This window comes from Quercus lobata, chromosome 4, assembly GCF_001633185.2.
Source record: "Quercus lobata isolate SW786 chromosome 4, ValleyOak3.0 Primary Assembly, whole genome shotgun sequence".
NCBI lineage: Eukaryota > Viridiplantae > Streptophyta > Magnoliopsida > Fagales > Fagaceae > Quercus > Quercus lobata.
In genome coordinates, this window is record NC_044907.1 from 72,267,452 (window position 1) to 72,339,540 (window position 72,089).

Genomic DNA, 72,089 nt, shown 5'->3' on the forward strand with positions numbered 1-72,089 from the left:
CAAATACTTGGGTAAGTAAAGGTTTGAATTTCGTAAGATGGGCTACTTGATAAAAACGTCAAGTCACTTCGTCTACGGCTTAAACACCATAGAAGGTTAAGGCCAATAAGGGGGTAAGGAAGGTGGTGGGACGCCCCAGCATTTAGTCGTATAAGAGGGCTATTCATTTGGCAGGGGATATGTCCTCGGACGGTTATTTCTCACACGGCATCAAGCCTTCGGTTCTCTCCTCGGCTAGTTCCGGGTAAGTACTATTTTTTACGGGTCGGCCTTATTGTGCCAAGCACTTCTATTAAAGCTATGGCGACATCATTTTATTATCAAATATTTTGGTCTTAGTCGTCATTGATTTAGATGCTATATTATTGTGCCGAGCAGCGCTTGCAAATTTATGAAAACATAGAGGCATAACATGCGAAATAAGGTAGGCAACAATTTTTATTAATATAAAAAAAATAATAATAATAATAAATATTACAACATACAAAAAGGGGCTCAAACGAGCCTATACAAAGTGTAAACTGCCTAAGCAACCATTACATCTGTAGTACAGAAAAGTAAACTGTCAAGTGTCTTTTAAACTCGTCTTCAAAGTTTCTCCAATCTCTGCCTCATTGCTGCTCATACTAAGAAAGGGACTCACTTTAAAAAAGAAAATGGATGAAGGAGAAGGAAATAGTAAGGAAGAAATCAATGACGAAGATGAAGGGGATGAATAAAGAAAATGGAGGACATGAGTAAAGAAGGAGGAGAAGAGGAGAGAGAGATGAAGAGACAAAGAGAGGAACAAAAGATAGAAAAGAAACAGCACCAGGGCGGAACTGGTGCTGGGAAGACAATAAGAAGAGGGAGGGGGAGGGCACCAAGGAGCAAAAGAGGGAGAAGCAGAAGCACTTAGCCCCTGCCTCAGCCCTGACTCCTAACACGCCGGTGCCATATTAGGTACGCTCGTGAAGAGCCGGATGGTAACGATCTTGGGTGTTCTCGACTCAGTCACGTCGAAAGTTTGACGTGACGAGTCCCTGCTTCGGATTTTGACTGAAAGAAGGATGAGGTTGATTTTGAGTCTTCGCCATCCTTGTCCCGATCGAGCCATGATAAGCTTTATCGGAACGTGGCGTTTTTGGGAGGGGTGGGGCTTTTGCATCTCTTGTTGTTATGGTAAAGTATTTTACGATTAAGTGTATAAACCAGCGAGTAAACCGAATCCTAAGGGAGGCTAAGTATTCCAGAATCGCAGGGGGATGAAAAGGGATTTTTGGTAAAAACAATAACCTCCTCCTGTCCTACTTATACAGAGGGCGGAGCGGGGGGCATTTAATAGGTTCAGATCTCCAAAGGAATCAGCAAACCCAAACACGCCGGTTCCACTTCTCCACCCCATCAAAATAAACCGTCGAATTAAAGTAGTCTCGTAAATAGTGATTATTCAAAGCGCGTTTTGGATACCCCAAGCGATAAGAACGCCTCAAGCGCGAAATTAAAAACTATCTCGTAGACCGGTGAATCTCTTGGGCATATGAGGAACCGCCAACATGTTTAATAGGCCGAATGGATTGGGCCACAGGAAGAAGTTTGGCGTCACCAAAACCCCCCTGTCCAGCCCAGAGGTTGGACAGCCGGGTTTTGAGGGGCTAATGTAGGGCGTAAATGATTTATGGGCCAAGCCGAGGAGGATTATGGCCCAAGTTCAATAAAATAGCCTTTGGGTACCGCCGAGGGTAGTTCAGTCCTTGGCAGACCCAAAGTTCCCCCTCATCAAGAAGGGTAAAAATGGTATAAAACTGAAACTTGGAAAAAAGATCTAAAATATCCGGGGAAAGCTGCTGTTATTATCATTTAATGTTCTGAACCCGACAGGGCCGCATTCTTTGGCTTCTACAACCACCCCCAACGACTTTGGGGGATAGACTGATGGGACAAGTATCAGCCTTGGAAAGATTGACCCTACACGTGGATGAAGGATAAATGGATATAGGCGAGTATAAAAGGAAAAGAAAGTAATCTTGAGAGGGGGCTGGGAAAAATGGCCAAGAAACGAGAGCCTCCCAGCCCACCTCCATGAGAAGTACTCTAGGGGTGACGATCATTTAACCTTGTATGAACCCCCTGAAAAACCCACCGTCTATCGATCAAGGCCTAGCCTTTCAAACCCACGCTCTACAAATGATATTGTTAGGGCCGTTTTACGTGCGAACCCGACACTGTTACGGTCCGCCACGAATCGTGACCCTACACTTACATATAAAGTCGTTCATTTATTTTCAGAATTTTCTTTCAAATTAATTCATAGTATACACGAATGTATTACTAATGATGCTACATAATTTATAATTATATTTTATTATTTCTTTTGGATAGATATATTTATAAAAAAAAAAAAAAAATTTATTTAGATTAAATAAATTAAATAGATTATTAAATAGCTATTTTCTATTAAAAAAATTTTATTAATAGATTTAAATTTTATTAATATATGAATTTGAAATAATTAGATGAAAAAGGTCATTTCATATCACAAATATATTTTATTCGAGTAAAATCTCCAATAATCTACACACACAAAAGGCATAAGGATACAATTCCATCTAAAACATGGTAGACACAACAAAGTTTCTTTCTCTTATTACAATGCCATACATGCCCTTTAGATTCAAAGCTTAGCGGACGCACTGATGTGTCTTACAAGTTCAACGGACCCAAATGAAACACAACCGTCTTTTTTTTTTTTTTTTTAAGGCAAAACAAACTCAAACTTAAAACATCACAAAATGTAATGAAAGTTCAAATAGTGTAAAAACACCCTTGAACGTTTAGACCCCCAATTTACAAATTAACCAATTCAAGCTTTATGTCAAACAACTAGTGTGCGGAAAATGAACATAAGCTATAATATAGAATTGGAAAAACTATCTAAACCAAATTAAAATCACAACCCAAAGCAGATAGTAAAAGGCAAAGATAAAAGGGAAGGAAGATGCAAACATAAAGACAACACGTGATGTGTTATCGAAGAGGAAACCGAAGCTCTCGGCATAAAACCTCTCCGCCGCCCTCCAAGCGATAAACAATCCACTAGAAAATGTAATTGGGATACATGGACAATAATAGACCCTCCAAACCTAATCTACCCAGTACACCTAAGTCCTCCAAGCTTCTTACTCCAACGAGATTGCGCCGAACCTTTTTCTTTTCTAGCTTCCCGAATTCCGCTACTAGACAATAGCATCAACCAATGTAAATTAGTTCCTTCCTCATTGCTTCCCAGAATACCAAACAGCCCTCTCACATTAATGAATGTGGTGAGAAAAAGGTTTTGGTAAAATGCCTCTCAAGGGTTTTACAATGGAGAGAAAGAGAGTTGAGGAATTTGAAGAGACTCTAATGTATAGATTGTAGGTGAATCAATCTTATTTTACTCTAGGGTTTCTCTCTCAAAATTCTCTCTGGAAGCTCTCTTTCATTTGTGAGTATAAGGGGTATTTATACTGGGGTGAAAGGAGAATGTGAAACGTCAGGTTTTTCAAAACAGGGGTGGCTCGCAGCTTGGTCTCGCGACTTGTCTGAGTCGCGAGATCCAGTTACGAGATAACCATATGGCCAGTTGTCTTATTTTGTCCTGTAGTGCTCCAGCTAGCATGATTGTTCACCTTCTGGCATGCTTGGCACGTGTGCTGCATTTGGCGGTTTGCAGCCGCGAGTCACCCGCGTGATCAAGCCGCAAGTCTCTGTTTTCTTGCACACTTTTGAGCAATTTAACACTCTATCTCACTCACTATCCTTACAACAAAACCCACCTAGATATAGGGTTACTAAATGCTGAAATACAAGCAAATTTGGCATAGAATAAAGCTAATAAGATGGTTGATTCAACCTTACAATCTCCCCCTTTGGCTATTCTGTGACAAAACCCTAAAACAGACTCTAAACTTAACATGTAAGTTGGGAACAGTTGAGCCAAACTCACTCACATCTAACTCTAGAAACTATGAAGCACTTGAATCATAAGAACATGAAACTCCTAAAACACAAAAATACACCATGATCATTGTATGCAGAAAAGTATGAAATGCATATGAAACAGGCTTAAGGTGATCAAGCAAAGATGAAGTGAGGTATCAAATCATGGCTCGATCAACCAAGTAATCACCACAAGGTAGTGATTACAGTGTTCATTCACACTTGGAATGAACACTTGAATATACAAGTTAACAAGAACAAAGCAAGTTACTTGTATGCCTAACACTTAACCAATGCATAATACACTAAGTATATGCATCTAGGAACAATCCTACAAGGGCACAAGAGTGACAATACTTAAAAGAAAATGCAAGACATTTAGATAGAAGTACTGATTTAAAGAAAACATAAAAGGCTGCATAAAGCATGGTACAAACCATAAAACCTACAAATATGCATAAAACATAACCTTAAAAGCTTACATAAGCAACATGGGTACAAAATACAATATAATAACTTAAACTGAAGAAGAATGCAGAAACACTCCCCCTTAGGTAATATCCGCCCCCTCTGATCAGGCTATCAAACTGAAGAAGAATGCAGAAACACTCTCCTTTAGGTAATATCCGCCTCCTCTGATCAGGCTATCACTCCCCTTTTTGTCATGGAATAGGCCATACATTCTCTTCTAGCCTTCTCTGAATCTGATCCAATTGAGTTTGAAGTGAGGTAAACTTCATATCCCATCGAGTGCTGTGATGGTGTAGAGTAGATGTGAGTCCAAACATCTTTGTATTCAACTCGTGTACAGAGGATACAATGTGATCAAGTTTTTCATCAAAGGAGAGAGTGCTGAAATGAAAGCCACTGTGAGATGCGGAAGTTTCTAGTTTTGCTCTCTTTCGACTATGTCCAATGCTTGCGTTGAATGTACGCATGTTGATTGGACTCGATTTTGAGTGAGGAGATTCATCTGCCGATGGATAAATTCCTTTGAGCTTCAAGATCCTTGAAAGGATACAGCAGAAAGGAACACATGTTCGAGACTTAGTTCGTAGAATAGTTTTGCACAGAACATGAAAGATATGAGCACAAATGTCAATTTCTACATCAGAGATTAGGTCATGAAGAAACAAAGCACGTCCGAGGTTCATATACCCAGTGCTTGATAAGGGGTACAAATTGTGAAACATCACAATTGTAAGCACTCTTAGTTTTGAAGGAAGAGAGGAAACACTGACGGAGTTTCCATTGGATGAGGATTCCAAGTCTTGTCCAAGACCCTCCTTAAGAAGTTCCTCATCAGGACAAAGATCATCATAAACCGGTGAGTGTCGAAGCATTGGTCGGTTGATGTGAAGGATCTCTACCAAATATGCAGGAGAGACTGAAAAACTCTTTTTCCTAACCCAACACTTAAGTTCATCTTCTTCCACAATTGCGTTGGCATAAAATTCCTTTACCAAATCTTCATACGCATCATCCAGATCAGAGAGAAGGTAATTCCAATCCTTATAAGCAAACCATTTCGGAATGTCAGTGTCATGAAGTGATGATTGATCAACATGTCTTTCTAGTAACGGTGTAGCATTTTGAAAATAATTCTCATGAGACTGAAAGGCAGCATAGGATCTGAACTTGTTGGGGTCGAACCTTTTTGATGAAGAATGAGTCCCTTTTGTTTGAGGTGAGTAGTCATCAATATCAATGACATGTTCCTTCCCTTTGGAACTGCCTCCTTTCACAACTGCTTTCTTAAATGGTGACATTTCCAGTCTGAATCATGAATAGAGGAAAAGAAAGAACACAATCCAACAGACATTATTAGCAATAGGTTAGTGTCAATTTAGGGATAATGAAGAAACCCTAAAAGCTAGATGGAAATGTCTAGAAAATAACAATGAGGGACAAAAATGACCCAAATGTAGCTACTCAATAGAGTGGGTCAGATTAAAACCACACAAAAATGAGAACATCATACACTCAAGTGATCAAACATAGGTAAGAGAAATATGAGTACCAAGGAGAACACAAAAACATGAGGAAAAGGCAAAACAAAGAGTAGAGAATAAAACCCATACCTTTCCTTGAAGATAGATTGAATGGTAACAAGATGTTGAAAGAATTTGAAGATTACCACAGTGATGATGCATAAGTGAAAGTAAGATTAGAAAATGAACAGACAGAGAGTGCAAGACAGGCAAATGAGAACCCCTTTTTGAGAAAAGTGTTGAAAATGAGCTCATTTTGCAGAACACGCGATTTTCGCGACTGAAGTGAGTTGCCAACAAGTCGCCAGATCAAGCCGCCAAAACACTCAAAGGCAAAATTTTGAAAAATTTTCTAAGTGTTTTTCGCGGCTGGATGGTCTACCTGCGAGGGAGTCGCGAGCTGAGCTGCGAAAATCTCTAAGTAACCCTCGCGACTGGACCTTCCACTCGCGAACAAGTTGCCAAAATTGACCCGCGAACTCGTGACTGAGGCTTGCGACTTGACTTACCCACGACTGAGTTGCCAAAACAAGGCAAACATGAATTTTTGACATTTTCAGATTTTAAGAACAAAATACTTTCCAAAAACACCTAAAACATTCAAAAATATTTTTGTGCTTGACTCAACAAAGATTGAGCATGTGAAAACACATTTCATCAAGTACGATTACACAAATGAATGTGGCATTTCTTGAACATAGACTTGTGTGTTGAGTGTGGATATTAACAATGAGATAGTCCTTAGTCTATTGTGAAGCTTCAATGATCAATTCAACCAAGGTATACACAATTAGCACTAGATCATGTGACCCATCTCAATTATAGAAATGTGCATATATGACCTCCCACAAAACTTGATAAGATGTCTTGGAGTTTTACTTTTGATTCCACTTTCAATCATAACAATTAATCTTTTTGATCCTTTTGAGACAATCACCTCTCATTGTGAGAGTGATATTTGATATTTCACTTTAATGAACAAGCCTTTGGCTTTTTGAATAAACATTCACTTTAATTTTTGGTCGCTTTCCCTTTTTCCTAGTTGAATACTAGTATGTGCGACAGACTTTTGCAGCTCAATATCTTTTTTCATTTGGAGATTTACATTTGGTGAGCTCTTTTTAGCAAAAACAAAAATAAAAAGTAGGAAGATATATAAACACAAGTCTATACATGTCTCAAGATCATCATAACCATTCACTAATCATTCATGACAAGTTTGAAGATCTATTTACAACAATCACATAGATTTCAAGATTTCTCCCACAGTGATAAGCGTGCAAAGAAGCAAGCTATGCTCGAAAATGCACAAAGCCATTAGCACAAAGGTATAAGGCAAAACAAGTTTTGAGACAAAACTCAACTATGTTAATCAAACTTTTTGATTTTCTAATTTTTATGTGATTTTTGGATTTTTGACATAAAAGAAGAAAAAGATTGATCAAAAATAAAAATGAACAAAAATATGCACAAATAGGTGAACAAACAAAATCATGCTACACAAAAGGCCAACAAAGTAGTGTGTGTCCCAACACAAACAAACTTATCATATTATAAATATGTGAAGCACACAACACACAAGAGAGTCAAGGAATTGTACCAACACCAATGGTCTTACGGAGTGATTCAAACCATGGACCATCGAGAGGCTTGGTGAAGATGTCCGTCTTTTGATTGTCGGTGTGTATGAACTCAAGACACACAACTCTTTCCTCTACCAGATCTCGAATGAAATGGTAACGTATCTCTATGTGTTTAGATTTTGAATGCTGGATAGGATTCTTGGAAAGATTGATGGCACTGATGTTGTCACAAAAGACACACATCGTCTCTTGAGGAATTCCATAATCATGAAGTAATTTCTTCATCCAAAGAAGCTGAGTGCAGCAACTTCCAGTGGCAATGTATTCTGCTTCAGCAGTAGATAGAGACACGAAATTTTGTTTCTTGCTCATCCACGAGACAAGATTGTTACTAAGGTAGAAGTAGCCTCCTGAAGTACTCTTCCGTTCGTCTACACTACCAGCCCAGTCAGCATCTGAATACCTGGCAAGACAAGCATTTGAGTCTTTTGAATGCCACAGACCATAGTTTGAAGTTCCATTAACATATCGAATGATTCGCTTAACTGCAGTCAGGTGAGATTCCTTTGGATTAGCTTGATATCTGGTACAAACACCAACACCGAATGCAATGTCCGGTCTACTAGCTGTAAGATAGAGTAAACTCCCAATGATACTCCTATATAAGGTGAGACTTACTTCTACTTCAGAAGAATCAACATTCAGTTTAGTAGATGAGCTCATGGGAGTGGAAGCATGTTTTTCGGAGTCTAATCCAAACTTCTTGACAATGTTTCTAGCATACTTCTCTTGTGAAACAAATATACCCTTCTTCTGTTGTTTGACTTGAAGACCCAAGAAAAATGTGAGTTCCCCCACCATACTCATCTCGAATTCCTTCTTCATCTCCTCAAAAAATTCAATAGCACAATCTTCAATGGTAGCCCCAAACACTATGTCAACAACATAAACTTGTGCCACAAGGAGATAATCTTTATCATTTTTGAAAAACAAAGTTCTGTCGGCATATCCCCTTTTGAATCCTCTATCTAGGAGGTAATGTGTAAGCCGATCATACCAATCTCTAGGTGCTTGTTTTAAGCCATAAAGGGCTTTCTTCAATCTCAACACATGATCAGGAAAGTAAGGATCCTCAAATCCTTTTGGTTACTCAACAAACACTTCTTCATTTAGGTATCCATTCAGAAATGCACATTTTACATCCATTTGATAGAGTTTGAAGTTCATAGTGCATGTAATGGACATGAGAATTCGAATGGATTCAAGTCTTGCCACAGGAGCGAAGGATTCATCAAAGTCTACTCCTTCTACTTGAATGTATCCTTGGGCTACTAACCGAGATTTGTTTCGAATTATCTCTCCATTATCATCGGTTTTGTTTTTGAAAATTCATTTTGTGCCTACGACATGAACATTTTCAAGCCTTGGAGCAAGTTCCCACACATCATTCCTCACAAACTGATTCAGCTCTTCATGCATTGACTCAACCCAATTCTTATCTTGAAAGGCCTCTTCTACCCTTATTGGCTCAAATTGAGCAAGGTAGCAATGATATGTTACATTATTGGCCAATAGGATGTTTCCTTTTCTGAGGCGAAGACCTTCATCTAAAGAGCCTATGATGTTGCTTTCCGGATGGTTCTTAATTACTCTTGAAGATGGCTTCTTTGATGTGGAGACTTCATCACTTCGAGAGATGGGAGGATGGACTTCCGGAGGAGTAAAAGGACTTGATGTTCTAGACATCGATCTCGTTTCTATTCTTGGGTTGATGGGAGTCGATTCTTCTTCTGGTGTAGGTTCTTCAACTTCTATATCAAGAGCTTCGACCTTAACATCGGGTTCTTTGGTGCTCAGCCCTTCTCCATCATCAATCATCTCCACCTTAGATAAGCCATCATCAATCTTGACATTGATGGACTCCATCATTGTCTTAGTAGAGTACCCAAGAAAAATACCCTCATCACATCTCGCATCAAACTTCCCAAGATTCTCTCGATCATTTAGGATATAACATTTGCTTCCAAACACCCGGAAATGCTTCACTCTAGGCTTCTTTCTATTCCAAATCTCATAGGCGGTCTTCTTTGTTCCTACTCGGAAAAATATTCTATTGCCAATGTGACACGAGGTGTTGACAGCTTCTCCCCAAAACTTTTGAGGTATTTGCTTGTTAAGCAACATGACTCTCGCCATTTCCTGAATCACCCGATTTTTTCTCTCTACCACTCCATTTTGTTGTGGAGTTTTGGGGGCTGAAAATTCCCTTTTGATTCCATTCTTTTCACAGAAAGACTCGAATCTTGCATTCTCAAATTCCCTCCCATGATCACTTCTTATTTTGGCAATAGGGACCCCTCTCTCGTTTTGTAGTTTCTTGCATAGAATTTCCAACCTCTCACATGCTTCTGATTTTTTTCTAAGAAATTCAACCAAAGTGTATCTTGAGTAATCATTCACAATGACCATAATGTATCTCTTTCCTCCTAGACTTTCAGTTCTGGTAGGCCCCATTTGATCAACATGAAGTAACTCCAAATATCGAGAAGTAGCAATCACATTCACTTTGTGATGACTTGCCTTTGTTTGCTTTCCCATTTGGCATGCACCACAAATAGTCTTCTTCACCTTTCCAAACTTTGGAAGTCCCTCAACTGCTTTAAGTTTGGACATTTTAGCTACCGGTTTGAAATTTGCATGCCCAAATCTGTGATGCCAAAATTCCAACATATCAACACGAGCACTTCTACACGAAATAGGTGCCGTGGGAGAACTACTCCATAACAGTTGTCTGTAGTCCGATTTCCCTCCAAGACTTGAATCCCTTATTCATTGATGATCAAGCATCCCTTCTTAGAGAATTGTACTAGGAAATCATCATCACAAATTTAGGTGATGCTCAGCAGATTCGCCTTCAGCCCTTTTATGTATAACACATCTTTCAATAGCGGTAATCTAGGTATCTCGATAGTCCCTTTGCCTAGGACTTGAGCATGAATTCCATCACCAAAAGTCACATGGTCACCAACTTTTTCTTTGAGTGTCTTGAACAATGACTTATCCCCTGTCATATGGTGGGAACAACCGCTGTCAAGATACCACAAGCATGAATTAAATACCTTCAATGAGGTATGCAAAAATAAGCTCACATGAGACAAACATTCTTGTCCTTCAAACAAAAACTCATCATCAGTTTTCATGCTTCTGTTAGATTGACCTTTCATTTTCAAACTCTCAATCATCTCACACAACATTCTATTCTTTCTTTTGTATTTCTTAATCAACGATTTAGATTCAGATATGCTACTATGTAAGATGTGATTCTGATTTTCAATATATTCCAGCATGTGAACAAATATCCTAGCATGTTTCTTAGTTTTTAACAACTCTACAAGTTCATTGTTAAGACACCCTTCAAACATACGCATAGAGTCATTTTCACAAACACTTAAACTACAATTTAGCATGGTATTTTTCATAACAATTATCACAGCACAAGGGTCAAGGATCGCACTTAGGTAATAAAACCACAACAAGTGCACCTGCTCTGATACCAATTGAAAGTTCAAATAGTGTGAAAACACCCTTGAACATTTAGACCCCCAATTTACAAATTAACCAATTCAAGCTTTATGTCAAACAACTAGTGTGCAGAAAATGAACATAAGCTATAATATAGAATTGGAAAAACTATCTAAGCCAAATTAAAATCACAACCCACAGTAGATAATAAAAGGTAAAGATAAAGGGGAAGGAAGATGCAAACACAAAGACAACACGCGATGTGTTATCGAAGAGAAAACCGAAGCCCTCGGTGTAAAACCTCTCCACCGCCCTCCAAGCGGTAAACAATCCACTAGAAAATGTAGTTGGGATACATGGACAGTAATAGACCCTCCAAGCCTAATCTACCCAGTGCACCTAAGCCCTCCAAGCTTCTTGCTCCAACGAGGTTGTGCCGAACCTTTTTCTTTTCTAGCTTCTCAGATTCCGCTACTAGACCATAGCATCAACCAATGTAGATTGGTTCCTTCCTAACTACTTCCCAGAACACCAAACAGTCCTCTCAAAGTAATGAATGTGGTGAGAACAAGTTTTTGGTAAAATGCCTCTCAAGGGTTTTACAATGGAGAGGAAGAGAGTTGAAGAATTTGAAGAGACTCTAATGTATAGATTGTAGGTGAATCAATCTTGTTTTACTCTAGGGTTTCTCTCTCAAAATTCTCTCTGGAAGCTCTCTTTCATTTGTGGGTATAAGAGGTATTTATACTGGGGTGAGAGGAGAATGTGAAACGTCAGGTTTTTCAAAACAGGGGTGGCTCGTGACTTGTCTGAGTCGCAAGATCCAGTCGCGAGATAACCGTATGGCTAGTTGTCTTGTTTTGTCCTGTAGTGCTCCAGCTAGCATGACTGTTCACTTTCTGGCATGCTTGGCACGTGTGCTGCATCTGGCAGCTTGCAGCCGCGAGTCACCCGCAAGATCAAGCCGCGAGTCTCTGTTTTCTTGCACACTTTTGAGCAATCAACACTCTATCTCACTCACTACCCTTACAACAAAACCCACCTAGATACAGGGTTACTAAGTGCTGAAATACAAGCAAATTTGGCATAAAATAAAGCTAATAAGGTGGTTGATTAAATTCAACCTTACATGTAACCAACAAGATTAGACAACCATCCAAAACCATTAAGAAATGCTAGTACTTTCAAGATTTGGGCTTAACCATTGCTCTACTCCAAGCCAAACCTTTTCCTCATTTGTCCAACAAACTCATAAACCTTCTTTTGGTCAAGTAGAGTCTTGGCCACAATCTCTTTTTGCAAGCACCTCTTAGCCCTTGCAACAATCTTGGGGCACTTTGCCTCCATGTTGAATTCTCCAAAGGTCTCAATTGCATAGAACCAACTGTAGAAGGGGATAAGAGAGAGGTCCACAAACCCAAATATTTCACCCCCAAAGTAATGCTTGTCACCAAGCTCTCCCCCCAATATCTCGAAGATTTCAAAGAATTCCTTCTTGCCTACCTCTTTTTCTTCTCCTTTTGTGGTCCATACCTTCCTTGAAACTTCATAAACCTACATATTCCACACATTTTACTACCACTTCCCACGTATTATATAACATGCATAAACAATGACAGTAGTGAATTTCAAATCAAGTCCACTGGGCTAGGAGAATATTTCTTTAAACCTTAGCAAAGGTGGAACCGTGGAAGGCCCATATAAGATGCTCTTGGTTGCAGGACATTAATCTTGCTCAATGATATTAAATCCGTGGTAAATCAACTTACATTATCGACTGTGGTATAGAAGAACATGACTCAGTATATTGGTCTTAAAATCACTTTTTGTTCTTCTTTTTAATCACAACACTTTCTATGATCTGCTAGAACTCGCAAACTTTAATCATGTTTGGTCAAATTAAGTACTAGAGTCATCATGTCTAATTGAATCTTACAAGTATCATCGCCATGATAAGACCTGAAAAATACTAAACTCTAATAGAATCTAAACATTAAACACATAATAGTGTTTTTTTTTTTTTTTTTTTTTTTTTCAGAGAAATCTGGTGAATCTAGCTTAATATTAATACTTAAAAAAAATACAAAAACAAAAACAGAACATGCAAAAGGAAAGAGAATGAAAAGAAATCGCAGAAAACGTACCTTCTTATCAACAAAATCAGCCCAGAACCTGGAATGAGCTCTCTGGTAAGGATCAGTGGGCAGCAATGGACACTTGTCCTTCCAGACCTCATCTATGTACTGAACAATGATGAGGGATTCACACACCGGTTTCCCGTTGTGGATGAGAACTGGGATCTTCTTGTGAATGGGGTTCATCTCCAAAAGCAGAGGGCTCTTGTTAAATATATCCTGCTCCTTGTACTCATACTTGATACCCTTCTCGGCCAGTGCAATCCTGACTCTCATACCAAACATACTGGGCCAGAAATCTAGCAGAACCACCTCGTCCGCCATCGTCACAGAACTGAAGATATTGAAGCAAAATATAAAGGGCAGGGAAAAGAAAGGAGAGATGAAGAAGTGAGAGATGGTATGCAAAAAACACTTTGAAGATAGCGTGGATTTATAGTCATAGACGGCGGTTAATTCGGAATTTCATTAATAAACAAATAAATAATGCTGAAGAGTATTCTAGTACTCACTAGACTATCTTGTGAAATAATTTTGATTACAAAATTCGTTTTTAGTTTCCGGATCCTTCCACAATCCGGTCGATGTCATTGCTTTGCTCATATAATTTTTCAGTGTAGCATTGCTTACAGAGTGGGTGTTGCGTCTTTGACTTTTCTTTTTCTTTTTATTTTAATTATTTATTTATTTTTGGTGGAAAGCGGGAGGTTTTATTTAATAAACTGAGTTCATACAACACCTACAACTGTGCTGAGGTTACAAAGCCGAGTTTCCCCCAGGCCAGTCAAGTCCCTTACCTATGATACATAAACAAAAGTAGGACATTCGCTGTACACAGTCATCATATTCCAGAGATGGGTTCCTCGCTTTGCTAGCGCATCTGCACAGCCATTTGCCTCACGGTACACGTGTTGCATGTGCACTTCCCATTCCTGATCCAAAAGGTTCCTGTAATCACAGATTAAGGGCAGAATATTAGTGGGATAGTTCAAATTTGAAATTGTTAGCTAGTTTAGGACCACTTTGGAATCTTTTTCCAGTTGAAGGTGCTTAATTCCCATATTCCATGCCATTGCCAGTCCTTGACGAATTGCCACCAACTCAGCTATATTGTTTGTTTCGAGGCCCATATGCATTGAGAATCCTGCAATCCATTGGCCTTGGTGATCTCAAAGAACACCCCCTGCTCCGGCCAATCCTGGGTTATCTAGGGTACTTCTATCAGTGTTGAGTTTAATAAAGGGGTAGGGTGGGGCTTGCCAGCTGATAATCTGAGGAATCAGATTCATGGGTCTATTGGTGGTATTGACTAGGAAATGAAATTCTATCGCCGCTTGAATAGAGGAATGGATTAGGCTATATTGGGAGCGGGATTTGTTTTTAAATATTCTTTCATTCCTTGCTAGCCAAAGTTTCCAACAGGTGAAGGGAAAATAGACCTGCCATGGAGGGTGGTGGGGTAAGGAGGTCCTAACCACCATAGCATTATATTTCAGCCAGTCTTGTAGCGGCAAATGAAAGAAAGACAAGGGCAGGATACCTGGGGATTGGTGCCATACCTCTTTTGCCCATGGGCAATCACAAAGAATGTGTATAGTCATTTCAGGTGAGTGGCATCTGGGACAGTGGGTATCCACAAATGGATGACCAAAGGAGAGGTATGTTTTGGTGGGGAGTCGGTCACGCATAGCCTTCCACAGAAACATTTGGATCTTTTTGGGACAAGGGGATACCCAGATCCATTGCAAAAGGGCTTTGTTCCAAGGGACTTGTTGGCGCTGATAAAGGAACTTTGATGCAGATTTGACGAAACACGTGCCCTTGTTGTGGGGCCATAGAAAAGTGTTAGTAAGGCTAGCAAAGCGGGCCACCGGAATGCCTTGAAGTAGGTATTGGAGATGGGTGGGGAGGGGAAGATTTAGAGAGTTGAAAAACCAATCCTAATTTGACTAAAGAGAGTTGACATGACGGTCATCCTCCTGGGGGAGGAGAGGACCCTCAATACAGTTCCGCAGGGATCCGTTAGGAAGCCAATGGTCTTTCCAAACTGGTATAGACCTTCCATCTCCAATAATCCATCGCATGCCTTCAAGAAGAAGCTCTGCCCCTAGAGAGATAGCGGTCCAAATGTGTGAGGCTCTTGAGGTTTGGGGCCTGGAAAACAAAGTAGCATGAGGAAAATATTTTGCTTTTAGGACCCTGGCCCAAAGCGCGGTGGTATTGGAATAAAGACGCCAGGCCTGGTTCATGAGGATAGCTTTGTTTCTGTGCCGAGTAGAGGACATCCCCAATCCTCCAGCCTCTTTGGGGAGTGTGATAGTCTCCCAGTTGACAGTGTGGCAACCCCTGTGTTGATCAGTGTCCCCCCAGAGGAAGTGACATCTCATTTTATCAATATGGTGGAAAATTTTTTAAGGGAGAAGCGTGGTTTGCATGGCATAAAGCAGGACAGAGGTGACCGAAGCTTTGATGAGGGTGGCTCTGCCAGCCAACGAAAGATACCTGGCTTGCCATCCTTCTATTCTCTTGCGGATATTATCCACCAGATATTGATAGGAGCTAGTTGTTCGACGGGTGGTATGTGGTCCGTGGTAGGGAGGCCAAAGATACCTGCCACTTGATCTTTTATCCGCCTAGGGGTTTGGGGTGAGAACCAAGTTTTAGATTTGGTGGCACTCATAAGCTGGCCTAACGTTTCACAGAAGTCATGTAAGAGTCTACTAAGATTTTTACAATCCCTGGCTGTGGCTCTCGTAAACAAGAAGATGTCATCAACAAAAAATAGGTGCGAGAGGCGGACCCCAGTTCGAAAGTTTATAGGGTGGATAAGCTTATCACGGACAGCCTCATTAAGCTTGATGGACAGTCTCTCCAAACAAAGGATAAACAGGTAGGGGGAGAGAGGGTCGCCTTGTCAGATGCCTTGGCTGGGCACCACTTCTGGGAGAGGGGATACATTCCATAGAATGTGGAAACGCGTAGAAGAAATCATGTTCATGATGAGGTTAATGAGATTAAGAGGCACCTGAAAGTATTCAAGGGTTTCCTGGATGTAGGACCACTGAAGACGATCATAAGCTTTTTCGCGATCCAATTTGATTGCAACGTATTCCGTCTGACCCCGTCGAGAAATAAGAGTCCGAATAACCTCTTGGACAATGATGATATTATCACTCGTACGCTGGCCAGGCACAAATCCCACTTGACAAGGATTGATGACTTCTCCCATGAAGGGTTTGAGTTGATGAACAATGATACGAGAAAGTAATTTGTAGAGGGTATTGCAGAGGCTAATAGGACGAAATTGCGTGATCACATCGGGGTGAGCAACTTTCGGAATAAGGACCAAGTTTGTGATCCCCCAGCTAGGAGGGATATTGAGATGTTCAAAGATTTCTTTTATAACTTGGATAATGCTCGAACCCAAACTAGACCAATTTGATTGGAAAAAAAAAGTGTGATAGTCATCCGGACCGGCAGCCTTTAAGGGGGGGAGAGCCTGAAGGGTCTAGAGAATTTCATCAGTTTGGGGGATCCTAGCAAGTAACTGAGCATGGGTACAGAAAGGACTATTGGGACAATATCACCTCTCCTTACCGGGGATGGTGCAGCACTACGATGATGAGGCCTGGAACAAAGTTTTGAAGGCATTGTGAATGTGATGGGTTAGAGGCTCTCCAGTAAGCCATAATCCCATGCTATCCTTTAAAGTTATCACTCGTAATTGACTGCGGCGTTGGACGGTTTTGATGTGAAAGTATTTAGTATTGGCATCTCCATAATTTAACCACATGATTCGAGATTTGAGACACCAATATAAATATTCTTAGTGGAGAACAATATTGTACTCCTGAGTGAGCTGACTTTCGAGTGAATGCAAATATGCAGAGGGTTTCCTGGCTGAGGCCATTTGGATACCTCTAAGTCTGGCTACCAAGCAGTTTTTACGATGAAACACATTCCCAAAATGAGTTTTGTTCTAGGACCGAATGTTTTCCGTCAACGCATCCATGCGCCGAGGGAACCTAGACAAGGATGAGGAAGCAGTAGGGATAAGTTCCGAGGCTTGCCAGCTATCCTCCACAAGGGATAGGAATGTGGGATTCGTCAACCACATTTGCTCGAATTGAAAGAGTTTGGGGAGTTTAGGCTCCGATGGGTCAGTGTTCAGTAAGATAGGGCAATGGTCAGACTTGACCTTAGGGAGATGGTGAATTTCAGCGGTAGGAAAGAGCAAAGTCCAATCGGCATTGCCTAGACCTCTATCTAACCGCTCCTTTATGGTGGACTGCTAACTCAGGCTCTTGTTGGTCCACGTGAATTGGGGGCCATGAAAACCTCGGTCTATAAGCCCACATTTATCCAAGCATTTTTTGAAGGCCGCAATGTGGGTTCTATTTATAGGAAGACCTCCAAGTTTTTCATCCTCCAAAATCATATCATTATAATCTCCTAGAAGGATCCATTGAAGAGCTATATTCCTAGCAAGTTTTTTTAAGTAATCCCAAAACGGTTTTTGCTTATTAAATTGGGGAGGAGCATATACAGCAGTAAGTAAAAAAGAAAGGGGGGGAGAAGGTACCTTCACAAGAGTGTGAATACTGTGATCACTACAGGTGATAATTTTGACACTGAAGGAGGGACCTTCATTCCAAAGCAACCAGATTCCTCCAGAGAAACCATTCGGGTCCACACGACGAGAGTGAGAGTACGGAAGCGTGTCTATCACCCCTTGAGCCCTAGCTTCAGCAATGTGGCGCTCGATGATAATCAGGATATTAGGACGGTGCCAACGGTGGAGCTCATAGGCATGGGCACGAAACATCTCATTTTCGGCACTTTGACAGTTCCAGGCAATCATCTTCATGGATGTGGAAAAGGGTGTCAGGGACTCATTCGGGACTTCCCATGTCAAGGGAATCCTCGCTGTCAGCAGAGAGAGTCCCTAATGCCTCGCTGTGGTGGTCATGATGCGATATAGTGCTTCCACATTGCCGAGCCTAGCCTAGTGCGTGCCGGACACAATGAATGATAGGCTACAGTTTGAGAACATGACTATGTATAGGTTAGGCTCGTCTTCCCACATGGCGATGTTTATTTCGCCGTGATCCAGGAAGCGAAAAATGGCTACGATCAGTATGTCCGGGGAGTCTGCACTGGAGGAGCTCGCCAAAATGCTCCGCTGCCTGATCGGTGAAGCTTGTGTCTGCCTTGCTTGGGTGTGATAAGGATGGTTGGACTTGTTGACTCGGACATGGGATCGGTGGCTGCGGTAGGGGTTAGAATGGGGAGGTGGGTCGAGCCTTAGAGGTAGGCTCGGTGTTTGAGTTGCTTGGTTCCAGTTCATGGCTGTCCGCGGATGAATCGGTATGCGGACATAGCTCACTGTCCCTTCGAGATTTTGTTCTAGAGACAATCCACTCCAAAGCTTTTCTAGGTTCTCCATTTCCTGCTCGTAGGCTTGGAGAGGAGGGGGATGGTTGTTCATGAGGGGTATGGTTGAGATAGGTGGGGTGTCTTGAAGTGTTGGTGTGAGTCGAAGGTCGAGATTTGTTGGTGTGGGTGAGGTTGAAGCTTGGTCCGATGAGGGAGCCATATGTTTGATTTATGTCATGAAAGCTTGGGTCAGTTAGAAGAGTAGGCAATATAGCTTGCCCTTGCTGCATGGCATTGTCTTGAGGAGATTTTTGAACTTCATTACAGCTGGTCATGCAAGGAGTGTGCATGTCATTCACAGCCATATCATTTAGTTGGAATGGAGGACGTGAACAAGCGGCATCACCTTGATTTTGCATGTACTCCTGCTCTATCTCACGTGGCTGTCTTAACTGTGCTTTTTTTTCCTTGGTTGCCACCTTGCCACAGTTAAAACCAGGTGGCTGTTTCACCGTTTTTTGTTCAAGTCTTTTCACCGACTCGGTTGAATGAATGCGTTGCCCCTTTGTGTAAGTTGATGGTGCTTGACCACGTGGATGAAACACTTGGCAAGGTTCGGTCAAATTGGTTTTACCGCATTGCAAACTCTCATTTGGGCATCCACGTGTCCTAGAGCAGCGACTTTGGACTATTTTCCAGGGTGTTGACACATGGGCTGGTTTAGGCAGTGAAGTAGTTGGGGTATGGGTTGCTGTCTCGTTGGGTAGCACTGTAGTTGGAGTTGTCAAGCTTTCTGTGCGCTGTGTTTCCTTGTGTCTGATCCTACCACATCTGTAGCAAAGCATGGGGAGGTTCTCATACACAATGTCCTGCCAAAATGAACCTACTTTCACTCGCTTGGGCAGCAGATTGGCTATATTTATTTGGACACACACTCTAGCGAATCTTCCTCAAATGGCTGCGTTAGTGATGGCATCAACTTTCAAGAGTTTTCCTAATTTTTTTCCCATGTGTTTGAGAAATTCTAGATGGTAGTATTCAATGGGTAGTTGTTCTAGACGGATCCAAACTGCCGTGGTTGATATTTTGGCAGTTTGCGGATGAAAATCCGCTTCCCAGGCCAGCATATGCAGGTAATTGTCTCCCATAAACCATAGTCCATCCATAAGAGCATGTTGATAATCTTTAAGCACATCAAAATGCATAATGTAAAATCCGTAACCAAGGTCAATTAAATTCGTCGTACCTGTGGGGCGCCAAATACCGGCTAACCTGGTTTGGAGTGCCCGATATCCCATTCGCCTTCCCATAAGCTTGAGGATAACGCTCGTTTTCCACGATCCTGCTAGCTGGTTCTTCAATTCTGGAGTGAGTTGGATTTCCCAGGTTTCCTCCATGCGTTCATCTTCAGTTCCGGGTTGGGTGTCTTCCTCTTGTGTCTGCTGCTCCACGGTCTCTGCCTGGTTGGGTTGCTCTTCATTGTCTTCTTCGCCCACTTCATAACGTGCTTCTAGCATATTGGCATCCTGGATCACCTCTGCGTATGTATTTTTGCGTGAGTTATCGCATAGGTAAATGTTTTATTATTATCAACTGCGTATGAATTTTATTGTGAAACAGAGTAATTACAAGATAGAAAATACTGGCTCGCTCGAAACAAATATGGCATTGCAAAAGGATTGAGGAGCATAACATAAACCAAAGGAGATATAGATGCTAAAATGTGGGCCGCAACATTAGTTTCTCTAGGAAGTAGGAATCCAACTATAACTACAATTTGGTATTAATGTTGCCAATCTAAAAGAATAGAAATCCTCCATGTTTCTGAGCTGCCTGGTGATATAAGAGCATCCACGAAAATCTTTGAGTGGCTTTCTATTGTCACACAATCAAAACTTTTGTCAAGAGCAAGCCGAGTAGCCTGCTTCAGTTTCAGTTTGGATGGGGACTGTTCGACTTTTTTTTTTACTCCTAATAATCAGCTGTTTTTCTTATATGTTGTTCTAAAATGTAGGTTTTTTTTTTTTTTTTCAACCACGAACCCTTAGCGCAATGGTCACTTCACAAGTATTATATACTTGTGGGGTGTGGGGGGCAAAGGCTAGGATTCAAGTTTCTAGGAGAAAGCTTTACACACATTTTGATAGCAGTCAATTTAGTTCCTATAATTTTCAATTTGAAGTCAATTTGGTCTCTACCGGTAACTCACTGACAAAAAATGATTGCATGGCAAATGGTGTGCACAATGGCCAAATCGGTGCTGGCGTGGCTAATAAATTAATATTAAAAAGTTTTAATTAACATTAAAAATAACACCTTGGCATTTAATTAAAAAAAGCCACTTGACAATGTAATTAAATAACAAAAATAAAAAGTTTACAAAATTAAAATAATTCCTTAAAAAATTCAACAAGTCCTTCTCATTTTTCCATTTATTTTTTTAGAAAACAAACACACACAAGCCTGAGAAATCAAACCCTCACACTAGATCAAAACAACAAAATCACCATGCTTGTTTGTTTCTTAGCATCACTTGTACTTTATCGACAACTAAACAAACCAAACTGGAATCTTTTAATTTCCCCTCATCAAATCACACCTTGCAAATTGCACCCCAAAAATACCATCAAACCCAACAAATACCCAACCCGTTGTTTGTGTCAAAAATAAATTCAACACTCAGCACAAATGGTATCAGGGGCCCTATACATGCTATCATCTGATCCTCCCATCAATATTTTTGCAGTTAGTATTTGCAAACCAAGAAGTGGATAAGCCAAAGTAAAATCAGCAATTAGAGGAAAATCTTGGACAAGAAAGTTTAAAAATGAAAAGCTTTTGCTAGATAGGCTTCTCAGCAATTTCACAAATGGAGAAAAGAGATTTAGATCTAAGGAAAACTCTTAAGGTCAAATGAACTTCTTGAGTGAGAGAGTGGCCTGTGTGAAACCGATAGAGAGAGAAAGAGGATTTGGGTTAAGAGAGTGGATATGGTACAAGGACGTAATCAAATTGTTTTGGTTGTTTTGCTTTTTCTTGTGGGTTTGATTTTCTAGGATTATGTATTTGATTCCATGTTTTCTTAGTAAGAAAAACAAATAGAAAATGAAAAAAATATTATTATATTAATTTTCTAAACTTTTTTTTTTCGGTTATTTAATTACATGGTCTAGTGGTATTTTTTTTTTTTTAATTAAATGCTGAGATCTCAGAGTTCGATTGCTTTTGGGTTTCTTAGTGCCATGAACTCAATTTGTTTCTTAGTAAAATTGGTGTTAGGGCGGGAGTGACAAGGGTATAATAGCTAAGATTTCCTAACGGTTGGTGTCATTGTCTTATAATTATTGGAGTAATTCGTGAATTAGACTTTGTGGGGAAGGGATTAGGGATTTCAATCCCCCCATTGTGTTCTTTTTTATTTTATATAATTTTTTTTTTCAAAAAACATGTGGTAGTCTATGTGAAACCCAAGTTACATAAAAAAAAATATTTTATTTCCACCATTAACCACATCATTATTTTTCTATCCATCTCTTAATTAATAGTATGGACTAGTTTGACACAATGCCAAAAGGTTATGGACAAAACTAACACAATTGAAATGTTAGGGACTATAAAATGCAAAAGTTAAGGACCATATATAATGGTAGCAAAAACTTCTTTTTTAAGCAATCGTTTTGATATTTTTATTTTCAAAATCCATCGGTTCAAACATTTATGTTTATACGTAATAAGTAAGTAGATTATATTTATTTTTATGTTTATGTTTACAATCTCTAGCAGTGGGGTTGAAAGAGTAAGTAGACTACATGTTATCCCACTAGGATACTAAGTTAGAACCTAGTTCCATTTGACAACGAACTTTGAACTGCACCCACTAGGACACTAAGATTCGCTATGATGGATTGCCATTTCCTCTGCCCTTTTATGAAGCAGAATAGCACGCCGCCCAACACGGCCCCAATAGATTTGTTTAGAAACAAGTTCCTCATCGTTTTATCTAGCTGATATTGCTTGGATGCCACCTTAGAGAAATGTGGGGAAACCGGTGATGAGTTTCATATATTAAGAGAGAGAGAAAAAAAGCATTTTAAGTAATTTGACAAATGACAATAAATAGTTTAAAACCAAAAGATGAAGAAAAAGAAGAACCAACAACGACGAAGCCTAAAATTAAGCCTGATAAAATGAACACAATTGCAATAAGGATTTTGAATATACACATATTTTCTTTTCTTTTTCTGTTTGTGCTAGGATAATTTAAACAAATAAAGAAGACACACACACACGCGCACACACACATATATATAGGCAAAGCTCAGAAAATGTCCAATTAGAATTTTAAATTAGAGTTCAATTTTACGTCATGTGTCCAAATTTATGTGGGGACCACCCTTCTAGGTGTTCAATTAGAATTTGAAATTGGAGTCCAATTTTGCACCATGTGTCTCAATTTATGTTGGAACCACGCTATAACTATCCTTTCAATATCCATTTCAGATTCACTATGTTTCTTTAACATCAGATAAGAGCCACCTACTTTCCTTTTAGAGAATTTGAATGATTTTAATTCAGTATAGAAAATGAGGATTCCAATAAAAATAAACTATAAAAAATCTAATCATATATCTAACTCGATATATAAAATTAGAGGAAGGGAGAGCCTAATAATAATAATAGACATAAACAAGCTTACGTTTACAAATTTGTTGTTATTGTCATTGTTATTGTTTTATTTTTATTATTATTAGTTGTTAACCATGCTTCACAGAGTTAATTTTTTTAATTTATAAATTTGTAAATATTATAATTAATTAAAAACATTTTTAAAAAGAATTAATTATTTCAAATAGTAGTATTTTTAATATATAAATAAGTTTATTATTATTATTTTGTGTAGCCCTATTTTAATTTGTATTTGAATTTGATTAGAATTTATTGTTCTATTGAGAAGATAAGTTATAAATGTCAAGTGCACTTGATGACTAGGTTAGTGATACTTAGTTATCTTCCCACTCAATAGTATAATCATATAATTATTACTATATGATTGGTGGAAATAGCCAGTCAACAAAAGACCAATTTGGTACAAATTATTGTCCTACTATTTAAAAAAGCAATGGATGCTCCCAAAAAATTTCAATCAAAACCCTATATTTTCTTCTTTAATCTCCCTCTCACTCCAAAATTCATAATTTTGGCTTTGTATTTAAAGCCATGGAATGTATTCTCTCTCTATTCCTCTCTTGATACCAGTTTGTAAATATCTAACATTGTTTGATTAAGATGTGTTAGGACATATGTGAGAATTGTTAGTGATAGGCCAAGAATGTATTGACCTTTTATGATGAATTAACCAATTAATTAGCCAAGTTAATTAATTAATTCAATTAGCATGCAATAAGCGTGATAGCACAAATAAATCACCAACTAAGTTAAAATGCAGCGGAAAATAAATTGATACGGTGGTTTGTTTATGAATGGGGAAAACCTACATGGCAAAAACCCTACCGGATGATTTTGAGGTCACCACTCTCAAGAATTCACTATTATCACAACAAGCGGTTATAAGTATAGGAATCCCAGTACCTTATATCAACATACAGTTGAACCCTTACCTCAATACCCAATTGGACTTGTTTTATAGTAACAATCTCTCCTTTCAATGCACGGCTCAAGTACGTAACTAACCAATTCGATGCACGAATCCTAGTATGCGGCTTACTCACCAACTTAAGAAGGATGTTAGCTGCAAAGTTCTTCAATTCATCATATGATGAAGATCATGAAGGTCCTTGGTTACAAAACCCAACAGTGTACAAACACAGCAACTTCTTAAATAGAAAGATGAACTAGGGCATATGTCTTTGGTTCACAATATGCTTGTAAAAAACTTTTGCATTGAGTTGCATCCACTGTGATGTCCCTTAAAAAAATCCTTATATATATTTACGGTAATGAGAAAAGAAAGCCTAAACATTTATACACGGATTGGAGTGAAATCAGATCTGAAAAACTGATTTTCATAAACCTCGACAGATAACCTATATATTGAGCAGCTGTTGAGCATCCAGCTTGAACAACCTTTTAAACCTCGATAGATACTAGCTATCAAGATTTAAAATCTAGCACTTCTTCACTTGTTTCTTGGACAGACTTGCATGTCTTTAACACTTGAAGTTGAAACCTTGTTCCTTGAAATATTAAACACATCCTAAATCTACCCAATTATAAGTAAAGTGTGTTTTGTCAAAAGATTAGCCAATTCTATATTGACATATGTTCCTAACAATCTCCCCCTTTGGCAATCTGTGACAAAGCCACAACAAACAAATGAACATATGAGAGAAGTCATAAATCACTCAATTCATACTTACTTGTTGAATACAATAAAATCTATCCTAACAAACTCTTGAAAAAACTTTACAACTTGTATTTCTGAAACACTTTAAAAAAAACTCATCACGGCATCTTAGTGTGAAGCAGAAATAAATAAAAAATGCATACAATATATAAGAGGCATGTGCATAAAGAGAGAAAAGAAACAACACATGTAAAGATACGTGAAAGAACTGTAATAAAAACCTTATCATATCTATAACATCATAAGTACAAGGTTTGCTATCACAATGTAAGAACAATGTATCTCACTACATCCCTCAAAGTATAAACACCCTCCCTATCAAAAATCTCCTATGCTAACTCTTCCCCTGTGTACATGACTACTCTTATATCCAAAACCACTCCCCCTTTTTGTCACGAGTGATAAAGGGTAAGTAAATCAAGTAGTCATGTCACTGGGTGAGCTAGCATCATCATCCTCATCATCATCATCGTCATCGTCATTGGAGTCACCATCATCGTCCTCATACTCAGATGCCTCTGGAGAAGGAGAGGAAGACTTTACAAAGCCTTCAAGGCAAGCCTACCATCTAGTAATACAGCCAACATGGGTGTTCACCTGACATAACTCATCATTGAGTGTGTTAAGGCAAGCATCCATGCACTATAGCTATGCCATGACTGCCTTAAAGGTCACACCACCCACCGATGGCAAAGGTGTAGATGTGGAAGGAGCAGAAGAAGTTAGAAGAGCTGTTGTCTCTATCCGTGGCCACTTCAATTGAAGTTGGGCCTCACTCTGTTTGATGGTAGCCACATCTATGGAACACATGACCAAGAAATGAGGAGACGCGAGATAAGAGACAGAAAAATGGCAAAGGATTTGCGTGATAGCCAAAAGAAAAATGAGCTTATCACAGGTCGCCGTATCCCTATAGATATCTATGAGGGATAGGATGAAGTGAGAGGGAAAATCAATAGAAAGTCCCTTAAGAAAGGTTAACAAAAATCAAGCCCAAGGCTCTATGATGGAGTTATAGTGAGATAATGGATGGAGAATGAATGACATTACCATGTTAAGGAATCTCAGACCTTTCACAAAGCTCGAGCAAGGAGTGTTTTGACAGTCACCCCAAGATGAAGGTGTCTTACAAAATAGAGATGAGAGTTTGCCTTTGGACATAGTCCTTAGACAATCGGAGTCAGGATGCGCTACCCTAAGAATGTGTAGTACCTTAGATACAATATCCGAAGTAACTATGATGCACGTACCTCGAACACAACTAATAAAATGAGGTATTGAAGTATCAAAGCAATGCATATTGGAGTAAAACTCCTGTATGCTCACGGAGGGACAAGTGACTGGGATGCCACACAGTGACTTCCAACCCCGACTGTAAATGATAGTGGGAAGGTCAATATCAAAAAAGTCAGATAGAATGACTTGGCGTTCCAAATGAATGCCTCATCGTGAGATGTTCTCCGAAAAGTCCTCACGGGCTTTATCATCATAGAACTGTATGTGAGAACGAGTAGAATCAGAGGGGGAAGAAAAAGATGCCCCAAAACGAAATGGGTTCTGGGACGGAGTGGATTTTCGTTTAGGTGCTATAGAGCAACTAACCAAAAGAAAGAGAGAGGGGGAGAGAGAGAGAGAGAGAGAAACACGCAAAAAAGCACCAACACAAATACGTATGTATGAAAAATGCATGAACATGTGACATGCAAACTTAAAAACATCATGGGCTTAGCCCAAACCAAACCTACTAGCACACATCATTGTAACAAAGTAAACACACATGTAAAATGCATGAAACATTGTTATAATGTAGATGTAATGCAATGCATGATGTTTTAAAATCATTTAAACAAAACCCATCCCATAAAGTTTGTAAAACCCTCATTAATTTTCAAAAACCCCAAAAGTTAGGTAAAAAATGCATGAAATGTATGATAAAGAGATGGAAAAGAGATCATACCCATGAAAAGCACGAAAAGATAGAAGAAAGAGTGGGGAAGATGAATAAGTTAAGAATGAGGTGTTTGGTAGAGGGATAGACACTTTTCTGTCAAGAGAGATCGGGGAGAAATGAGAGAAATTCACACTGACCCTTTTATATAGAAAACCATAAAGCTCACTGGATCAAGAGGTGTCGAGACGTGTCAAGATTTAAAAAGTGAGAAATAGCTATTGAGGATCTATTGAGAGGTGTCCACAGCAAAAGGGACTCGATGGATCGAGAAGCTATCAAGCATCCAGAAGCTTCCACGATGGATCGAGTAGCTGTGGAGCAGCTATCGAGATTGAATCTCAAGAATCCCGATGGATTGAGATTGCGATAATAGCTACTGAGAAAGGAAGTTGAAAAGGCTCGATAGATAGCCTAGCTATCAAGAGGTATCGAGAAGCAGGTGAAATTGCTTGAAAACAGTTTTTCAAAGAAGAGAAAAACACAAACATGAATGCAATCAGACATGCTACTCAACCAAGATCCAACCAACATTTTAAGCTCTCAAAATCATCTCTCATCAAGAAAAATTTCAAGGATTTGGATCCAAAACACACACACACATACAAAGTTTAACCAATTTTATATTTCAAAAAAAGTTAAGACAGTTTAGTGAGCATACATTAACACATATATTCCTTATGATGGCCAAATCATATTGTACCTGCACATGTATCAAGAGTAGCAAAGAATATTGTGCGTTGTGAAAAACATCGCAAGATTGCATAACTATCTACATGTTATGACAATTTGAGATATGAGAAAATCACTTTAACTCACACACAATCATAACTGTTTGATGGGAACTATTACCTTCGAGGTACATCCTATAACTCCCACATCTCCTAGAAGACATGCTTGCAAACATATATAAAACATTTTATTATTTTTGCTTTTATTTTTCCTTGCATATTTTTCTTTTATTAAGCATATCATGCATGGGCATAACAGAGAGAGAAAAGAAATACTCAATGATGTTAAGCATTAGACATTGCACTTTTGCTATACCAAAGCATACAAATGTCATTTCATGATTAGCAGGCAATAGTGGTGAGATATTTATTTATGCCTTTCTCTTAGGATTTTCTAGCCCTTCCCGTCAAAAAAAGTGATACGAGTGTTAAGTACAAGAAATTACTTAATCTTACTCATCACAAATACGAGCCACAAAGCTCACTTGCTTATTTGTGCACAAAGATACTTATCTAAGCAACAAAAGATACAAAGTTTAAAAAATTTTGTTTCAATGTTCATCCAAGGTACACAAGTACCAATGTACACAAACACATTGTTTTTGTATTTTTCTGATTTTTCAAAAAAAAATTTATTTTTATGAGAAACAAAATAAATCAAAACTAAAAATAAACAAACAAAAACATGTTAAACAGAGCAATGCATAAAACTAGATGCAAATGCATGAGGGAAGAGAAGGAGAAAAAATAGATCAATCCATAGAAATAACACTAATGTTTTGGCGAAGGAATTCAAACCGTTTGCTATCAAGAGGTTTGGTGAACAAATCAGCCTTTTGGTTATCAGTATGAATGAACTCAAGAGTAAGAGTATCATCTTGAAAAGCTTCCGAATGAAGCTGTAAAGTTGTGATTTATCTATGTGTTTTGTTGGCTTTAATTATGTGCCAAATTTGATTATGATTTTAATCAATCTTTGGTACCCTATATTTATTATGGGATTTGATTGTAAGGGTTGTGTGATAGAGAGAGAGAGTGTGTGAAGACTCAAGCTATTGAAAACTGAAGAGGTTTTCGTGGGTATCTCGCGACTTAGCATCCCGCGAAGTAATGCACATGCCCTACACATGACTGGAATGCAAAAAGTCAGTACAGATGGAGACAGTTGTGTCTCACGAGTATCTTGTTGGTAAGGCCTTCCCAGAAGACACCCACTAGACATTCTGTTTTGCCAAACTATGCTATCTGATACACACTTTCTGTACCCACACTTTATATACCCATATTACCCACAAATGTAAAGAAGTGCTTCTGAAAAAAAACCTTAGCCAAACACCTTGAGAGTTAGAGATTGTTATACCTATAATCCTCTACATAATAGCTTGTTGAATTTCCTAATCTCCTACCTCTCCATTTCCATACCATTAAGAGGTTGATAGCCCAAACACTTATCACACCCTTTCAGAGTGTCAAGTGATCGTTTGGTGTTAATGGGAAGTATTGGAAGAAGCCAAGGATGACAGATGCAACATAGAGCTTGTTGCGGGATCTGGAGAGCTAGACAAAACACGATTCCAAGAAGCCTTGTTGGAGTAGGAGCTTGGAGAGTTTAGGTATAGCGGGTAGATTAGGCTTAGAGGGTCTCTTGCTAAACCATGTATCCCAAATGATTGTCTAATGGATTGATTACCTCATGGAGGCTGGCGGAAAGGTTTTTTGCCAAGTTCTTCGGTTTCCTCTTTGATAACACATCAGCGTGTTATCTGTGTTTGCATTCTTCTTCCCTAATCTTTTACATTTCATTTCACTGCTGTGATTATATGAATTTGTTTTAGGGTAGCTTGTTTGTTTATTCGCTTGCATTTACACTATTCCGCACTTAGAATTAAGTTAGTGTAAAATCTATCGAGCCATAACTTTAATTTGAGGGTCTTAACAGCTCTTGTGTTTTTAACACATTTTCGAGTTTTCAATTGGTATCAGAGCAGGTACACATGTTTTGGTTTCATTACCTAAGTGTGATGCTTGACCCCATGTGTGTTTTGCCATGGATAATGCTTTGTATACTTCTATGGATATTGTTGACTGTAACATACCATGTGTTTGTGAAAATACCTCTATAAGTGTTAATCCTCATAATTGTGATGACATGTTACTTGAATCTATGGGTGTTATTGACAAACTCTTGAAGAAAGGAGGTAAGAAGTTTCATAAGAATTTGAGCAAGTTTCATTGTGAAAATGATGATTTGATTGCTAAGCTCAATGAATCCAATAAATTGGTTGAGAAATATGAGAATCTTATTGAAATTTCTCTTAAAAAGCTAAAAGAGTTTGAATGTTTGAATATGAACTTGGATGCTAAACTTGTTTTGTCTAAAACACCTGTTGATGATCTTAAATCTGAAAATGAATCTCTTAAGATGCATGCCAAGTGTTTGATTACTGAACCTGTTGCTAAAACAGAAGAAAATATATGTTGCAATCCTGTTGTGGTACCCGATTTTGTGTCTATGGTGTGTTCTACCTCAAAGGACAAATCGGTGTACATTCCTCCACACAAAAGAAATCAAAAAGTGGAAAGAAAGGCTCTTAAGCCTAAGCCTCTGTTTAGGTCCCATCTTAGGGAATTGAGTGGATCTAAATTTGTTCCTACTTGCCATAATTGTGGTGTGATCGGTCACACAAGACCCCAATGCCCCAAGTTAAAGAGAGAACAAACTTATGTTGCTAGATCCCTTCTTAAAAGGCCTACTGGACCTAAACACTTTGTTTGTCACCATTGTGGTGCCTTTGGTCATCTAAGAACTCATTGCTTTAAGTTTCAAGCTCTTAAAATAATTAAAAGAAAAGAGAAACTTGAACTTCTTAGAAGTTGTGCTAAAAATGATAAACCGGATTTGAGTGATAATAGCATGTTGTTAAAGAAAGTGTTCAATGCTCTTAACTCCTTGTCTATGTGCATCTTTGATTCTCATTCTCCCAACCCTCGTTTCACTTCTCATGAGACACTCATTCCGAACAATCGTTGTGTTTGGATGAGGAAGGGTTCCTATGGTTAAGTGTTTGCTCTTTTGGTTCTTGATATAATTCTTTCAATCTTTGTGGGACCCTTCATGCATTAAATGTCATATCTTCATGCATTTTGTGCATCTTACATTTATTTGTATGCATTGTTTTGTTTTTGTTTTTTATCTTACTCTATTGCTTTTGTTTTATGTGAGTAAAAATCCAAAACCACATAAAAAGTGAAAAATTCAAAAAGTTTGATCGTATTTGTTTGAGCACATTTCATATGTGAGTTTGGCCTAGTACCTTCGTACTTATGGCGTAGTGCATTTATGAGCTTAGTTTGTTATGCATGCACATATATATTTGTGGGAGAAATCTTAAAAACTATGTGTAATTGTTATAAATAGATCTTCAAGCTTGTCATAAATGATTGGTCAATAGTCTTGTTGGTCTTGATACTTGTATAGACTTGTGCCTATATATATTCCCGCCTTTATTTTTATGTTTTTTCTATAAGAGCTCACCAAATGTAAATCTCACAATGAAAAAAAGATTATAAGCTGCAAAAGCTTGTCGTACATACTTGTATTTGATTAGGAAAAAGAGAAAGCGACTGTTGTATTGAAATGTATGGTGCTCCAAAAGCCAAAGGCTAACTCTCAATGTTGAAATCTCAAAAATTTCAAGCACCGATCTCAAAAAGAAATGTATTATCCAAAAATGATCAAAAGTTATGACTTATGTAGAAGCCAAATGAAAAGCTTCTAAGTTACATAATCATTCTCTTGTGGGAGGTCATATATGCTTATTTCTATAATTGAGATTGTCCACTTGACTTAGTACTAGTTGTGTATGACTTGATTGAATTGATCATTGAAACTTCACTCTGGTCTAAGGACTATTCCACATTTGATACACACACACAACACACAAGTCTAATGTTCAATGACTATCTATTTCATTTGTAGGATTGTACATGTTCAAATGTGATGTGTGTGTGCTCAACCATTTGTGGTTCAAACCAAAAAGATTTTTATTCTTTTTGTTTGCTTTAGGAAGTGATTTGTATCACTCATGTTTTCAAAGTTTTTCAAATTGTTTTTGTGTAAAAAACATGTTTTCTAGTTGTTTTTGTGACCTATTTCATATGTAAGTTCAACTAGGAGTTAAATTGTCCAATTCTCAAGTTTTTCAATTTTAGACAGAGAGTTTCGTGACTGTTTCGCGGTTGTTTCACAAGTAATGCTTACCAGCAAAATACCAGCGAGATACCAGCGAAAATTTCCAGATCAGCTTTTTAAAGGGCATTTTGTGGGACATTTGTTTTAAATGCCTTCCATCTTCTCCCAAACCCCTGCTTTTATGTTTCTACATCAAAACCCAACTAAATTCAAGTGTATTTTCATTCCATTAACATCTCTAAGGTAATCTTTAACTCTTTTCATTGATTTTAATCCTTAAATTATGTTTTTGGGGGTTTTATGTTCATAGTTGGGATTTTCTCAAATGGGAATTAGAAAACTTAATTTTTGTCAATCTTTTTTATTGGGCTTTGTTTTAAAATGATAATTTGCTTTGGATGTTGGCCTCTTGTGGCAAAAATAACATGTTTTTAGGCAAAATTTTCATATGTTCATGCATTGTTTAACGTACATGCATAATGTGTGCACTCTAAGTATTTGATAAAACGCCCAAATGGTATTTTGTTGTTGTTTTGGTTTCTGATGAGTACCAAACTTTAAGAATCACTATAATTATTCATGTTTATCATGTTTTAATCATTGGTGATTTGTTTTATGCACTTTACCCCGTAAGTGCTTATTCATGCATTAGTCATGCATCTCACATGCACACTAGATGCACCTTGTTGCACACACTCTAACACTTGAGGTGTTTTGCACTTCACTCATGCTAGTTAAGTCTTTTTAGACCTTTTAGCACACATAAAATGTTCTTGTGTCTATGTCATGCTTAGGTTTATATCATGTTCCATCATCCTTAGCATGTCATGTTCTTTATGCTTTGTAGTATTTTTTTTAAGAATTTTTTTTTTTTTTTGTCTCTCAGTTGAGTTTGATTTTCTCATTCTTCTTGCACTCTTCATACATCTTGTCTTTGTTCATATATTCTTTTCTCTCCCTCTTTCCTCTTGATTCACTTGTCTATTCGTGACAAAAAGGGGGAGAGTATACCAGAGTGTTTCGTCATTTTATGACTCATGTGCACATTCTTAGGGGGAGTAATTCTACCTCGTGCACATTCATAGGGGTAGAAATCCATAGGGGAGATGCATATATCAAGGGGGAGAAGACATTCTTTTATGAGAAAACCTTTATTTACCTTATGCTTGTTTTCTCGGTGTTTTATGGTGCTTTGTGTTCTATGCTTTATTGCTCTCATCGCATCGTGAGATATATGAGATATATGAGGGAAAAATAAACTGGGAGAATACCAAGGATCCCGTAAAGGGAAGGCCGGACGTTCGGTAACCTCGTGAGAATCACTCGGAGCAGAACCAGAAGAACCTTCACCCTCAGAAGGACTGGGAGTACACTCTCTCTTCTTTCGAGAAGAAGAAGAAGCCATCGGAACAACATGTACTATGAGAAGAAAGGAGATTGAAAGTGCGAAAAGGGGGAAGACCAAAGTAACAGAGAAGAAGAGAAAAAGAAAGAGAAACTCAAAGAGTGAAAGACTCAGAGAAGCAAAGTGATAAGATGAAACGGCTACAATAAAGGCGCAAATAGCAGTTGGGGAAAATAGTTTATGGAAAGACGCGTCAGTTGCCAAAAAATTTAATTTGAAGAAGGGATTAATCAGCGGTTATTAATGAGAAGTAACGGGAAATGAGAAAAGTGGGTAGAGGAGTTTTACCTCAAATACTCAACTGCCACGTCCCGTGTAAAGAGGAAGCTGCAAAAAGTAATAATTATAAGGGAATGCAACACGCAAAAAGGAGGTGACCAAAAGCAGCAGAAAAGGGCCGGGATCCCAAATAAAAAGGAAGGGAACCCAGTAGAAGTTGAGAAAAAGGGGATCCCACGAAAATCTTAGGAAACCTAAATCACTCACGCGTGGGCTTCAGGTAACCCACGAGCTCGGGGGGCTAAATGTTGAGGTCTAAAAAGGGTCATAATGAAATAAGCCCAAAAAAGAACAAGTCAAGCCCAAAAGGAAAATTCAAGCTAAGCCCAAAGTAATAGATACAGGAGACCCATAAGGGAATAAAAGAAAGGCCCAGAGGATCCTGAAGCCCAGAAAAAAAAGAAGCATCCAAAAAAAAGAGGACCACGGTAAAGTATAAGAAGCAAGGATCCTCAGGAACCATCAATAAGCATGGATCCCTTCAGGCACAAAGAAAAAAGAAGACTGGGACAGAACGATAAAAAGAAGACAGAAGAAGAAAACAAGAAATAAAAGCAAAACGCGAGCGACCTCTCATGGCACAGACAGAAAAGGCTTCGGGGAACCAGGACAGGGAAGAAGAATGATAACAAACGACTTTCAAAAATGGCGGAACAGGATTCTGCCCAAATAGGAAAGAAAAGGGAAAAGTGCAAGACGCCAGAAATGGGGATGCCGAGAAGGGCATACCTCAGCACGTCCCAAAGAAGATGGCCAACCAGAAGCTTTCAAAAGAATCAGAGCTGAGAGAAGGAAAGAATGAGAAAAAACGGAAAAGGGACTTACCGAGACGATGGGGACAGGACATGCTCTGTTTGCAAAAAAGAAAAACAGGGGAACCAATAGTTCCCCGGGAAGCCCAGAAAACTCCATTATAAAAGGAGGGGATGGGTTGTGAAGAAGGTAGCGAAGAAAAAAAGAAAGAAACACAAAAAAAGAAGAAATTCTCCAGGAAAAAACTATCAGAAAATCTGTGCAGAAAGGAAAATACTAAGGGAAAAACAAGTATTTTTTCCCGGTATCTTGTAAAAGCCACTATTGCACATACTCGGATTCAACAAGAATCAAATTTTGCAAGTTTTGAAGGTTGAAATAGCCATTCAAGACTGCAATTTTTGAGCTTGATTGAACCTTGTATCAGGTCCTAGTGAGCTTTCTGTAATCAAACAGATAATTTATTAATGAAACATTGCTTCATATTTCCCAGGATCCCCACAGCACTAATTTTTATCGCTTTGCTAATCCTGTTTCTTTCCTTCTGAATTTATCTTGTTAATTTTTGGCACTCTTCGATATCCTTGTTTGTCATTTTCTTTATATTGTCAGGAGTATTCTATGCATCCCACTTGATTCTTAAACAGCTCGTTAGCTGCGGTGAGTCAAGGCCCGGTCCACCAAATCCTCCTTTTCATTTAGGCCCGGGATCCTTGGGCCTGAGTGTCACGAAAAGGGCACTCTCACATTTTGGCGACTCCGCTAGGGACTGGGCAAAGAAGAAGGAAAAAGCAATCCCTTCACAGAGAATGCCTCCAAGACAAAGAAACAGCAAAGGAACTAATGTGCCACCTACGGCCTCTGAGCTCGTAAGAGAAAACGAGGTAGCTTCCAGGCAAGGAGGTGGGATACCCTTGGTAGAACAGGAGGTTATGTCAGAACAAAGACACGTAAGGCAGGAACCAGACCTCATGGCCAGGATGACAGCAATGTTGAAGGATCTGGAGCAAGAAGTTCGTCTTCTCAAAGAGGGCAGGACACAGGAAATCAGAGACAATGTTCCCCCTACTGGCCACCAAGATGGGACGCAGCCAGAAGGAGGGTCAGCAGTGGGAGGAAGAGCTAACCCTCAGTACTTGACACTGGCAGACGTCAATGCCCACCTGGAGCAAGAAAGGGAAAAACTCTCAGGGATCCCCAAGCAATTCTCTCGGGATCCCCCGTTCCCTCCAGAACTTCTTGGCAAACCATACCCTAAGGGGTACTAACCCCCAAAGTTCCATCCTTTCGATGGGAGGAATGGAAGTGCCGTGGAACATGTGAGTAGGTTTATCCACACTATAGGCCCCTATACAGGAGACAGAGAATTATATCTAAGGGAATTCGCCAAATCCTTAGTGGATAGGGCATACACTTGGTACACCACGCTGAGACCCGGGTCCATCAAAACCTGGGATGAGATGATGGAAAAATTCTGCGCCAAATATTACCCTGGTGAAGACAAAATCACTTTCCAGAATCTACAAATGGTGAGGCAGAGACCTGGAGAAGATCCTGTTCAATTCATTAAAAGATTCGAAGATGTGTCCCTAGACTGCTATGGGGACCATGAAGAAAAGGAGCTCGTGGAAACCTGTATAGCCAACATGCTTTTTGATTATAGGCTCAACCTTGAAAATTTATGTATCACGCAGTTTGCTGACCTGTTACAGAGAACCAGAAAGACGGCACAAACCATGAGGACAAAAAGGCTGTCCGCATCCCAAGCTATGACAACATCAGTAGGAGAGAAAAGGAAGAGTCCAGATGGAAAGGTGTTCGAGGAACCACCAGTGATCCCATGTATAGCTGAGGAGTTAAGCCATGTCCTAGACAAATGGATTGGAGATGGGGTCGTTAGGCCATTCACTGTGTCCAGACCACCAACTGAAGAAGAAAGGAAGAACACTTTATTTTGCAAAATCCATAATTATGTCAAGCACTCCACCAAGGATTGCTAGACCCTTCGCACACTCTTCCACAAAAAGTTGAGAGAAGGAACCCTAGAGCTCACTCAGAAGGAGCCAGAAGTGCAGAGGAACCCCTTGCCTAACCACAAAGGAAAAGGGGTGGTAGCAGTAGTAATACATGGGAACCCGGCAGAAGCAGGAGAATTTGAAGGATCCTTCCACCCGAGCACAGTCAGGACCCTCCAGAAGAATCCTAAGTTCAGGTCACTATTCAATCAATTAGGATTCGGACCAAAAGCAAGAAGAGTGGCCATAGAGTCTTTCATGAGCATAGCAGCAGATTCAGGGATGGAATGCTTTACAGCTGAGTCACATGCTAGTCAAGCTTTCTTGGAGACAACCAATGTAATAACCTTCACTGATGAAGACATGGAGATTAAACACCCAGACCACCATAGACCCCTTTATCTAATGGCCACCATAAACGGCGTTCAAGTCAGAAGAGCACTGGTGGATACGGGGGCATCACTCAATCTCATAGCCTTAAGTACCCTGGAAGCTGTTGGCTTAGTTGACAGAAGGATCCTAGGGGCTCCCATGGAAATAATAGGATTTGGAGGATCGGTGGAATCAACAGAAGGATACGTGCAGCTAGCCTTAAGGGTGGGGCCAATAGTAGCTCTGACAAGGTTTCATGTGATTAATGCAGAAGTTTCTTATCACGTATTGCAAGGACGCCCGTGACTTCATAAACATCGCCTTATTCCATCCACATTCTATCAATGCATTAAAGGGAGACTGAATGGGAGGCCCATAAGGATCCCTGCCAACCATAATCCTTTCAGCCAGGGAGAAGTGAACTTTGCAAAAACGATGTTTTATGATGAGTTGGAGCCAAATGATGAGAACCCCGCCCCGAGGACCCTAGGGGCACCTATCCTAGAAGAAGAAGAAGGAGGAAGGGGCACCCGTGACCTGAGGAACCTTCTAGAAAGAAAAAGACAAAAAAGGGAGCCCAGCTCTTCAGGATCTCGAGAATGTGTGATGGTGTGGGAACCTGGGGGAAGGCTAATCTATCGTTTGTGAAGGTGCGCGGGACCCGAATGCATTGTGCAAGAAGGTCCCGGACCACCAAGCTGCATGATGGCCCAAGAAGAAATTCCAGAAGAACCAGTTAAGGAGGCCCAGATTCAGCCTGAGGAAGAATTAAAGGAAATAGATTTGGGAACAAAAACGGGATCCCGAAAGCTTGTCTTCATTAGCAGTCAATTGGTGGCGCAAGAAAGAGAACAACTAGTAACCTTTCTTCAAAAATACAGAGGTGTGTTTGCATGGACCTATGATGAGATGCCTGGTCTAGACCCAGGGTTGGTAGTCCATTCCCTTAATGTGGACCCAGGGATGAGGCCAGTAGTCCAACCAGCTAGGGTCTTCCACACTGAGGTAGAAGCTCAAATAATTCAAGAGGTCAAAAAATTGCTAGCAGCTGGTTTTATCAAACCCATCCAACACCCAAAATGGCTTTCCAATATTGTACCTGTGAAGAAGAAAAATGGTCAGATCCGTTACTGTGTAGACTTTCGCAACTTGAACAAGGCATGTCCTAAAGATGAATTCCCCTTGCCCAATATCGACCTCCTTGTAGATTCAGCTGCAGGAAACTCAATGTTCTCATTTATGGATGGGTACAGTGGGTGCAACCAAATCCGCATGGCAGCCAAAGATGTAGAGAAGACGGCATTCAGAACTCCGATTGGGAACTTTTACTACACTGTAATGCCCTTTGGCCTAAAAAATGCGGGGGCTACGTATCAACGGACCATGACAGCCATTTTCCATGACATGATGCATGAGGAGATGGAAGATTATGTAGATGATATTGTGGTCAAGTCAAAAACCAGAACAGGACATTTCCAAGTACTTAAGCAAGTCTTTGAAAGATGCAGGAAGTACAAGTTACGTATGAACCCCATGAAGTGTGCCTTTGGAGTGTCCGCTGGAAAGTTCCTTGGGTTCCTGGTACATCACAAAGGCATAAGTGTGGATCCAGCCAAGGCCACAGCTATCGCCACAATGAGAAGACCAACTACTGTTAGGGAACTCAAAAGTTTCCTGGGAAGGGTCTCCTATATTAGGAGATTCGTGCCTGGTTTAGTCTCAGCTACAGCAGGCCTATCCAAACTATTGAAAAAGAGGAATGAATTTACCTGGGGGACAGAGCAGCAGGAAGCTTTTCAAAGAATTCAGGGCATCATGAATCATCTGCCCACCCTCCAGGCACCAGTACGTGGGCGACTTCTGTTGCTATACTTAGCATCAAACTCCCAGGAAATAGGAGCTTTGCTGGCACAAGAAGATGACCAAGGAAATGAGCAGCCTGTATATTATGTAAGCAGAACACTCAAGGATACCGAGACCAGGTACCCCAGAATAGAGAAAGCCTTCCTAGTGATCATTTATGCTTCCCAAAGGTTGAAGAGGTACTTCTCAGCTCACCAAATCCTCTTGGTAACCAAGTCCCACCCCATAAAAGCACTCCTGCACCAGCCCCTTCTCACGGGAAGGATAGCACAATGGTTAGTGTTGCTCTCACAATATGATATAGGTATAAGAACTCCCAAGGCTGTCAAGAGCTAGGCCATAGCAGATTTGCTGGCTCAATTCCCAGGAAAGGAGGAAGGCCCGTTGAGCGAAGAAATCCCTAGTGAGGTAGCAGTGATGGAGATCCCAAGGAAGAAATGGACCATGAGGTTTGACGAGTCGGCTACAGCAACTTCAAATGGGGTAGGAATTGTACTAAGCTGTGAAAATGGGGATATCATGCCCCTGTCTTTCAAGCTTGGTTTCTCATGCTCTAATAATGCAGCTGAATATGAGGCATACTTAATTGGGTTGACTATAACACTCAGCATAGGAGTGAAACATATGAGAGTGTTGGGAGATTCCAATCTTGTAGTCTCCCAAGTGAAAGGTGACTTTGCATTACGGGAACAAAGCTTAGCAGCCTACAGGACTTGGGCACAAAGGCTGGAGATGGAATTTCAAACCTTCAGTATAGAGAACACTCAAAGAAGTGAAAACAGGTTTGCTGATGCGCTCGCCACCCTGGGATCCCAAATACCATTTAATAGGAGGGATACGCTGATAAAAATAGGAAGGCAGGAACATTCTATTGTAAGGATCCTCCAAGGGATGTACCTCGGAGAGTCCAAACAGTGGGACTGGAGGGATGAAGTCAAAGAAAAGATGAAAGAAGTAAGCCCTACAGGGAACATCAAAGAACTAATGGATTACACTCAGATAGAAGGAGAATTGTATAGAAGGAGAATTGTATAGAAGGCTGCCAGGAGGAATATTGTCCAGATGTATCGCCAAGAAGGAAGGAAAGTCGAAACTAGAAGAATTACACGCGCAAGCATGTGGAGTTACAGAAAAGGTCAGCCTATACAGAAGGATGCAACACATGGGGTATTACTGGCCATATATGGATAAGGAAGCAGCGATCATACAGGAGAAATGCCAGGAATGTCGTTTGGCAATTGATAAAGAAGAAAGCTACGCGGTATTTATTGCAGAAGATTGGCGGGTTCCTTTCATAGGCTACCTGGCTTAGGGGATCCTGCCAACCGACAGGAAACTGGCCCACAAGCTCAAAAAGCTAGCGTGTAGGTATTTCCTGCAGAACGACATTTTATTCAAAAAGGGATACCATGGGGATCCCCTCAGGTGCCTGGGACCAAAGGAAGCCAGAGAAGTAGTCAGAGAGGTGCACTCTGGAGATTGTGGAAGTCATCTAGGGAAGAGAAGGCTGTACAAGCAGTTACTATTGTTGGGATATTACTGGCCAACGATGAAAAGAGACTCTAAGGAGCTAGTCAAAACATGTCATGCTTGGCAAGTCCTGGGAGATGCAATTCACACTCACCCAAATGTCCTACAGGATATGACGACGCCATGGCCTTTTCATACTTGGGGGCTTGATCTCATAGGACCTATAAACCCTCCATCCAATGGTTATATATGGATCCTGGCAGCCACGAAGTACTTTACAAAATGGGTAGAGGCCATCCCTTTGAAAAAAGCTACTGGAGTAGCTGTAGCAAATTTCATCCGAGACCACATCATTACAAGGCTCAAGATCCCCAGAAGATTGATCAGTAACAATGGAACCCCATTCATAAACAAAGATATGAAGGGATTAACTGAAGCATACCACATCAAGCATGGAAGATCTACCCCATACTACCCACAAGGAAACAGCCAAGCTAAAGCTACTAATAGGGTAATGTTGAAAATCCTTAAGAAAATGAAGCATGAGTATGGAGGGAAATGGAGTGACCATCTGGCAGATGTGCTTTGGGTATGTAGAAGCTCTGTAAAGACAGCCATAGGATTCTCCCCATTCTCCCTGGTATATGGAACAGAAGTCATCAGTCCCGTGGAGTTAGTCATTCCTACACCAAGGGTAGCTCTGGAGGAAAATCAAGGAGAAAGTGAGGAAGCAAACAATGAAAAGAGGCTAGCAGATCTAGAAGGGGTAGAAAAAGAAAGAGAGCTGGCCAAGAAAAGGAGCCAGAGATACCAGCAAAGAATGACCAGAGCATATGCACAAGCAGTACGCCCAAGAGTGTTCACTGAAGGGCAATTAGTACTAAGGATGGCGGAGCACATGAGGAGGAACCTGCCAGGGCCTTCCAAGTTCACCCCAAAATGGGAAGGACCCTACATCATCAATGCAGCTCATGAGAGTGGGTATTATTATCTTACCAAAGAAGATGGAACAGTCCTGACAGAACCTATAAATGGGAAATGGCTGAAGCAATACTATGCATAAGGACAAGAGGATCCCGGTAACTCAAAGTCCTTTTACCAGCTTCACTATCTACTAAGTTCTTTTCTATTTTTATCTTTTTTATTTTTCAGCCTTTATCATGAATTCTGGTCTAAGATGATTTTGTTCAGGAACATGTGATAGATTGACACTTCGTGGTCAATATTGCACCAAATGATTTTTTCTTTGTTCTTTAAAAATGACCATGTTTTAATGAAGTTCCTGTTTCTTCAACATTTAAGTCTTTCTTTAAATACTGCAAAGACCAAATTTGGATAGATTTAAGGAAGGATACCTGAGTAAAAAAAAAAAAAAGAGTATGTAATACCCTTTTACATATGGCCCAGAATCCACCTCACAAATAATTTCAGATATCCCACAAACAGTTCCAAGTGCGTAGGTCTAGGATCATAGAATAAAAGTAAAGTATCTAGGATACCTAGCCTAGCACTTGGCAAAAGGGAAACCTGTCAAAGTTCATGAACTGGGACCGTATCTCAAAAAAAATATACATAGGAAAGGATACCAGTGTACCCAGTTCAGTACTTGCATAATAGATTACCAGGTACCTGGACCAGAACTTACAGTGAAGCTTGTGGAAACCATGGTCCAGGACTCAGGAAAGAAAAGAGTCATAGGAAAGAAAAGGCAATATATCAAAGAAAAAGGCAGATTCACATACTAAGAAATGAGAAGCAGCTTTGAAACACAAAAAAAAAAAAAAAGAATGCAAAGAGTAGTGCAATGTTCAAAAAAAAAAAACTTATACAACCCCAAATTGTTTATGTAAATCTAAAATAAGCTAAGGAATGAGGCCGGCCAACAGGGAGGCACCCGGAGAAATAACAGGCACAGTCAAAGTAGAAAGGATCCTCTGCCGCTTGACCTTCAAGTCTTGTAAAGCCTTGTGAGCATGAGCCAAAGCTTCCTCAGCAGCAGCTATCTCAGTGTCTATACTCTTGAATGATTGCCTCTGAAACAGCATATGAGCCAGCAGACGCAAGTGATCCAGCAGAAAAGACAAATTGAACTTGGCCTCCAGAAGGTCTTGCACCACCCCTCTCCACTCCAGAAGCTTTTCTTCAGACAAAGAATCTACAGAGGAATTCCTCAGGGAAACCAGCACAGCACACAGCAACTCCATCAAAATATTGCCCAGAAAAACGCCTCCCCTGAAGCCACTGGTGAAATCCCCGTGACTCTTGAGCAGACTCTCTAGCAGCGGCAGGCCTTCCACAGGAACAGAGAAGCGCAGGAAGCTGCCATAAGAAGACCCAAAAACATGGAAATGGCTGGCAGGAAGACTGTTAAATTCCAAGAGATCAAAGCGAGCCAGAAAGGAGGAAAGTCTTGAATCAAGATCTGAGGCAGCCACTTTCGAGGCATCCCCCATCACTGTGTCACCACTTGCAGAAACAGGAGGACTTGTAGCCTTTCTCTCTGGATGAAGGTCAGCAACTTGAACGGGTCTCACAATTCCTTCAGGGATAACAGGCTCAGAACTTGCAAAGCCTGTATCAATATTCAAAAAAGAAAAAAAGAAAAGAAAAGGAAGAACAGATTTATTCTTTAAAAAAAAAAAAGAAAAGGGAAAAAAGAAGAACAAACCAGTTCCGGCTTCTTGGGGCAGAGCCTCTTCTTCCTGATCCCCTGACTTCCCCGAGGATTCTGGGAAAGAACATAAGGCAAGTTGAAGAAAAGGTGAAGGACCAATGGCAAAGTGGCTAAAGGAAGGAATAGATGCAGGGGGCTTCGCCATATAAAAAGAAAAAAAAAAGGAAAGAGAAGGGCGAAAAAAAAAAAAAAGAAGAAAAGGAAACACAATGGGAGCAGCTCGCACTAACCTTCTGAGCTTTCTGATTCTAAAGAAAAGGCAACACTAGGAGCGGATTTCTCACTAGTTTGACCTAAAAGGAAAAAGAAAAGGAGGAACTCAAAAAAAAACTGGAAAAGAAAATAAAGATATAACGCTATTTCAAGGAAACAAGACTCACCTGTCTGTTTGGATAAAGGAGTGTCTCCCAAAGCGCCTTTATCTGACAAGGTTTGAGAAAACACAGTCCTGATGGGACTAGGAGTGCGCTCAAGATGGGGACTTTGAGATGAAGGGATCCGAGAGGCTTTGGGATCCTGAGAATCCTGGGAACCCTGCATCGGTTGCCCGGTTTCCTCAGCCAGACCACCAGTAGGGGGCTCCTCCCCATAGCAGGAAAAACAACAGAAAAAGCTGTGACAGTTTCCTCTCCCAGAGCCTTGCCAGTCATAGGAGGGGATACCTCCACCTAAAGGAAGAAGAAGAGGAAAAGGCAGTGCCAAGTAAAAAAAAAAAAAAACACAACAGCGGAAATGCTAACAACACAATGTCAGAACAAAAGGGAGAGAACAAAAATAAAGGGGAGAACACACATACCACGTCGTCACCAGAAGATTGGCTTTTACCCTTCTTGTGATCAGACTTGCGCTTGGACTGCAAAGGAAATCACCACTCGTCAGCGAAATAGAAATAAGTGCAACAAGGTGAACAGGTAAAAAAAAAAAAAGAGAAAAGAAGGAAAGAAGTCTTGCCCTTCTCTCTCTCTCTACAGATTCTCTGGAAGTCTTTTGCTTACTACGAGTACGCCCAGAGAGTCCTAAAGGAGCCTGGGATACCAAACCAGAGGATCCTAAAGAACCATGGACTGAAGCAGTCACAAGAACCTGGGAAAAAGAAAACTCTACCTTGGTCTTCTTCCGGGTCCTTGAAACCAAAGGTTCCCTGACATCCTTGCCTTCCTGAGATGCCAAGTGTGCTTGAGATTTCCCAGTTTTTCTTCTTTTCGCCTCAGAACCTATCTCCACACCCCTTGTACTTTCATCAACATCAACAGCTTTCATTTTCTTCGGCCTGACATCCTTACCTTTACTCGGAGCAGTGGCAGCACTTATTGTCTCCATTGCACCTTTCTTGATGGGCACTCTAAAGGAAGCGCCAATGATGAGACTATCACCCATCTCCCCATCCTAGCCGGCTTACCATCAGAAGAGGCAGCGCGACCACCAAAATGACCAAACAATTTATCTTCTACCACGAGATCCTCATCAGAAAGGTTAATATCAAAAGGGCTCTCTTCACCAAACACTGGGAGGAGGAAATTATTAACCACATCTTCCAAGGTGATCGTCAATTCACCAGCAGAAAAGAAAAAAGTATGAAGGGAAGGGCACTAACGACGTACCAGATGTCTGAGCCCTTTGGCGTCTCTGAAGCCCTCAAGGTTTCTGGAAATAGCCACTGCCTTTAGGATACCGGCACACTCCAAACGACCTACAAACTCAGCATCGGACAGTTCCTTGTCTACCCATATAGGCCAGCCCTGAATCTTTCCCGGAACAAAATCAAAGAAAATAGGAATCGCCTCTCGAATTCCTTGTCTAATCTGAAGATCAAAAATCTCTCTAGGGTTAGGAACCTGGGCGGAACCAGCGAAACCCACTTGGCCAGAGAACATCCAAACATGAGGGGATGGAGGAGCCTCACCATGAGATATATGAGGGAAAAATAAACTGGGAGAATACCAAGGATCCCGTAAAGGGAATGCCAGACGTTCGGTAACCTCAAGAGAATCGCTCGGAGCAGAACCAGAAGAACCTTCACCCTCAGAAGGACTGGGGGTATGCTCTCTCCTCTTTCGGGAAGAGGAAGAAGCCATTGGAACAACACGTACAATGAGAAGAAAGGAGATTGAAAGTGCGAAAAGGGGGAAGATCGGAGTAACAGAGAAGAAGAGAAAAAGAAAAAGAAACTCAAAGAATGAAAAAAAAAAAAAAAAAAAAAAAAACTCAGAGAAGCAAAGTGATAAGATGAAACGGCTACAATAAAGGCGCAAGTAGCAGTTGGGGAAAATAGTTTATGGAAAGACGCGCCAGTTGCAAAAAATTTAATTTGAAGAAGGGATTAATCAGCGGTTATTAATGAGAAGTAACGGGAAACGAGAAAAGTGGGTAGAAGAGTTTTACCTCAAATACTCAACTGCCACGTCCCGTGTAAAGAGGAAGCTGCAAAAAGTAATAATTATAAAGGAACACGACACGCAAAAAGGAGGTGACCAAAAGCAGCAGAAAAGGGCCGGGATCCCAAGTAAAAAGGAAGGGAACCCAGTAGAAGTTGAGAAAAAGGGGATCCCACAAAAATCTTAGGAAACCTAAATCACTCACGCGTGGGCTTCAGGCAACCCACGAGCTCGGGGGGCTAAATGTTGAGGTCTAAAAAGGGTCATAGTGAAATAAGCCCAAAAAGAATAAGTCAAGCCCAAAAGAAAAATTCAAGCTAAGTCCAAAGTAGTAGATACAGGAGACCCATGAGGGAATAAGAGAAAGGCCCAGAGGATTCTGAAGCCCAGAAAAAAAAAAGAGAGAAGCATCCAAAAGAAAGAGAGGACCACGACAAAGGATGAGAAGCAAGGAGCCTTAGGAACCATTAATAGGCGCGGATCCCTTCAGGCACAAAGAAAAAAAAGGAAGACTGGGACAGCTCGATGGAAAAAGACAGAAGAAGAAAACAAGAAACAAAAAAAAAAAAAAAGCGCGAGCGACCTCTCATGGCACAGACAGAAAAGGCCTCGGGGAACCAGGACAGGGAAGAAGAATGATAACAAACAACTTTCAAAATGACAGAGCAGGTTCCGCCCAAATAGGAAAAAAAGGGAAAAGTGGAAGACGCCAGAAATGGGGATGCCGAGAAGGGCATACCTCAGCACGTCCCAAAGAAGATGGCCAACCAGGAACTTTCAAAAGAATCAGAGCTGAAAAGAAGGAAAGAATGAGAAAAAACAGAAAAGGGGCTTACCGAGAAGATGGGAACAGGACATGCTCTGTTTGCAAAAGAGCAAAAGAGGGGAACCAACAGTTCCCCGGGAAGACCAAAAAACTCCATTATAAAAGGAGGGGATGGGTTGTGAAGAAAAGGCAGCGAGAAAAAAGAAAGAAACACAAGAAAGAAGAAATTCTCCAGGAAAAAACTATCAGAAAATCTGTGCAGAAAGGAAAATACTAAGGGAAAAACAAGTATTGCTTCCCGGTATCCTGTAAAAGCCACTATTGCGCATACTCAGATTCAACGAGAATCAAACTTTGCAAGTTTTGAAGGCTGAAATAGCCATTCAAGACCGCAATTTTTTGAGCTTGATTGAACCTTGTATCACGTCCTAGTGAGCTTTCTGTAATCAAACAGATAATGTATTAATGAAACATTGCTTCATATTTCCCAGGATCCCCACAGCACTAATTTTTATCGCTTTGCTAATCCTGTTTCTTTCCTTCTGAATTTACCTTGTTAATTTTTGGCACTATTCAATATCCTTGTTTGTCATTTTCTTTATATTGTTAGGAGTATTCTCTGCATCCCACTTGATTCTTAAACAGCTTGTTAGTTGCGGTGAGTTAAGGCCCGGTCCACCAAATCCTCCTTTTCATTTAGGCCCGGGATCCTTGGGCCTGAGTGTCACGAAAAGGGCACTCTCACACATTGTTAGAGAATATTTATTTTGTTAAGAATAAATATGTGATTCGTGAATTGCTTTACAACATAGAAATATACATAACTTGTTTTTTAACTACAATAATATTTTCTTTTTTCCTTAAACTAGAATTATTTTAGTTTTATATCAGGAAATTGATTTGTTAATAGTTCTATCACCTCTGGTCTTAGCATAATGCAATCTATTCACCTTGAAAACCTATATTGTAATTCAATAATCTAACACAGACCCAATTGTGGCTAACTAGTTTCACATCATCCATTAAATTCTAAACATTTCAAAGTAATTATAAGTTCTCATTAATTATTTTTTATGTTTCTTAAATGAGGGGTATAATAGTAATGTTATTATAAAATGATTCCATTCCATTCCTTCCAATGTTACTTCCAAACAGGGTTACTTACTTTCCATTCCATTCCATTCATTTCCATTCCTTTATTTTATAACATCCAAACACGATTTTTAAATTTCATTCCATTCCATTCCTTTTTACTTTCCATTCCATTCAATTCCATTCCATTCCATTCCTTTAATGATTATTCCATTCCATTCCTTTATGAACTCCCAAGCGGAGCCTTAGTGATGGTGAAGTTTCTAATAATGAGTCTGATTGTGAAGAGGATGGAAACTTCATTACTTTCACTGCTACTACTATAGTAAATGAGAGCATATCTGCTAAAGAGAACCCTTCTAATAGGGAACTCTCTGAGGATGCAGATCTTCAAGAGGCCTGTAATAAACTTTGCAAAGTTGCTGCAAAGGGTGCTATGAATGTTGTACTTGGCCTAAAGAAAATTAAATCTCTTGAACTTGATAAGAAGAATTTGCTTGTAAAACTGTTTGATGCTAATGAACTTTTGAACAATGTGAAAACTGAGAATATGTTATTGCTTGATAAAGTTAAATCTTTGGAACTTGATTTATCTGTTGCTAGATCTGCTAGTTCTAAACTTAATCAAATGCTGAGTGTTCAAAAGTCTCCTTCTGACAAATTTGGATTAGGTCTTGTTGAAAGCATCTCTGTGTCTGCTCCCCATTCCATAAACTTTGTCCCTTCATCTTCTTCTGAACCTTTTGTAAGTAAGATTGTGTGTGAAACTGTCAAATCCCCTGTGAGTGAGGTTGTCAAACCCATAGAAGTTTAACCATCTAGGAAGATTAGGGTTGATCTGAAAGAGTCTAAACCTAAGCAATCTACCCTTTCTAAGGACAAGTCACATGATAAGCTTGCATGGGTCTGTCATTTTTATGGAAAGTCTGGACACATACATCCAAACTATTACAAGCTACAAGCTGCAAAGAGAGCAAACAAACCAAAAATACCTGTGTCTCAAGCACAAGATCCTATGATACTCATTGGTAAATTGGTAAAGGCTTTAAACCTTTATTCCAATCCTGGAGTTGGTAATCATTCCCATGTGAATAAGATTTCCAATGCTCATGGTGCATCTAAAAGGTTTTGGATGCAAAAGACTCGAAATAATTGAGTCTTTCTGACATGGTCCTTGTGCTTCATTGCTCTACTCTTTGTGACCTTTATTCTTTGGTTCTGTGTTTTTTTTTTGTTTCTAGGATTTGCATTGCATAACATTCATGCATTTCATTCTAGGTGTTTTCCTTTTGTGAGAGTGCTTTTTTCTTTAGCACACAGGCCCAAGGATCCTGGGCCAAATAGTTGTATTTTTGTGGACTGGGCTTGGTTCACCGTAGCTAAATGGGGGCTGATTACGAACCAAGTTGTGCGCAAGTTACATAAATCTCCTCAAGGCAAAAATGCGATTCCTCCTAAGTAATAAAATACCATTATAAGTGTTTTAATATCATAAAAGGATCCTTTACTCTTACAAAACAAGTAAAATAGATGTTCATAATATTCACAATGAGAAAGAGATTGAAATAGAATATTTAAGGCTTATCTTTTATCGTATAAACATTTTAAAGAGTTCCTTCACTTGGTACCCCGGGCGTACTGTCGTGGGATCCCAGGACGTACTGTTGTGAGATCCCGGGGCGTATGAGGCCTGTAAGAATCCAGAATCTCTAGTTCTCTGCACTATACAATCTTTCTCCATGCTTGTTATGCAATGGAGTTTTGTCCTTTCCTTTTACCTCTATAGGTCCTATACAAGAACAACTATACAATGCACATATCTTCAAATAATTGTTAGTTTCTTAGATTACGATATATATATATATATATATATATATATATATTTATATATATATTAATACATATACATATATGTAAATGAATTTCATGAGAATGATTCAGCCACAAGGATCCTAGCCCCAATTCTCACAGACTTATGCTTTTGCAGAAGACTTGTGAGATTTGGAACTCAAGTCTGAGTGGCTTTGCTTGGGCAGGGACTCAGCTTTACAAGCAAGAATATATATGTATTGTGCAGCAAGAAGCAGTAAAGAAATATGCAAAGTAATTGTTAGAAATTCTCAAATCAATATGAGATATTTCATTATTTTTCTTGATTGTGGATTACAAATGTGCTCACTAAGACGTGATACAAGGTTCAAATAAGCTCAAAAATTACAGACTTTGATGGCTATTCAAGCCTCTAAGACTTGCAAAATTTGAATCCTTTTGAATCTAAGTATGTGCTATAGTGGCTGTTTCTGGGATACCGGGAGACATTCCTCTGTTTTTCTTAAATTTTACAGAGTTCTAATGACTCTGTTATGATATTCTTCCTACTGAAAATCCTCCCCCTTTCAACATGGGTTTTCTCTTCCTTTTATAGTGTGTTTTCTAGGGCTCCATGGTACTAGTGATTTCTCTCTTTTACCCCTCAGAGCTCGTGCTGTGATAGTTGCTCAAGGGCTGGTCTCTTCCCTTTTTTCTCATAGTTTTCATCTTTTATTGCTGTTTTCTCTAAAAGTCATTTGCTGACTTTCCATTCCGGGGCGTCCTCAACAATTAGCTTTCAATCTCTCTTCTTTCAAGGTTTCTCATTTTTCAGAATTGGCTGTCGGTGTTATTTCCTTGTTGTCATTATTCCCAAATAGTTGGAATCTTTTACTGCTGGGTTGAAAGTTCTCTTCCAGTTGCTTCTACATATGATTTTCTCATTCTTGGTTCCTTGTGGTACAGCTCCTTTGTTCATGAATGTTTGCTTTATACTTTCTGATTCTTTGCTGCACCAGTGGGTACTTGAGAAGGACATCTCTGTTCTTCATTTCTTGTATTTCGTGGTACCTTTCTTGAGTTGTCTCAATCCTACAGTAGCTGCCCTGCATTACCTGAGGATCCCGGGCGTCTGGCAGCCTCTGGGTATCCCGGCCCAGTTCTTTCATTGAATTTTGCTGGACTTTTTAATGACCTTTTTGCTGGAAATCTGAACATAAATAGGGCCTTAATGTTGATTCTTCTTGCTGCTTGAATTGTGCCTTCTTTACTTTTCATGGAATGGGCATTTTTGTGAAATTTTGGCCTTCAACACCTTTTAAATAAAAAAAGGGGGAAGAAAAAGGAAGCAAATTGTGTTTTGCACTAGTTTCTTGGTTTTTGAGAACAAGGTTGGTTAATTTATTTTCAAATAACATGTCTTTTGTACCTTGTTTAGTCTTGATGAGCTTACTTATTGCACATTACTAGTTGAAGCTTTGTAGTGCATGTTGTGTGGGAAAGATGTTTGTGGTTTTGATCACTTTGTCTTGATCTTGAAGTCACATGTTTTTTGATTGTCGGACTTGAACTTTTAGAGAAAGGCATAAATAATCATCTCATCACTGTTCACTAGCCAATCATGAACACCTTAGTGCATATCGTAAGAGTTTGTGCTCGAGAAAGTGTAGCACATGTACAAAAAGAACATAAGGTGTAGCCTCGATTTAATTACTTAATACTTAAAATTGGTGTGTACTATTAGGCTTGATGCCAAATCACATACTATTAGGCTTGATGCCAAATCACATACTTAAAATTGGTGTGTACATTATCCTGGCTTTTTAATAAGTTTCTGAATAAATTAAAATTTGTGTGTATATTATGAGGCAAAATTCAAGAAACTTACATGATTGCAAGCTTATGATCTAGGAGATGTGAGAGTTATATAATGTAACTCTTTAGGGTATAGTCTCTTTCAAATTCAATGTGATGAATTTTGTAGACATTGTGATTGAGTTCTATTTACATATCACCTCACATGTATCTCAAGCTTTTACCAGTTACACACACTACACAAGTTACTCTTTGCTAAACATTGTACATGTTATTATGTGTGTTTATGGTCTGACCAACCAAGTTTGCAAATACTTTGAATTTTGTGCAAAATTGATTTGATGCTTGAAAATTTATGGAGAATGTAAGAAATTTTAAATTTGGGAAATTTGGGATTCAATTCTTGTTTTTGAAAATCATATCATCACATATTCATGCATTTTGTTTCTCAAATGTCAATGCTTTGAGTTGTTCCAAAATTGTTTTCAAAAACTGTGTTTTGTGTTTTGTCCTCAAATTTAGTGAGCCTCTGCCAGTTTCGATTGATCCAATCTATTTTTTGATCAATCGAGATTCTTTTAAATTGTCCTAGGAAGCCTCTGTTTGTTTCGATTGATTGAAACTGTTTTTCAATCGATCGAAACTATTTTGAAATTGTTTTAAAATTTTTTAACGAATCTCTGTCTGTTTCGATCAATCGAAACTGTTTTTTGATCAATCGAAACTCTGAATCAAGTTTTTAAAAATTCAGATTTGACTTGTTCAAAACACTTTTTCAAAACTTTTTTCTCTCTCTCCAACTAGGCAAGGCTCCACTGACATTTTTTTGTTGTTTTCCTCCAAATTTCTTGCAAGGATTCTCTCTCCCTCAGCTGGTATGTCTATTTTACGCTTCCTTTTGCATTATTTCCACATTTTCATGCATTAATCTCATGGTTTTTGGGTAATTTTCGAACTATGCACTATTTGGGATTTTTGATTAATCAAGCCTTGTTTTATGAATTTGATCAATGGGTTTTGTTGCTACAATGATATATTCATGATCTATGTTGGTTAATTTGATTAATTTTGGGTTTTATAAAAAATCAAAAATTCTAGGGCTTGTTTTGAATCCGAATTGGGGATTTTGTTCAAATTGGTTTCAATTGATGAAATTGGCTTGTTGAATTGATGTAATTGATCATTATTTTCTGAAATCTATCTTGTATGATGATCAATTCGTCAATTTATTACAAATTGATCAAGTGGTTTTTCAAAATTACTCTATGCTCATGCCAAATTTGTGAACTTAAACTTAATTGCACTGCATTAGGTCATGCATCACTACATTTAATTTGTTCATGCATCATATAGATTTTTGTTCATATATATATATATATATATATATATATATATATATCTATATTTTTTTTTTTTTTGTGCTAACTTGCAGTCTGCCCTTTGTTTTTTTTTTTTTTTTTTCCTTTATGTCTTAGTCCTTATCCTAGCACTATGCCTAGGAAAACTAGAGCCCATAGGACCCCCTTAATTTCCTCTGAGTCTCCCTCTAGGAGTGAGGTGTTTGGGAATGACAAAAGTAGAGAGGCCTTTGAGAAACTGAACAGTAAATGTAAGATTTGGGCTGAGCATTCTGTGATTTTAGATTAGATTGATCAAGCCATTAGGGCTAACTTTGAGTCTAGAGGTTGGGTGTCCCTCTTAGAGATAGATCATCCATCCCCGACCGCCCTGATTAGAGAGTTCTTCTTGAATCTCTCTTGCCATGTCTATGATTCCAACACTCTTGTTAGGAGTTGGATATGAGGTGTTGAGTTCACCATTACTCCTAGGGTAGTGGTTGAAGCTCTTGGGATTCCGGTTGTTTGGGAGCCTGACTATCCCTATGATAAGTCTCCACCCTTAGATGTTGTTATGTCTTACATCATTGGGTCTTCTATCCAGTGGGGTTCGGATCGTCGGATCACGTCTGTTGAGCTTACCCAGATTGCCTATCTTTTCTTTAGGATAGCATGTCATTCTTTGTGGCCTATTTCTCATCTTCACACCATCCCTCTAGAGCGATGTGTGTTTTTGTATGCTTTTGTTTCTAGTGCGTCTATCAATTTCCCTTTTTTGTTCCTTCGTTCTTTGAACGAGGTTTATAGGAGCTCTGCCATATGGCATGCACTTATCCATCCTATTTTCATTCATAGAAATTTGTTGTTCCTTGGTCTAGATAGTTTCCTTTATGGTGAGCCTATTCACGTTGTTGCTCCCATAGGTGCCACATTTCTTAGGCAGAGGGTTGCTTACTTGAGAGTTGATCCTTTGTGTCTTAGAGGTGCATCCTCTAGTGCTGTTCCCCCTCCTTCCTCTTCTACAGGTGCTGATGCTGCTGAGACATCTGGTGGTGGTGCTGCTGATGTTCCTCCACCGACTACTTCTGATGATTCAGACATTCGACGTATGTTGGATCATGTCTTAACTGTTCAGGCAGCTCATGGACAGATTGTGGTGGACGTGCTCGATGAGATCCGTGCTTTGCGTGCAGAGTTGGCATAGTTTAGACGATCTTCACCACCGCCTCCCTTTTGATGATGGATTTTGATTATCCTTTGGCATTCCATCACAAAAAAGGGGAGTACATATTGGAGCTCTTGTAGAGTTTTGTCTTTAGGGGGAAAGTATTTTTTGTTGGTTGAAGCTTGTGGAGTTTAGATTATATCTAGGTGCTTCACATTGTATTTTATCTTTTTAGCTCTTGCTATATTTTTGTTGGGATATTCATGTTACGGGGAGTTACTGTTATTGCTTTATATGTTTCTTGTTTCAACTGCTTATTGATTTATATTTATGAGTTTTTCATTGATATATGTTTTTATTGAGTTGCTGTCTACACTTGCAACTGATCGATAGTAGTTAGGATTGAGTTTGTTTTATGAGCATTTGTTTTGTAAAGGGTTTTTCTTTGTAAACTTTGAGCTTCTAGTTGTGTTTTGTCATGGATTGCCAAAGGGGGAGTTTGTTAGGTTTTAAAGACTTAGGTTTTATGTATTTAGAACTCTAATGTGTATTGTTGGCAAACCATGATCAAAGCAATATGTTTAGTCGTGTTTAGACTTGCTTAAAGTTGTATCTTTTATGTAAAGTTGGAATTGAGTTAGTGCAGAAGTTACTGTGCATTTCGGCCTGGCTTGATCGATCGAAACTTAGGCTCAATCGATCGAATCTCGGGCAGAATGCATTTTTCTGCAGATCTCCAACTCAGCCCTAGTTTGTTTAAAACGCTTAGGGTTATCTAATTTGTCCTAAGTATAAAAGGCAAATCCTAGCCATGTTTTAGTGTTGCTCATATTGCTGTATGTGTAAATATCTTGTGAGATATAGAGGAGCTTTCCTTTATACAAACTTAGGGTTTTCAAGGAGGAGGAGATATTATCTACACCTTAATGATCAATTTAGTTGCTACCATTGAAGCTTATAGAAACACAAGCAGGTGTGCTTGTATCTAGTGATGAATCCAAGAAAGAAGGAGTCCGTGGATTCAGAGCTTGCACGTGGTCGTGTCAGTAAGTTTTACTAGTGGATAGCAATAAGAAGTCGAGCGTGGGGGCTTGTAAGTCTTATTGTATGAACTTCGATTCTTTTAAGATAGTGGATTCAAGTTTACCTTAAAGATAGTTAGGTTAAATCCTCTCTAGGTTAAATCCTCTCTTTATGTTATTTATCTTTCCGTTGCTATGCATGATATGATTGTTTGATTGTGATAACCTAGTTTTGTTAAAATTGGACTAAGTAACAACTTGGCTAATTACCTAGGTTAATCCAATTGTGTTTTTAAGGGGTCTAAAAACCATCAAAACCGTCAGTTCAAATAGTAAAAAATAAATATCAGACATTTTTTCAGTATTTTAATCATTTAAGTTTTTAAACAATGTGACTTATTGATGAAAGGAGAAGCCACATACATACTAGAAAATGCAGATTGGTTGTGCTTTTATTCTATGAGTAATCTATAGAGGGCCTCATAATAATCGAGTCATGCAAAAGTTAGAGTAAAAAAACGAAAGTACTAATGATGGTTAGGATTTGGAAAATCTTTTCTCAGTAAAATGTATCATATATATATATATATATATATATATATATATATTTTTAACACAAAGGTAAGACTTTTATTCACAATAATTGAAGGCCATTATGTAGTGGAAATTAGTAGTGGCTGGCTGCTTCCAAATTCCAAGCCAAAGAGTTGCACGTTGGCTTTAATTGATTGAAAGCTCCATGCCATTTTTTTTTTTTTTTTTGTTCCTCGCCACTCACCTAACTAACCAATGAGTGAAACAAGTCTTCCAGAGGAAATCTAGTAATACAACAAAATCTCATTATATGTTTAGCAAAAAAACAATCTCATTATATTTTTAAAGTATTTTTGTTTTGAGTTGTGGTGTATCTCAATATAATCTTGTTTTATTTTATGTTGATCTATGGTAGATTGACACTTCACATGCTATAAAATGCTGTAACATTTTGTTATGACTATTTGAGAACTCTTCTTTTAAAGCAGTCTTTTATGATCAACTCTAAATTAATTTATTTGTCAATAATTTTTAAGTCATTTCATGCTTTTAATATATCAATTGAGAGTAAAGAGTTTGAATATTCCTTCCCCACTTAAGAATTAAGATAGATATATATATATATATATATAATTAAAAAATTATCTTCTACTTCCTACAAGAATAATAATTTTTAAAAAATTCCCTAAAAAAATTAAAGAAAGACAGGTTGTGTGACCAAACTTCAAAAGTATGTGACAAAAGTCGACAATTGACAAAATTAAGGTGAAAACATTTCACCAAGGTAAATTTGACAAACATTATTATGCCGACACAAGAAGACAAAAATAGTAGTAAACATGTGATTCACCAAGAAAGCAAATGTGACCAAATAAATTTCCTATTCGTAGTCCTTTTTGTCCTTCCAATTTGTAATCCCTTTCAAATTCTAAAATTTGTAAATCTTTCCTTATCAGTACAGGTGAAATATAGGTGAATCTTCAATAAAGTCTTGCTCTTATTGATATTTTAAATCTGCATTGAAATTATTTTTTTACTGGATATTCAATTGCTTCAACGGCTAGGATATTTGAAATTTTGATATTCAATTACTGAATATTCAATTATTCAATTGCTCAGCTTGATAGAAATTTGAAATTGAGAGAGAAATGCTAAAAAAAAAAAAACTCCTAAAAAATGAAAATCAAAGTTTGAAAATTTCAAGCTACACCATAATAGAGAAAAGACCTTTGCAAATTAAAAGGGAAACCACTCCTTAGCAAATCCCGATGTGCTTTCCTAAGGGATGTGAGACTTAGTAGGATTGCTTCTCCCTTTGGTCATTCACAATTCACCCCCCTTATGGGCACACAAGTCCTCGCGTGTGGGTTCCACACTTCTAGTTGGGGCATAGCTTTGATACCATTTGTAATGACTAAACCCTAATTGTGTAGATATTGTCTGGAGGCCTAACAAAAGCTGAGTTCCATATCGCTTAAGTGAGTGTCCTAAGCTTGGTTCGTAAGGAGGGATGCCACTCTTCATTATAACAAGGTGTTTTCCCTTCCTTTGTGCTAAAGGGGAGAAGTAAAGCCATGAGGCATAATGAAGCCAAAGCAAACAATACCACATAGTTGAGGTGGGGTTGTTACAATAAATCTTATGCAAAAAACTGTTATTAGTGGATAAAAAAATAATATTAGTATTTGGCTTAATTAGAATCAATAACGGCTTGTTTATTTTAGTGGGCTTGGGGGTCCAATTCTATCGTTTCGAAGTGGGTGGTATGGTGGGAGTGGGAGAAGTGGCATTGGAACTGCTTCACACCTCAGAAAATATTCTCGGCAGCGACATTCCCAAGGCAATGCCAGGCAGCCAAGGGATGTATCCCTAAGTAGTTGTCACTCTGCCTAGGATATAATTGGCTGCAGGGGACCTAGGTGATAAAGTATAATAAGTGTGAACCCAGACTATTCACCCAATAGGCCCTAGATTGGCCTAGGGCTTGGGCCTATGGCCTTAGTGGGCTAGGTCCCGGTCTCGGATAAAGGGTTGGGGTCATAGGCCGTACTGTAGGGTCAAGATGGGTCAAGGTCTAGGGTCTAAGCAGGCCTAGGGACACGTGTGCCGTACATTAGCCCCCTCTTGATTTGTGCCGTACCTGAGAACTAATCAAGGATGCTAAAGGATGGAAACTGTCCGGGAAGCCCAATGGGTGGATACCAGACGATTCGAAAAACTCATTAATGTGCCCTTAAAAGACATGCCGCCTTCGACTGTTGGTTTAGCCGTCATCATTGTCTGACGGTTCGTGAATCGAGGGGGCGTGCGTTTGGCAGTTGGGGTGCGGATTCATAGAATTTCTTGCTCCCCATTAATTTAATGCCACTTATTCCCACATTTGTCTCCTATTAATAGTTCACTCTGGAACTTTTCTTCACTTTTCCATTTTTCACTCTCCCAACTTTCTCTCTGCCGAGCATACCTCCCTGTGCATTCATCCTCCAGTCCAAAACACCCCACTTTCCTAGAGCCCAAAGTAAGTTTCCTTTGTCTTTCCTCTTATTCTTTCTATTTCGTTAAGTTCTCTCTCAATTATAGCTTAGGAATCTAGTTTTGTAAATGGGTTTTTCTTATCTTTTGTCTTCTGAAGCCTCATTGGTTAGTTTTAGGGCCGCCTACAATGTCCCTGAGGATGCTGATATCGCCTATTATCATGAGGGCGATATTAACATCCAAAGGCGTCGTGGGGTAAACACAGTATTCCTTCCCTTAATGGCCATTCTTGAGGGTGGGGTTAGGTTCCCCGTTGACCTTCTAATTATAGGTACACTTAGGTTCTACGGTCTATGTCCCGACCAACTCCCTCCTAATTTTTATTGAGTGGTGAGTTGTATGAGTAGGTTAAACCACATGTTCAGTCTGCAGTTGAATCACCATGACATTAATTTTATGTATAGTCTGTGTGGCAATATTAGGTCTGATTATTTCCTAAAAACCAGAGATATGTGGGTACGACTGATATCATGCCTTCCCGATTCTACTAGAAACTCGGTGGGGGATTTGTCCGGGTGAGTGGCATTTGGTTTCCCGATGAGCTCCCTTGCCCGTTCTCGTCGCGAGACGTTGGTCGATACTGAGAATCCTTATTTGCATTGTGTTTGCATCTTTTAATTAGTTGCTTGTGCATTGAACTAATCAGTTTCTTTCTGTTGATCTGTTGCTGAATCAAAAAGGTTTTAACTAGATCTCCGAGTTGTTCACGTATGAGATCTCAATTTTGTACTTAGATAAAAAATCTTCGTTCATACGGACGGACAGCTCCTAGCAACTCACTTGATTCTCGGCATCAACCCTATATATTTGACTTGGCAAGCTTTCAGCCAGGCATTACTTGTTGATAGTCCGCTCCTGTCATACATAGACGTTTGGCACGCGAACTTCCTCCCTCCCTCTCTAACCACTGATGAAGCTCGGGATCTCGACCCCAAGTACATTACTGTAGAAGACCGTGCGCCCATGGGAGATGAGTTGATAGAGCACGTATCTTTAAGCCGTAGAGTTTACGAGCCCATTGAAGCGAAGGACGCCTCTGGTCAAGTAGTCGAGCCAGCACAAGTTGAGACCGATCAGGACGCTGCCATGGTGACAAGGACGAAGATGACCGTTGATCGATTCATACCCAATGCCCAGTCCTTGGCCCAGCCCCAAGATGGTGACTGGGCTCCCCCTGTTCCTCCCACCAGCCGTCCCAAAAAAAAACAGAAGGTTGGGGAGCAGCCCCCCAAAGCCCCCGGTGATGTTCCAGCTAAAACTCCTCCCCGGGATAGGATAATGATCCGGGAGCTAAATAGTGATCCCCAGCCTCTTGCCAAGGGCCGTAAGGATGTGGCCTCCTTGTCTCAACTGGTGGACATCTGGTAGCCCACTTACAAGTTCGGTGAGGGGCTTCTGCCAGCAACTGCTAGCATCAAGGCTTGGGCCCAAGGTCAAGGAGGGAAGGTGGCCGAAAGCTTGGTGCATCGGCTTTTACTCCCCAAGGACATCCATTTTTTTCGGACGGTACCAAGGACTCCTTAGTACGGCGACTGCAGTGACGGTAATTTTCCTCCCCTTTATTTCTTGTTCTGTTTAATGTATGAATAATCCCCTAGCACTTATATTTGTTGTACTTGTCTCTAGTCCGCTTAGTTAACCCATATCCTCGGCGTGAGGATGAAGGAGCTAACCAAGGATGTAGACCGGGAGAAGGCATTGAAGGAAGTTACCAACGCCACGGTAAAGGAAAAAAGCAAGGCCGCCAAGGTTGTTGAGAAGAAGGCTCAGTCCTTGGAGAAGGCCCGGCTTGCGGCGGAGGGTAAATTAGCCGAGGCGGAGGAAAAACTGGGGGATTTTGAGCTGAAATTGGTAGAGGCAGCCAGTTTAAACTTGGTCCAGGCTGATGAAATAGTCGATCTGAAGGCGGCTCTTGAAGCCTGTGAAAGTAAGTGGTACAATGAGGGCTTCGCGAATGCCGAGAGGTCCGTGAAGCCTATCGTCCATCAGGCTAGGTCCTATGGGTTCAGGGAGGGATGGCTCGTAGTGCTTCAAGCAATGGGGCTGCCCGAGGATTCCCTTCTAAGGAACCCAGAGCAAATCTCGTACTCGGCTCCCCTTCCCCATATTCAAAGCCAAACTGATGCTACCGAGGAGGAAGACACCCCCAGCATGAGGTAGTTGGTGAAGGCGATTGATGCCCATATTGATCCCGAGGTCACTAGCCAAGCCAATATTGCCGAGGTCGTACAATCCCAGCAACCAGTTCCTGAGGATGTGCAAGAGCTGCCGACTGATGATGCAACCCACTTCTTGCCTACTGATCCCTTCGTTTAATATTTATGTTTTTTCTCATTTTATTTATATGCTTTTATTCACATTTATCTTTTACTTTTTCATTTTGCCTAGAATCATCGGGTTGTGGTGTTGAACAATGGTTTAATTTCTCTAAGTTTTCTTTCCCTATAGTTGCCAAGTTATGGCAACTAAACACTGGTTTAAACTTTATTTACTTGTTTTATTTTGCACTTATGATTGTCTGCTACTAAGTTACTCTTTCGATCACATGCTTATTTATTCTTTTTGATTGTTCTTCTCTTTATATGTATGTTTCATATGATCGGGCAGTCTGCCCCCGGGACTAGCCTGGAACAGGGTGCCCGTATTTAGAAAGGATTGAATCCCTGGCGATAATCACTAATTTTAACACATCTCGACTCTTTAGGAGAATGTAAGGTAATTACCTTTCTCGTTATAAGGATTGCATCTGAGACATTGACATTAGCCGTCACGCCCTTATGTAAAATTTAAGGATAAGCTTCAACCTGCTCGGCCGTTACGATCTAACTTTAGGAAACCTAGTGTCCGGCTACCGTATGTGCTTTGTCCGCCGAAATCAAGCTGGGAAGGGTCTATGTTTTAATAAGAGTTCAACCTAAGATTCCTTCCTGCTCGGCAATGAAAATCGAGTCAGGAACAAGTTTTTGTCCTTGGAATAATTTAGCCTAAGGTTTCCACCTGTTCAGCGATTAGAATCGAGCCAGGAACAGGTTTCTGCCCTTGTAATGATTTAGCCTAAGGTTTCCACTTGTTCAGCAATTAGAATCGAGCTAGGAACAGGTTTCTACCCTTAGAAAGTTTTGCGATGACATTTCCCATATGCATTTAGCGAAGCTTAATAAGTTAATCGACGATGAAATCACAAGTGCTGATACACCTGCCTAGATAAACATTACTCTTGCATTAGTTAACAACCTTTACATATGACATTACATTCAACATGTACCCCTGTGTATGGATACTCAATGGTAGAGTTTCTTTAGATTGTGAACATTCCATGGTCGGGGAAGTGGTCTCTCGTCTAGATCCTCCAAATAGTACGCTCCTACACCTACAATAGCAGTGCCTTGGTAAGGCCCTTCCCAAGTTGGGGCCAGTTTCCCAGCATTCATTTCCCGCATATTCCCTACTGCTTTCTGTAATACTAGTTCCCTGGCACTGAATCCCCTGGTCTTCCATCTTGGTTATAGTGTCGAGCAAGGTTTTGTTGACATTCAACAAGCCTTATTGTCGCCGCTTCTTGGTATTCTTCTAGAAAATCCAAACTCTCCACTATACTGTTTTGAGCAAGGGCAAGCTCTGCAACCCTTGCACCACACAAATTTATCTTGGCCAGTACAACAGCTTTTGCCCCGTATGTGAGAGAGAATGGAGTTTCCCCTGTAAACCTCCTAGAAGTTGTCTGATATGCCCATAAAACATTGGGCAGCTCCTCGGCACACCTACCTTTTGCACCATCTAGCCTTCTCTTCAAACCGTTCACGATCTCCTTGTTGGTGGCTTTCGCTTGGACATTGCTTTGAGGATACGCTAGGGTAGAATACCTGTTCTTGATGCCGAGATTACTACAAAACTTGTGAAATGCCTTACTATCAAATTGCAACCCATTATCAGATATAAGAGAGTCTAGCACTCCGAATCTCATGACTATGTTCTTCCACACGAACTTTTTAACATCCTCGTCCGAATGTTAACTGAAGCCTCAGCCTCTACCCATTTGGTGAAATAATTAACAACCACCAAAATGAACCTTAGGTTGCTTGGGGCCCGGGAAAATGGGCCAAGAATGTCTAGCGCCCATTGCGTGAAGGGCCAAGAGCTACTGACCGGATTAGATGTCCTACTGGTCGGTGGATCAAGAGAGCATGCTTTTGGCACTGTTCACATTTACGCACATACTTGGCGGCTTCCTTCTGCATCTGTGGCCACCAAAACCCCTGAGTCATTGCTCGGTGTGGTAATGAGCGTTACCCTACATGACTGCCACACACCCCATCACAAAGCTCATCTAGGAGTTCATTAACCTTCTTAGGGTGCAAGCACAAAAGGTATGGGCCCCCAAAAGACCTCCGGTATAGCTTACGATCTGCCGATAAGCAATACTGAGTAGTTACTCGGTGAACCCTGTTAGCTTATTTCTCATCATCAGGGACTTAATCCTTGGCTAAGAAGTCAATGATCGGGTTCATCCAACATGGCTCGTCCATCGAAATCACAGCAACACCAACACTAACCGCTGTGTTAATGCTTGGTTTCTGTATAAGTTCTACCTTGATCATCCAAGGCACGTCCTCCGTCATTGACGACGCTAATGTGGCTAAAGAGTCAACGTGTCTATTCTGCGTCTGGGAAACTTGGGCCACCTTTGCCATAGAGAACTCTCCCAAGACATGTCTTACCATCTGCAAGTATTCCTTCATTCGAGAATCCCAAGCTTCAAAACTGCCTTGTACCTGGCTAACCACCAGTTGAGAATCTGAATAGATTTCTATGTCCTAGGCACCCATTCCCAAAACTGTCCTTAGCCTGGCAAGTCGGGCTTTGTACTCAGCTTCGTTGTTAGAGGCCCTAAACCTCAACCTGAAAGAGTGTTCCAACCGTATTCCCTATGGGGTGATAATAACAATCCCAGCACTGGCCCCCATAGCGCTTGATGTGCCGTCCACAAAGACTTTCCATGGCTGACATTCCATATGGCATACTATTTCCCCTTCATTCTTGGGAGAGAATTCAGCAACAAAATCAGCAAGGATTTGGCCCTTCACCAAACTTATTGGTTTGTACCTTATATCGAACAATCCCAATCGGGTCCTCCATTTAGCTATCCAGCCAATGAAGTCGAATCTTTTCAACAACGACTGCAAAGGTTACTTAATCAGGACATAGACGGTATGAGCTTGAAAATATTGAGGCAACTTTCTCGTGGCATGTACCAGTGCTAACACCAACTTTTTTAAAGGCAAATACCTCATTTCTGCATCCACCAAGGTCTTACTGATGTAATACATAGGTTGCTGCACCCCTTGATCCCTTAATAACACGACACTTACGGCATAATCAAACACCGAAAGGTACATAAACAAGTCTTCCCCAGGTTCAAGGGCCGTTAGCATGGGTGCCCGTGTCAAATACTCCTTGAGATCCTGAAAAGCCCTATCACAATCTTCATTCCACTGGAATCCCTTCCATTTCTTCAAAAGTTGGTAGAATGGTCGGCATCGGTCGACAAACTTAGAAATGAACCGATTGAGGGCAGCTAACATCCCAGTCAACACTTGTACTTCCTTCGAATTACTCGGTGGCTTGAGGTGCTGTACGGCTTCAATCTGGTCGAGGTTGACCTCTATCCCACGATTAGTGATTAGATAACCCAAGAACTTGCCAGCCCTTACCCCGAAAGCACATTTATCCACGTTGAGGCGCAACTTATGTTGCTGAAGCACCTCGAATACTCCTTGAAGATCCTTAATATGCCGCGTTTCTTGTTTGTTTTTTTACCACCATGTCGTCAATGTACACCTCAATCGTATGCCCAATTTTGTTCTGAAACATTCTGGTCATCATTGGTTGATATGTTGCCTTGGCATTCTTTAACCCGAAGGGCATCACGGTGTAGTGATAGTTCGCATCAGGGAAAATGAATGTTGTCTTCTCCTGATCCTCGACAGCTAGAGCTATCTGATGATAACCCTGAAAAGCATCCAAGAAGCTCATCCTTGAGTGCCCATAGGTGGCGTCGACTAATTGATCAATTTTTAGCATGGGGAATGGGTCCTTTCGGGATGCTAGGTTCAAATCCGTGAAATCTACAGAAACCCTTCATTTGCTGTTCTTCTTCCTGATTACCATGATATTCGCCAGCCACTCTGGGAAAAAGATTTCCTTTATCGCTTCGGCCTCTTTTAACCTCATAACCTCCAATTTAACTACCTCGATGTGCTCCTTGGCTGACCTCCTCATTTTCTGCTTCTTGGGAGGAAATGATGGGTCTACATTAAGCCTATGGATTATGAATTTGGGATCAACACCGGGCACCTCGTACGGGCTCTAAGCAAAGACGTCTATATTTTGAATGAGAAACAACAACACTCCTACCCTATCCTCATCCTTCATTCTTGTTCCTATTTGAAAATAACTATCAACATCCTGTAATATTTTAACCCTAATCAGTTCCTTGGCACAACTAGCCCCCATTTCTTCTTGAGGCTCTTGTAATTGCTATAAGTTTACCTCCTCGGTGGTTTCCTTTTGACCAGCCTATTCGTTCTTCCAATTAACTGCCACGACCAGGCACTGTCTAGCCACCTGCTAGCTTCCCTTTACAACGACAACACCCTGCTCGGTACGGAACTTAATCTTCACGTGCAGGGTGGAAGAAATAGCCCCCACTGCATGAATCCATGGTCTTCCCATAATTGGTGTATAAGGAGAAAACGAGGCTACCACCATAAACGTCACAACTACCTCCTTACCTTCCATATTCATGGGATGGGAGATTTTCCCTTGGGGAATCACCACCCTGCCATCAAACCCGACTAGAGGCATATCATACTTTGAGAGGTCCTCTTTTTTTAGTCCAAGCCCATTGAATAGGTCAGGGTACATCACGTCGGCCCCACTCCCTTAATCTATCATCACCCTCTTTACTAGGAAACCACTTATTCGAGCCATCACCACCAACGCATCATCTTGCGGCTGAATTATTCCCTCTAGATCCTCATCATCAAAGGCAAGAGGTTCCCGAGCAAATTTCATTTTCTTTTCGTAGGGTTGCTCATCTAAGTAATTCTCTACGGGTACAATAGTCAATACCCCCTTTCTAGTCACTTCCATACTCCCCGGTGCAGCATGAATGACTTCAATCACTCCCAGTGGCAGTGGGAGAGTATTTTCTCTTTGCTGGGCTCCTTGCCCGGTACTCCGGTTCCTGGAATCCACCACGAACTACTTCAAATATCGTGATTTCACTAGCTGTCCTAGATGATCTTTCAACACCCGGCACTACTCAGTGGTATGCCCCTTACCCCTATGATAGGTATAGCACAAGTTTCGATTCCTTCGAGATGGGTCTCCCCCCATCTTGTTTGGTCATCTGAAGTACGGTTCGTTCTTAATCCGATTTATGATCTTGTGCACCAGCTCCTTGAATGCCACGTTCACCTCCCCCACTTGTGCTTCCAGCTCTTACATTCTCAAATCCTTCTAGGGTCTTGGCAGAAAAATGCCTTACCGAGGACGATTTAATATCGGGCAAAGCCCTTACTCTGTAACCAATCATCTTCGAGGCATTTGTACTCCTCAATATGCCTCATGAGTCGCCTCATATCCTTAGAAGGCCTTTTCTTTAATGACTCCCGTAGTTCAGAATCCTCGGATAGCCCTATCCTAAAAGTGCTTGCTGTAATCTTCTCGTTACCCTCACCAATTTCATTGTAAAGCTCCTGATACCGACTGGCGTAACTGCGAAGGGTTTCGCCAACGCTCATCTTCATAGATAGTAGTGTGTCCACTGGCTACAGCACCTGGCTGCACGTTACAAACTGGGCACCGAATTCCTGAATCAGCTCAGCAAAGTTATGAATGGAACCTTTCCGTAACCCATTAAACCATCTCAATGTCGTGGGCTTGAGGCTTGAGGGAAATACCTTACATATCAGCGCATCATTGTGTGTGTGTAGAGACATCATGTGGATATAATGACTGACGTGCTCTACCGAGTCCATTTCCCCATCGTAGGAGTCAAATGGTGGCTGCGTGAATCTGCTCGGCATTATGCCCCGATTAATGTCATCCAAGAACGGTGACCGAGCGGCTCTACGCAAGGCGCAACTCATAGCATCCATAACCGCATTGTGGGGCTGTCACTCCTCTGGGGAGTCAAAACCCCGGTCGGCGTACTCCTGTGAACATAAACGGTCTCGGTGTTGATGTGACTCTTGGGAATGGGAATAGTTCCTGCGTCGACATGACTCTTGGGAATGGAAATGATCCCGGCGTCGTCGGGAACCAGACTGATTGGACCTCACCCCATATCGATTTCCCCCACTATCAGCTCTCCTTTCTCGGTCATCTCGGTCCCTTTTCCAGTGCCTACCTCTTACCTCCAACTTTGAATCTCTCACCAGTCTACATAACTACTCCAATTCCTCATCTCTCTCGTCAAATTGCCTGTGCCCCGAAGCACTTGATATTGTTTGGTGGGTCTGGTACGATCCCTCCCCAAGGCCGAACTGATCTTCCTCTTGTTCATGATCCCTGTCTTCACGCCTCTTGTGCCTTTGTTCCCGCCAGGTGGATCCTCGAGAAGATCCCATGGAACCACTTTCAGCGTAGCTTGTCAAAAGTCTTTCAAACATTTTCCCGAGCGTGAGTCTCAGTTGAACCACAACTTTGTAGGAGATTCCCACAGATGGCTCCAATTGTGGCACCCAAAATTCAAGACCATTGTGCTTGTTTCCTACTTGGGCTCATAATCTATTTGTTTTGTGGGCTTTTAGATTTCCTACTGTGGGTGGTCCTATGCTCGGTTGGCCCTAATACGCTTCTTGTTCCTCACTCCTTTCACTCTTCCTCATAGAATCACTCTTTTTGCCCTTTCAGAGTTTTTACTCCATATCCCTCGTATTCTTTTTCCTTTTTTTATTCCAACCCCCATTCCCCCTTTCCCATCTCTTATTTATAGCTCAAAATTAGTGGATGGGTTATGATTACTCCAGATAATTAGTGGGCTTGGGGGTCCAATTCTATTGTTTCAAAGTGGGTGGTAAGGTGGGAGTGGAAGAAGTGGCATTGGAACTGCTTCCCACCTCAAAAGATATGCTCAGCAGCGACATTCCCAATGCGATGCTGGGCAGCCGAGGGATGTATCCCCTAGCAGTTGTCACTCTACCCAGGATATAATTGGCTGCATGGGACATAGGTGATAAAGCATGATAAGTGTGAACCCAGACTGTTCACCCAATCGGCCCTAGATTGGCCTAGGGCCCAGCCTCGAATAAAGGGGTTAGGGTCATAGGCCGTACGGTGGGGTCAAGGTGGGTCAAGGTCTAGGGTCCAAGTAGGCCTGGGGAGATGTGTGCTGTACAGTGGCATATATGGAGCTTTACCTATGGAGCTTTTGTCAATTTGTTAGACAAAGGCTACAGCTCAACAATATAGTGGGTCGCCTCTATCTCCACAAGATAATTATCGATGAGAGAGACAGCAAAGAAAAAAACAAAAAACAAAATTCAAAAACGAAAACATCATTTTGACCCTTACATTCAAGATCAATTTAGTCCCTACTTTTTAAAAAAAATATTTATTTAATAGTCCTTACATTTTGGCAGTAATTAATTTGATCCTTGTTATGTTCAACTTGCAGTCAATTTGGTCCCTACCATTAATTTACTAACTGAAAATACTTACGTGGCAAACGGTGTGCATAATTAGCATTTTTAATGCTAACATGGCAAATAAAATAATCAAAATAATATTTAATAAATATTTTTAAATGTCGTGTCAGCATTTAATTTGAAAAAAAAAATATTTTTATTTCGCAGTTTTAAAAATGAAAAAAAAAATTGCAATCCCAAATTTTCTTGACAGCCAAACACAAAAACACTTTCTTGATTTTCTATCTTTAAATCATTGAATTCACAAATACGTTCAACAATATCTCACCTCTGTACAATTGAGAATATCATAAATAACCAATAAGAACATGAAATTTTAGAACACAAAAAGATTTAGCAAATTTTTCCAGGTAACTAAACGGAAAAAAAAAAAAAAAAAAAAAAAAAAAAAAGAACAAACCCAGAATGAGTCAGGTTGGTGTCTTTGTGTTGAGTCCAATCCAATGGCTTTGATGGGGACAAATCTGCGATTGTGAGGGTGGCCAAATTTCTAAACAAAACCAAAATCAAAACCCCAAAAACCCAATTCAATACACCGAACCCACATTGTTTTGAATTGGGTTGATGGCACGGTGTGGTTGGCGGCAGCCAGATGCAACACCAGTGAAGTTAATCAGAAAACCTATAACTCAAATTCCAAATACTAAGCTTTTGCTATCTCTCTTCAATCTGGTAAACTAAGGAGACATGTGCGTTCAAGATTAACAAATTGGGGTTGGTTTGGTGATTTAAGAAGTGTGGGTTGTTGGCTATAGTTTTGGTTGTTTTCATTTGTGATTGAGATTGTGATAGGGATAAGCAACGAGTTTAATGGGTTATGGATATTGTGGTGTGGCATAAGAAATGGGCGTTTGTGTTGATGTAATGATTGATTATGTACATTGATTTTTTTTGTCAATCTAAAATTGAATTTGATATTTGTATTTTTGTGTTTGGTTGCTGAGAAAGTGCATGAAAATGCAATGAAAATTTGAGATTCTCTTTTTTTTTTTTTTTTAATCTTTAAAATTAAAAATTGAAATTTAATGCTGATGTGGAATTTTTAATATATTTGTTGAATTTTTTATAATTATTTTATTTGCCACGTCAGTATTAAATGTGCCAACTATACACACCGTTTGCCACATAAATATTTTATGTTAGTGAGTTAATGATAAGGACCAAATTGACTACAAGTTGACAATAGCAGAAACTAAATTCACTGTTACCAAAATGTAGGAACTAAATTGACTCTAACCTTAAATGTAGAGACTAAAATAATATTTTCATTAAAAATAAAAAAGAACCGGAGGAGGTTTTAAGGTTTGTAACGAAAGATTATAAGCATTGCTTACTTTCTTGATAGTATATTATGCTTCTAGAATTAGTGTTAACTTAAAAAATAAAAAATAAAAAGAGACTTTTTGATTACTTTTTGCACTTTGAAAGAAAAAGCTCCATAGTATATTATGCTTTGTCCATGCTGATAAAAAATGAACATGTACTAATATATAAGACTTCTCATTAACAAGATTTAACAATTGATGAGTTTTGTCACTACTAATTTGGTTGCTTTTTGTCAGTTTATTAAGTTTAAATGAACTTCTAGAAAGGCAAATCAAACTACTCATGCTTTGATTTCATGATTTTTATGTTAGAATAATGTGGCCCAACATAATATGTATGATGCCTCTATTATTAACAAATAAATATTCAGTCTCTTGTGAAATTATGCAATACTTTTATGATGTAAGATATTGATATATTGAAATAGGTCTACTTGATTTAGTAGACTAAGATTATGAATGCATTCATTGTAGTCCTTGACTTGACCATATCCATCATGATGTAGCCTATTCTGATAGGTACATTGTTGGACCATGATGGAAGGGAGGTGCAAGTTAAAATTGCTCAGACTATGGAAGACAATAAGGGCTAGTCTTTCGATGGTTAGTGCATAATAATCTCGAAAGTCCTTCCATAATGAGATTCATGCACGATGAGTGTTGGCTTTAATAAATCTATCGTGTCAATACCAGTAACTTGAATTAAAGGTGTTGTCATTATAGTAGTTATGGATATGTATGATAGATGAATCCATGTATTAGCATGGAGTTAGAAAAGTAATAACACATTAATAAACTTCTTCATTAATGAATCTAATTAATAAAGTTGTTTATTAACAAATGTAACATTTCTGTTACATGAAGTGTTATTACGATAGGAAGTATTTTATGGCTGGTCATGTCCTTTCTGAATATTATAAATATTGTCAAGGCCACACTTGCAAGGGGGTGTAAAAGAGAAAATAAAGCTCTTGTAAATCCTGACCAGTTAGGGAGAGCATCCTGATTGCTTGTGAGGTCCTTGAATAACATAATCTAGTATGTAAATTTCTCATATCTTATTGTTGATTTTTATTACATATGCACATGATATAATTGTTAATTGATAGATGGATTATATTTGTTTCTCTTGAATTATTACTTTTTAAGTATAATTCCAACAGTCACAAGCATGTAGGCTCTGCTAATATTTATGATAACTTGTCTTTATGGTTAATTTTTTTTCCCCTATACATGTGATATTATTATATGTTAGGTATACAATAAATTTTTATTAGTAAATGGTTGTAACAAATACAGCATAATGCCATTTAGTTAATTTTAAGTTTGTAGTGGTAGTTAGTTTTCTTCAAAGTTAATACATCTATAATTCTTTCATTATTCTAAACTCAAACATGATGACACCCCTTCGGTTAGTCACATGGATGAGATAGGATTTTGAAAGATTATATATATAAATGTGTCAATGCCCTTAAGGATAGACACAATGTATATATATGTGTGTGTGTGTGTGTGTGTGTGTGTGTGTGTGTCAACGCCTCTACGAATAGACACAGGCTCTAATTTAATATAAATAAATAAATATTTAAGAGATAAATACTAATTGATTAAATTCTTCCTTACGCCCCTACGGATATGGGATGAATTTAATTCGTTGAAATATTTGTCATTAAATATAAATTCTTGTACGTTATCAAAAGAAATTGATAGCCAAAAGAATTGGATTTTAATACACAAATTATATGTGTTGCATTTTACAGAGAGATGGCAAACTTCTCTGGTTCTCTGAACATGGCTGATATCACGAAAAATTGTACACTTTCTAGACCCAATTATGCAGAGTGGAAACGTAGAGTAGATTTGTACATGGGGTTTTATGATTATAGTCATTGTATTAAATCTGAATGTCCACCTAAGCCCAATGAGGAGTCTGTTGAGTCTAATAAAATCTCCTATAATAAATGGATTGAGGCAGATAACAAAATGAAATTTTTTATGTTGGGATATATGATTGATTCATTGATGGTTAGCTATATGAATTCCCCCAGTGCTAAATCCATAATTGATAGCTTAGGAGTGAAGTTTGGAAAAAAGTCTGGTGCACATGTGGAAGGCTTATGGGAAAAATTTATTAGGATTAAATTATCAGAAGGAGAAGATGCTCGTCAACATGTGATTAATATGATTGCCTTAACTGATGAATTAGCCCTTCAAGGAAGACCAATAGATGATAAAACAAAAATTTCAACTATCTTGTCATCCTTGCCCAATTCTTATGATACCTTAAGACAAATTTATTTTGTTTCGAGTTTGGATTGGACATTAGATGATCTCTTATCTAAGGTCACAGCTAAAGAGGATGCAAAGGTGAGAGCTAATAATTTTTCAATTAACATTGCTGAACAAAAGGAGTCTGTTCCTAAAGGAAGCAAAAGGTTTGAGAAGAAAAGAAAATTCAAAAGTGGTAAAAATGATTGGAGGAGTAACAAGAAGGCTTTAGTTAAGCAAGATGTTGAGGTCAAACCAAAACAGATTATTTGCTATCATTGCAACAAATTAGGCCATAAAAAATCTGAATGTCATTCTCTTTTGAGGTCACGTGAGAAACAACCTCAAGGTATTTTTGGCAATCTTATTCTCAATGAAATTAATACCACTATTATTAAGTTTGGATCTTGGTGGGCTGATTCAGGAGCTACTGCTCATATTTCTAATACTATGCAGGGGTTCAAAGGGCTACAGAAAATATATGATGGAGCAAGTTACATTTATATGGGAAATGATGCAAAAGCCAAGATTGAAGGCATAGGAGTTTTTGAGTTAAAACTAAATAATGGGTCAACTTTTGATTTAGTTGATTGTTTGTATGCTCCCAGTCTTAGGAGAAATTTGTTATCTATTTCTATGCTAGAAAAACTTGGTTATGATTTTTATTTTGGAAATGGACGGTTCTTGATGAAGAAAAATAATGTTGTAGTGCTATATGGTTTTCGAAATAATAATATGTATCAAGTGCATTTGTGTGGGAGTATTGTGTGTGATGTTAATGTTTCTGTGAAAGATAATGCAACTTATCTATGGCACTTAAGATTGGGACATATTAGTAAACAAAAAATTGGAAGAATGATCAAAATGGGTCTGTTAAGTGATGTCATATTAGAAGATTATCCAACATGTGAAAGTTGCATTGAAGGGAAAATGACGAAAAAGTCTTACTCTATAGGAGGTCATACTTCTCAGGTTTTGGAGAGTGTTCACACTGATATTTGTGTACCTATGAATATAAATGCTAGAGGAGGATATCGTTATTTTATCACCTTTACTGATGACTTTTCTAGATATGGGTATGTCTATTTGATGAAACATAAATTGAAGGCTTTAGAAAAGTTTATCATTTATAGACTTGAGGTTGAAAAGTGGACAAACAATGTAATAAAATCTGTCAATTCAGATAGAGGTGGAGAGTGTGTATCAAATGATTTTGAGAGATATTGTGTTGAGAATGGAATTTTTCATTTTTGCACTCCTCTATATACCCCTAAGGCTAATGGGATTGCTGAGAGACGCAATAGAACACTCCTAGACATGGTTAGATCTATGATGGCAAGAGCAAATTTGCCAACTTCATTTTAGGGCGAAGCTATTCTAGCAGCTATGCATATCTTAAATAGAATTCCCACTAAAGCCTTAGAGTAAACACCTCATGAGTTGTTTGTTGGTAAGATAGCTAGTTTGTCTCATATTAGGATATGGGGATGTATTGCTCATGTTTTAATTCTTGATCCTAGTAGGGATAAATTGTTGTCTAAAACAAAAAGGTGTGTCATGGTGGGCTACCCATAGCGGTCTAGAGGATATAGATTGTTTGATCCAGAAAGTCAAGTAATTTTGGAGAGTAGAAATGTAAAATTTTTGGAGGATCTTTTTGAAATTGAGGGTAATGATGATTTTCAAAAGGAAGTCTTGGA

At 39.6% G+C, this 72,089-nt stretch overlaps 2 protein-coding genes across 2 annotated transcripts; both read right to left on the reverse strand.

The window, feature by feature from the left end:
• Nucleotides 1–2,736: 2,736 nt before the first annotated feature.
• LOC115987199 (probable glutathione S-transferase) lies at nucleotides 2,737–13,623 on the reverse strand. Its single transcript, XM_031110702.1, has 3 exons — nucleotides 13,201–13,623; nucleotides 12,188–12,610; nucleotides 2,737–2,773 (listed from the first exon to the last, which is right to left on the reverse strand). Exons 1-2 carry the CDS (start codon nucleotides 13,513–13,515, stop codon nucleotides 12,266–12,268), a joined length of 660 nt encoding a protein of 219 aa, XP_030966562.1. The 5' UTR covers nucleotides 13,516–13,623; the 3' UTR covers nucleotides 2,737–2,773; nucleotides 12,188–12,265.
• Nucleotides 13,624–25,348: 11,725 nt separating this feature from the next.
• LOC115985748 (ribosomal L1 domain-containing protein CG13096-like) lies at nucleotides 25,349–44,010 on the reverse strand. The gene is made up of 5 exons (XM_031108651.1): nucleotides 43,917–44,010; nucleotides 43,014–43,301; nucleotides 42,864–42,926; nucleotides 42,628–42,687; nucleotides 25,349–25,479 (listed from the first exon to the last, which is right to left on the reverse strand). The coding sequence occupies exons 1-5, from the start codon at nucleotides 44,008–44,010 to the stop codon at nucleotides 25,349–25,351; spliced, it is 636 nt and encodes a 211-aa protein (XP_030964511.1).
• Nucleotides 44,011–72,089: the final 28,079 nt, after the last annotated feature.

Excerpts from the sequence above, each read along its gene's own strand:
- LOC115985748 (XM_031108651.1), bottom strand. The coding sequence starts at position 44,010 with ATGGGTGATAGTCTCATCATTGGCGCTTCCTTTAGAGTGCCCATCAAG. Across the intron at positions 43,302-43,916 it reads TGCCACTGCTCCGAGTAAAG|GTGGAGGTATCCCCTCCTAT; the intron begins GTAAGGATGTCA and ends TTCTTCCTTTAG. Across the intron at positions 25,480-42,627 it reads GCCCCAAGAAGCCGGAACTG|GCTTTGTAAAGTCTTCCTCT; the intron begins GTTTGTTCTTCT and ends CTTGCCTTGAAG.
- LOC115987199 (XM_031110702.1), bottom strand. The coding sequence starts at position 13,515 with ATGGCGGACGAGGTGGTTCTGCTAGATTTCTGGCCCAGTATGTTTGGT. Across the intron at positions 12,611-13,200 it reads CTGATTTTGTTGATAAGAAG|GTTTATGAAGTTTCAAGGAA; the intron begins GTACGTTTTCTG and ends TGGAATATGTAG.